Here is a 72089-nt window from a genome sequence, read left to right as displayed (position 1 = left end):
AGCCCCTCCTGACAGCCCCACACATTGAGTATTTATTTACTTGTTACCATCTATTCTCTGCTCCTTGCAAGTGCAGAATCACAACACCAAAAGGATTCATTAGCTCAACATTAACAAGAAGACTGGTTTCATGTTGCTTCCAAAATAAACAAACAATTGAACATACTGAAAAACTCTTTCAGAGATGTTTTAAAAGAGTAGCAACACTTGGTTTCTCTACTTCAAAGAATGTTAAAAAATCTGACTTGAAAGATTTTAGGTCAACCCTTAGTTTAAAGTATTTACTTTAAGAAAAGATGTATTTGTTTAGCAGTGCTTGAAACAGAGATGTTTACAGCTGAGATTGAGAAAATCAGAAGAAAAAGGTGTCTCAAATTGGAAATCATAAAACCCCACCCACCTACAAACACATTTGTGCTGACATCTTTAGCTCCACATGTCCTTCCTTACAAAAGAGGAGGACTGAAAAGTAACTTTATAAAAAATGCTAAAAATGAATGCTGAAAAATGCAAATAAGTTTTTAGAATTTGAAGCTGAATTTACCTGAACAACTACAATGAAGTATTATTACTTTATGAAGAGATAACAAATGAAGAACTATGGAGCTCCATTTCACACCTGTTTAATTTTATATTAAATATTGGTACATTTTATTATGTTTTCCTGTGTTTAAAATTCTTTACAATATTTCTGAAGGATAACTGAATACTACTTTGTTATCAGTTAGAACTGCTCTAAGATGATTCCACTCACCACTAAAGGCTCCTTACTTTCATTATGATTTTTTTGGAATAAAACATCCCCATAACTATAAAATCTGTTAAGGTCTTAGTATAAATATGTGCTCTGAGAAACAGTTTGCTTTTATGAGGGTTTATTTCCATTAGTCCAAACAAGTTATTGTCTCTCAGAAAGGCAGCTGGAATCAGCTCCAACTTGGAGCTGCAGCAAAAAAGACAGAAGTTGCTGTTTTCACAAACAGGCAGTTTCTATTGACTTGAAAAAGGGTTTTAGAAGACTGTCCCTTCACCCTTTAAATTGATTGGCACTTGTTTGTAAGACAAATCAATACAACATCCATCTAATCTTAATCTTAAATGTAAAAAAGTCATGAAGGAATTTTTAAAATTTTCTATATCCATTGAATTTATGAAAAAATGGCCTCCAAAATTACACAGGAGATAACATCTATTTATAGCAATGACAAGTGTAAACAAACTTTAAGGAATTCACTTAAATTCTAGAGAGATGCTGACCTTTAACAAGCATTTAATTGGAGCTCAAAGAACTGGGTGAATTTTATACTGTGGATCTCAAATTTTTGAACTCATATTAGTTAATGGAGGTTTGTGAAATGATATAGCTTAGAGATAAATGCCTAATTAAACATCTTAGATCACTAGATTGTTCCTGCAGAGAAGAGGATAAAGATTCCATACAACTTCATGTATCAGGAGACCATCCACCCTACCATACAATCCTTTGAGTTTTTTCAGAGGCAAAGAATCATGCAGCAGATTGCTGCAGTAAATAAGATTTGCTTGATTATGTGCTTTGAAGAAAAAGTATGTGGGTTAGTTAGGCTTTGCCTCAGAGTTTTTTCCCTCTGGTCCTCGAATCAAAGCTTTGATTTTGTATAGCCCTGTGGAAGTTAAATCAATTTTCAATTACAAAAAAAAAAAAAAAAAAAAAAAAAAAAAAAAAAAAAAAATCACTTCTGTTCAGAGGATCAGCCCAGGATCCAAGAAACTTTCACATCCTTTTTTAAATGGTACAATTCAGGTAGTATCCTCTACCCATTAAGCACTGTAATCCAAAATCAATTTCTCATGTACTGTATGTCCAGGACAGATGAATAATCTGGGCACAATCTGAAAATACAATTTGACACACTTGCAGCTATTACCCATTATAAGGCAGATTTCTGTAATAACTTTGATTCTTCCTGTTAAGAAGGGCTTAACTAGAATTAAAAGCCAAACACAGGCAGAGAATGCACTGGAATTTCATCTCAAAATCACTTACATTAATGTGTGATACTTTTAGTCATATTAAATAAGACAGTAGTTTGTATTTATGCTCTTTCCCTCAAGAAAACACCACCCCAAGTCAGGCTGTTGCAACAATTGCCTCCCACACTATCATCAGCAAAGCAGGTTTCAAACTCAAGTGCCCATAAAGATTTTATCCAGCAACACCACTCTGCAGCTCCTGTTGCTCAGCACTGTGAAAGAGAGCAGTTCCAGTGCAAATGAGGACCACAGCATGTGTGAGCACAGCCAGCCTGTGCCTGGGTCACTGCAAAGACTCACAAAGGGAGGCAACCCACTTATTAAACCACTGCCACTGTCTTTTATACTTATTTCAATGAGATACCACTCCAGAGATGTCATGTTTATTCCTGTCAGACACATTTCAAACGAACAGCTTATCTTACAAGTTTTTGCTTCTTTTGTGAGGATATTTTCCCTGATCCAGACAATAAAAAAAAAAAAAGTGTGTTTAAGGACAGCATTGCATTAAAGGCTTCCTACAGAAGTTAGAAAAGAGAGGGCCCTACTTCCAAACCTTCATTGATGCCCACTTTAAAACAGGCAGGGCAAACAAAACAACAAGGAAGAGGATCATTTTATGTTTAGCAGGACTCAAAATGCAATAAAATATTAATTGTGTTTTTGTTTTAAAAATTCAAAGGGACACAATGGATGGATATCCTTTGGGCTGTAACAATGTCACAGGAGTCTGCAATCTGAGGGAAGAACCAGAATTTCCAGTATAATTCTGGACAGCTTCCATGCCAGCACACAGGGATTAAGTAATAATCTCTCTTTCCACTCCTCTGAGAGGAAAAGTGCTTTATTGTTCTTGAAACTTCTCTGCTCTTAGGAAAATTGGCAGAGTAACCATGCAGCCCCTAAGTACATAAGAACTTTATTATTTAGGTCAAAAATTCTTGATTGAAAATCGAAATGCCAATATTTGTCTCTTAAGAAATTCAGTGAAAAGACCTTATCTCTCCATTATGAAATTCTACCATTGTTGTGGAAAATACCAAGACTAAGGCAAACAGATCCAACAACTGAATTAAGCATCTGCCTCAGGTTTTGCAACAATCTCAGAAGATGGGTGTTCAGGTCCCAGGTTCTACTACTATATTACATCATTTATTATCATATACATCATTCATTATTTTTTATATATATATTAACATTATTATATTATTATTGCATCATTATTACTATTCTATATTTTGAAGGCTGAGAGGCCTTTTACTAGCTCAGATAAGCTGACTTGTTACAAACAGAAAAGCAAAATATTAATGAATTTTTCTGTCTTATTTTATGCACATATGAACTAGCTGCAGAGCAAACAATTTGGCCAAGTAAAAGCCTCACAGGCCCCTTTGCTTCCTGAAGAGTTTTCTTCCACATTTACTTTTAACTGACACTGGAAATTTCACAAGGTCTTTCTACAGCTTTGTGACACAAGGATTCCTTCTAACACAGTTAAACAGAACTGCTGAAAGTCTTTCCTTCCTCAAAGTAATTTCTTTTACAAGTAAAGAATCATGCATGAGACATTAAAAAGTTCAAAACAGGACATGCCTGATACAGATAAAAATTGCCATGGTCTCATCCATGGACACTTATGAAGTCATGGGGACAGGAACCCAGCACTGTGCTGAGCCAGCAGCAATCCTTTCTGCTGCCAGCCCCACCCAGGAGCCAGATGGGAGCCCAGTGACAATATTCCTGTAGACAGATTTGATCTGTAGGGACCTCACAATCTCTGTTTCAAGAGTTATGTTAAATGGATTTTGAGAGTTACCATACCTTCTTCATAGGTTAGACTGGAAAAGAACAGTATAGCCTGTATATTATATGGCTTTTTACTCTCAAAAATATCCTTTTTACTCCCTACTTAGGTTTCAGGGAATGTACCTAATTAGAGCTGATACTTTCTGGGTAAAAACAAGGTTTTAGATCTCTCAAAACCACCTCAGGATCTCCTTGCAGAGACTTGCATAACAGTAGCTTCAATATAAAAACCTCTTAAAGCACTTTGAAATAAAGGGGTTTTTTAAGACCAAATAAATTCAGATATAATTGAAAATTGTAGTTGTCTTGGTTCCCCAGTTAAATATTGTTGCATATTCCAGCATTGGTGTTTATATTGCAAACATTATGTTAAAAATAGAAAATTTGGTCTAAAGATCTGTCTGAAGATGAGTTCCCTTTGCAGGAGCATCCTGCAAATACACAAAACATGTTCTATGCAAAAGCAGTTTTACTGGATTCTGGGAGATTATTGATGCCAGTACAAATAATTTCCACATAAAATATTTAAAGAAAATGAGCTTCTAACTGCAATTAAATGTTTTTTTTTTTTTTTTTTTTTTTTTTTTTTTTTTTTTTTTTATAACAACACTTTCTCCACAAATCAGCATAGGTGCCTGAGACTTATCTCTGCAGGGACTAAAATCCTTTAATAATTTGGTTTTAATTTTCAAAAATTAAAGGAAAAATGGCATTTAATGATCCTTGTGGCGTTCAAATATGGTAAAACAAGTTCCTGATGAAGGGGAAGCCTTAATGAAGAGTTAGACTTCAGGCAGGTGCCTAAAAGGATGCTGCAGTCAGTAGCTGAAATCTCCTGGGGTTTTGCATGTGCATAAATGGGTCGCATAATCATCCTGATATTTGAATAGCCCCTCCTTAAAAAAAAAAAAAAATCTCATTTCTCATCTGTTTACTGTGATCACAAAGCACAGCAGAAAGTGTGATAATAAGCTAAGACTATTGTTACTTATCTATTGCAACTCACAAAACAAGAAATTAGGTAATTATGTTAATGAGACAATATTCAGAGACCCGAATTTAAAGAATTATTATGCAAATCGCACCATGAATAGGGAAAGGAAGCAAAAGAAAAGTTTTCATTCCACAGTCAAACAATTATCCCAGAATTCACACAACTTACTGTACTTTAATTGGAGTGAATGGAATTAAAGAATGTATTTTCATACTTTTCTAAACACGAAATACAGCATGCTCAATCCTCCCAGCCAGGCTAAGTCACTGTGTAAGCCTGCATGCACAGAGCACATGTAGGCCAGCAAGAAATTTATTTCAAGTTAAAAAAAAATAAAAGAATGGCGTGGCTAAACGATACTGCTTTATGTAAAATCCACCATTTTCTTCAGTTAAAGCTTATACAGTGTTAACAGTTCATCTGATGCTCCCTTCTGGTACCACAATATTCCTTCCCACCCAATTCTGCAAATGTGAATAAAGTGAAAAGGCTCCCAGGTAAGGAACACAAGTAACAAGTCCAAACAATAGAAGGTCAGAGCCACCAGTAGGGGCAGGAATGTTTCAGTGATCCTGCGGTGGGGGCAGTTGTTAACCCCATCGAGAGCAGACTGGATGCCCACAGCTGAGCCCAGGGCTGAGACAGAAGAATGCCAGGTTTTGTTGCAGTTACTTTGTTGTTTCTCTTTCAGAAAGGTGAAGAATGTTTAAGTTTGGTCTCTTTATTTTTCTTCCTTTTTTTCTGTTTTTTTTTTTTTTTTTTTTTTTTTTTTTTTTTGTTCCTTTCTTATGATCCTTCCCACCACACACCAGAAAGCTGTATAACTATTATACAAACACTGTATTATAGTGTTCTTCTCAGGAAATGAGAGATGAATTGTGAAAATCTCAGATTGAGGTAATATTAAAATACGAATATTTAAATGATGTAAATCCGTGAGATTCTGACACACTGACTTTTGCACAGCTTAAAACTTCAGTGACATGATATAGTCTCCAGTAAATTACAGCAGTCTGCTAACTTCCTCCAAAAGATGCTTGAGCTCTAAAAGAAGAATACCGCAGCTAATTGAGAGATATTCTGTAACTTTGTAGGGGACCTGTGGAAAATACATTTACTTGAAGGGGTTATTCCACAATGAGCCCAATGGAGCCATCAGCAAAACCATCCTGTGATCCCCTTTAAAAAGGTAAGGTCAACACATTCATTTCTCACTTCGTTAAACCACAATCTCAGTAGCATTTTTTAAAAGCTGCTTTAAAGTGTTGATGAGCTCAGCCTAATTTAAATGACAAGGGGAGAAGAGCCAAAGAAAAGTTTGAAACCAAGGAATGGCCTGACCTTGAATAACTTCTTGTGCCTGTCAGTAACGAGCTGGACCAGCAAAGAGCAAAAACTAAAGGAAACACATAATGTCCCCAGTTGTATGTGAGATGGACAACACTGAAACAACTCCTATTGATTATCTCATTACTTTAGCACTTGTCCTCCTCATCCAGCAAAAAGAAAGGTTACCCCTGGGACAGCTCAGTCTTTCATGAAAGGGAAATCAAATAGGATTTACCATTTCTTTAATGTAAGACTGACTCTCGTAATGAGGAGGAGGGGACTATGATCCTGGGAAAGCTTTTCTCATTAAACTGTCAATTCTGTGTTTCTAAAAAATTGATTAATTGAGGTACACGTTGACGATCCTGTGAATTTTAACAACTTTAAGTCAATTATACCAGCATCCAGGCACAGAGTTTCAGTATTGATGCTGGGGTGTTATCTTTCACATCTCACTGAAGTAAAGTCTGGAAAGCCAAAGCCACCAGGAACAGCTTAAAATGGGAAAATGCAGAGGGCAGAGCTCTCCACATTGCTGTCATGTACCACATTATGGTCTAAAGCATTTTGTGATAAAATACTAGAAGTTGAAACCATGAATAAGCATTGCTTTTCAAAGCCTAAAATGACTATGGCAGAGAAAGCATCTACTCCTGCTTTACCTGTGGATCAGGCTACATAAAAGGAAGACAAAATGGAAGTTGGCAGCAGAGAAACTCTTGAGCTATTTTTATCTTTTCAAGCAGGAAATTATACAGACTATGACCAGGATTAAGGAGTCACACATGTCCCCTGAAGTCCCTGTTTGGGAGGAGTACAGCATTCACATGCCCTAGGAAAACCTAATTGCAGGATATAGGGAAACAATTATCAAGTCAGGAAAGAAACAAACAAACAAAAATCAAAATTAAAGAACCAAACCAAAGGGGAAAAAAGGACCCAAAAACCCTCAAGCACCCTAAATCAGCTTAAAATATCAGAATTAGTTCAAAAAGTTAGACTGAAATATTTTATCAGTAAGCCCTTGACTTGTAGTCAGGCATTGCTAAATTCTGTGAAACAAATGAATTTATTTTGTTTATCTTCCTCTACTTGCAGCTTCTCCCCTTTGAAATTGGGAAGCTGCAATAACAAAAAGCCAGTGCCATGTTTGTGCATATGCTGTTTCCAGGGCTGCAGGTAGAGCAAGGGAATTGCTTTATTCCTCATTAGTTTGGGAACCACACTGCAGTTATGATGACTGAGAAAGACATTTATTTTAATGGAGCATAGCCTTTTATGCAACAATTGTATCAAATAATAATGTTAGAAAAGTTTTTGTTGGTTGGTTTTAGTAATTTCTGACCAGGCTAATGCTTAGGAAATAATTCATAGGGAGTGAGCATATAAATTTCCATCTCATTTCAATATTCTACATAGACATGAAAAGGTAATGCTGTGCCCAACTATTTTGGGACGAAGAGCAATATGCTGGATAACATACTGAGTTTTTAAAGAGAGACTGACAATTCTCTACATTCACTCACTAAATTTCAGTGAACATTTTCCTTTTTTTCCAAATCTGATAAATGCAGAGTGTATTGATTTATGTTCCAGACTGGCCACTGCCCCAACATTATTTCTTACACCCATACTTATGACAGTAGAGCTGATATTTCAGAGAGAAGAGTATAATTTATGTCAGAGACAAGCCAAGATTTTCTTGCTCTATATGATTGTGCTATATATTGTACCTTTTGAATACTGGCTCTATTTTACTTTTAGTACAGAGGCATTCAATACTTTCAACCTATAATTAACAGCTCAAAACAAAGGGGGACTAACATTCTACACTGCATTTCTTCCAGAAGTGTTAGTCTCATGTTATAATTTTGTAAGGATTGAAGAAAATGACATCTGTGAATGTGACATGAATGAAATGACTTTATTGCCTTCAGATTCACAAGCCCTACTTCTGCAGAAAAATAAGGGTTTGGTTTTTGTTTTTTTAAATTAGGTGATTTGATTTAAAAAAACAGATTTGCTTTCCACTTCATCTCTATTTAAGATACTCTCCAATATTACTCTGGTTCAGCAGCACCCATCAGTCCAGGAGCTGATTCCTACCCATGAACTGGGGCATATGTCCCATCCAAAACCAAATTCCCAAGGTCAGGAGAGACATTAATGGCAACCATAATAGTGGAGAGGAGCACTCCATGTTGGCTCAGTGCAGCTCTGCCTCCCTGCTAAACTAAGCCCAGGCAGCACCAGCAGTTTTTGACAAGCTTGTTTAAGCCTGTGCTCAATCTTAAGTGATGCCTCTGCAGAGTCATGCTCATCAACTGACACTGCACCACTTTCCAACTGCTGGCTCAGTTAAGACCCAAGTATTATTTCTATCTACTCTCAGAATTCTGCAGGTATTTTCTATTATCTCTCTCTATTTGAGAGATACTGCAATGGAAGAAAAAAGCATTATTTTTAGTATCAATTGCATTCTCCCACATATTAAAATTATTATTTTAAACCCCAATCTTTCATTATCTTTTAATTAAAGACCAATAAATGATCTATCATATGAAAAAGGCAGCATCTGCCTTGGTAGTATGGTTGGAGTATTTTGAAGAAGTTTGTGAACTTAAAATAGTCTGTCTTGAAGTTATTTTTGATTCAGTGTAGCACCTCAAGTCCATAATATATAGACCTAAGCTGAATGAATCATAGAGTATCAATATGAAGATGGTATAAATAAGTATTTCCTTGGAAAGGTTTGCTGTGTATCTCAGACATTTTCATGAATGTATGACATTGTATTAATACAATCTTAAACATTTAATGCCAAAGCTTTTCTGCGCTGTTTCATTATCTACAACCTTCCATGTCTCAGTGGAAGGAATGTTTCTAATTTATTATAACACAAAAGATAAACTAGCAAATACTATATATTAATCATGGCTAACCCTAAGTCAACCTTATGACAGTTAAATTGATATTCTGAAGTTATTGCTCACATTTCTTCCTTTCTCCCCCCAGCGAAATACTAAATTTTCATTGTTTTCTTTTAGATTTAGAGCCATAGAATCATTTATGTTGGAAAAGACATGAAAGATCAAGTGCCAGCACTGACCTAACATCGCCAAGGCCATCCTTAAACCATGTCCCCAAGTGACCCTTCTGTGCAACCTCTTAGTCCCTCCAGGGACAGTGATTCTGCCACTGCCCTGGGCTGCCTCTGACAGAGTGTGACAAACTTTTGGATGAAGACATTTTTCCTAATATCCAATCTAAACCACCTCTGGCACAACTTGAGGTCATTTCCCCTTGTCTTATTGCTTGTGGTTTGGGAGAAGAGCCTGACCCCTGCCTGTCCACAACCTCCTCTCAGGCACTGTTACATGCTGTGAAAAAATAAATTTATTTTATCTTCCTCTACATGAAGCTTCTCCCCTTTGAAATTGGGAAGCTGCAATAACAAGAAGTCAGTGCCCTGTTTGTGCATAAGGTGTTTCCAGGGCTGTAGGTAGAGAGTCATGAAGTCCCCCTAAAACTTCCTTTTCTCCTGACTAAATACCCCCAGCTGCCTCAGCTCCTCCTCCTTGTGCTCCAGACCCTTCCTCACTCTGTTCCCTTCTCTGGGCACACTTCAGCCCCACCAGGCCCCTCTTGGCATGAGGACACAGCTGGACACAGCTTTGAGGAGTGGCCCCAGCAGTTCCAGCCCAGGAGGAGGTCACTGCCCTGGTCCTGCTGCCACGCCATGGCTGGAACAGCCCAGGTGCCACTGGCCCCGTGGCCACCTGGTTCAGGTTCAGCCACTGCCAAGAGCAGCCCCAGGTCCTTTCCAGCCCCTCTTTGCCAGCCTGGAGCACTGCAGGGGCTGTTGTGACCCAAGGACAGGATCCAGCACTTGCCCTTATCAAACCCCAGGCCACTGGTCCAGCCTGGCCAGGTCCCTGCAGAGCCTTCCTGCCCCCCAGCAGATCAACACTGCCACCCACCTTGGTGTGGCTGCTATCAGGTTTTGCTATTGCTATTTACTAGTCCAGATAAGTTCAAATCTCTTAAAAATGTAAAAAGCCCACTCACCAAATCAATTAACATTTTCAATTTTTAATAGGTTTGGCAAGTGAGACAAATTCTATAAAGTTCTACATTTTTAAGGCCCCTTTATTGGATTGTTTCACTGTTGACCTTAGGGACTTTAAAGCATCAGATTAGAGCTTGTGAATTCCAGACTTCTCTTGATAAAATTGGATTCCTCACAGTTTGACCTGTGGCAATTGTTTTGCTTTGCTTTCTTCCCCAGCGGCAGCAGTTTTCAGGAAAAATGAAATACACAACAGCCAGTGGATGACTGAATGCACCAAATATTGTCACAACAACACTCACGTGGTAGGAAATGGATAAAATGACAGTTAAAAAGGACAAAAAATGATCTAATGGTATTCATTTTCTTCTCCCTTGCCCAATGGATTGCCTGTTGGTTCAACACCTGATGTGAAGCACATTTTGCTGATAAATCAAAGTGGCTTATATTAATCTCAAAAATAAGAGTAGATGAAATCTTTTTATACACAATAAGGATGATTTTTTTTTTCTGCAGTGAAGTCTTGGGGACATGTGAAATACATTTCTGAAAGCAGGCTGCACAGCAGAGAGCAATTCAGCAAGGCTTAGATTCAGTTCAGCTGTGCAGCCTAGAAAATCTACTGGGGACATAAAGCTGGGATGCCATGGCATCTCCATTCCCTCTCTGCCCAGGAAACGTGGCTTCTTGCTGCATGCTGAGGCTGCCCCTTGCAGTGGTGGCACTGGGAAATTGTGCATTTCATCCTAGGAGAAAATGCTGTCACTCCCAGCATTCAGTACCACTCAGAAATTCCATTTTAGCCTTTCATCATAGCCTTAGACTAGAAGAGAATGAGAAAGGTGATTTTACCTCCCTACATTCCCCCAATGTTTCCTATTTATAATTGTTCACCACAGGTTGCTTTCAATTTTTAAAAATTTTTCCCCCAAAAAAGGTACATCTTTTTCTCGTGGAAATCTTTTTTCTCTCCTCATCTAAATTTAGGATTTTTTCCTGAATAGCTTTATTAAATCTCAGCTGAATTTCCTACATCTGATACCCAGTAGCCACACAGTTTTATCATGAGAATAATCAAATCTTAAACCAATTTGCCTACAGGTGTGCTGAATTCTCCATCACTTGAAGTCTCCAAATCAGCATACAATTTCTCCTAAAAATATAAGCTCTAAATCAACCAGGAACTGCATTATACCTCATGCAATAGTTACTGCAGCAGATTCTAGGTGTGTGTTATACAACTGACCAGACAAAATGACAATTATAAGTCTACTTAACCTTAAAATAAATTTTAATAAACTCACATAGTTATTGGGTAGAAAACTAGAAGGAAATGTAAACCAGTAAAACTTCTGTAAGTGATACCAGAATAGGGAGGCAGTTTGGAAAAAGCCAGTCTCAGGTAAGACAAACAACTCAGAATTCCCCAAAGTTTCTTGAAAATATACTATTTTATACTGGTAGAAGTAAAAGTCTCAAATAGAATAGATCCTCAAATAGAATAGGTCTTGAGAGACTGGGGTTGGCATGAGGTTTTTGGCAGAGGCAAACCCCCACCTCACAAAGCTGTCCCTGTGCATCAGCCAGTTTCAGTAGCATGGAACTGTCACCTGAACAGGCAATAGCACTGATAAAAATTCTGCACCTCCTGCAACTTCAAGAAACATCTTTCCCTCAAAGTGTCCTTACAAAACAAGGAGAGCTAATGACTGAGGAAATGAGCTTTGTTCTTCCATTCTCATACTCAATATGTGCATTTGTTTGTTCTTTAATCCACTAACAAACCAGATTTTCAGCATTCCAGAATTGTCTTTTTTTTTCCTCAAGTGATGTTTGTCTGATAAAAAGGAAAGTGATTAAGAGAGAGAAAAAGCTGAACTGCTGAGTGCAGTGTTCTGGAGCATTGTAACAAAAACACATTGGTAAAACATGTCAGGATAAATAGAACTCTGAAAAAAATAATGGACACAAGCAGAGTTGGGAACCTGAGCACATTTCTCTGATCTCTACTCTTTCCTTTTAATATATCCTTTTTACATAGCTTTTAGGAGTCACTGAAGTCACTGTGAGACTGATTCTGCTGCAGAAGCACCAACAGCCAGACCTTGCAGCACTGCCAGCAGATTAAATAAATTACTGACTTCTCTAGAAAACCACAGCTCTGCCTTCCTATAGCTGAAATGAAAACCAAACAAAATGGAACCCACTGCAGGGGCAAAACTTAGACTATGAAACTTAAAATCAGAATGGATGCCATATTTGCCAAGTTTTCATGTTCCAACCATCACTCTGGTAAGAGAGTTCCAGTGAGTGAGCCATACACAGGACACTCCCATTTCTGACCAGTACCGTGGCTGGGGAAGGTGGGGCTCTATGAGTTACGTGCCTCTGAATGTATTTCCAAAAGAGTCAAAGATAATGAAGAACTATAAGAATATCATTGTTTGCAAGCAGAAGAAAGTACATGACACTTAAGAGTGTATCTGGCATCACAGACTGTTCAACATGTTACCTTTAATAAATCAAGGCCAGCCCTGATTACACTGGGCACACGCAGACATTTAATACCAAGTTGTGTCTGAGGCCATTCACCACTCTTAAAAGTCTGACTTAGGAAGCCAGAAGGAGACACTGGAGGGATTTATAAGACTTCCCAACTTCAAAATTTCTCATAGAAGACAAACTTTGTGCAATAAAAGCATCAAAATAGTTCACAAGAAAGTGAGAAAGTTCTTTAATTAGGATGTGGTGCCCTGAAGCTCTCCTGTATATTTTATACAGAAAGCACTGAGAAAAGTTGTTTTATTATTTTGATTAATAAAAATTGCATATAACTCTCCAGCCAAATTCTCAAAGCAGGAAATGTGTCCTGTATTATCAGCACTGCTTTCTGAGGACATCCTAGCACTAAGAACAGACAGTAAGAGAGTGCCAGTTTGGAGGCTCCCACCTCCTTATCAAAGCATAAGGGCATAATCCTGACTAAACTTAAACTTCTATTGCAAGTGAATGCCAAGGTAAAGAACATTTTATCAAAATCATTTCTCTTAGGCCAGCCAATCTAAGTGATTCTCCTTTTGCATTGCTCTTGACTGAACTCAGGCAAGACTGGCCTCTTCTCCTGCTTGGTGGTGGAAAATTGGCAGCTCTGTTTCTGCCTTTCAGACAACAGGGAGCAAACAAAGTGTTGTCAACTTCCACACTTTTGGAATACACAAAGTTTGAAAAATAGGCATGCAAATGACCTTTTTTTTTCCGATCAGCTATAAAGAGAAAAGAGGTTGTATCTGCTAAAATGAATGTATTTCTTTCCTCTATTGAAATAAACCAACCTTCATTTTCTATTTTTCAGAACTAATGGATTTTGCAAGTAGTGTTCAATCCAACAAATCACTTGAACATATGCTTACAGGTAAATCGACTTTCACAGGACTACATTTGCCATTAGACCTGTGCTGAATTCTGATATTGTCACCAGATTACTTCACTGGCCCACCTGCACCAGCCAGGCATGTCACAATCATGGTTACACTTGTTTCAACCTGTATTACGAATGCAACACCTGATACATTGGTTCAATAACGAGTGTTATAAAATATCATACCAGAACATTTGTTTTACTGGAAAAATCTCTGCAGACAGGCATATTAGGACCAACCCAATATCCATTAATTCTTAAGAAATCAAAGCCATATACTTATCCTAGGCCATAGAAAAATTCAAGTGACTGAGGACACCTAGGTGTCAACTTTCTCATACAGAAAACTCTATTCTCTAAAACCTTTGAAGACCTTAAAGGCAAAGCAATTTCTATCAACAAAGATTACAAAAACCACGTGACTTGAAAACCCTAAAGAAATGTTTTAAATTTCTCATTGCTAACTCCAAAAAATATATTTATTTCTCACAGTAAGGAATAGCTGTCAGTAATGCAAGATCTGGTCAAGATCAGGAAATTAACACTGAATCTGATTTTTACATTGACAAAGTTGAATCTGGTAAAGCTGGGGTTAAAGAAGGAATGCAAACAAAAATGAATTATGTTGCACATAAAAGGTAGTTTCAAAGGGGAAATAAAATATGAGGTATAATTTAATTGGAGTCACTAGACTATTCTTCACATTATGCATAGTGTGCATACAATCACTTGTGCAAGTAGGTAAAATTCAATAAAAATGAATAAAGTTTCCCAACAAATTTAATGCATTTATCTCTTTTACTATGAATCATGCACAGAAGTTGCACAGGTTTCCCAAGGACCCTGTTTCCAATTACACCACCCCAGATAAAGGAGTGCATTGAACACTGCTTTGTTCATCCATTCCTTTGCAGTGCTCATTCATTATGAAAAAAAGGCACAGAAATTGGATTGAGCCAAATCCCATTTCCATTCTTTTCTGCAGCAAAACCCCCACTTACTGGTTGTAGTATTTAATTTACAATAAAGTCAGAGGCAAATTTGGGGGGGAAGGGAATGTGCCTCAACTGCAGCCAGAGATCTTCCACATCTTTATTAACAAAGATAATCACACAAGAAAAGACAGTAATTTCTTCTTTTGTGAATGTAATTAATGGTTTAGGATAGGAAAAAGTAATCACAGCTCATATATAAGAAACAGATAAGCTAAAATTATCAGCACTGTATTTCCACTAGCTTTCCTTCCACCCAGCCTCAGCCAAGTCAGTTTTCCAAGTCCTCTAACTCCACATGACTGCAGGGAGCTACTGGCAATGGACAATAAAGGTTTGCAAGGAGTCATCAGGAAAATAATATTATGTGAATATATTCCCAAGTAATTTCCCCAAATGAGCTAGTCACTAGTTACAGCTGCCTCTAGTCATTACATAGGGAACATACAAATCAGAGGATATCAGATGCTGGGAGAAAAAAAAGCCTAATTTAGCAATTGTCAGCCCATACCTCCAGTTCTGCATTACCAAAAAATGATAAATGCCAGTGACACAGGGACTGACTACTGGGCAAATTATTTTTTATTTTTTATTTAGAAGATGAAAGCATCTCCTTTGGGACACTGCAGCAGAGGACTTGGCAATACATGATGCATGAATCATGCAGTACTTTTAAGGGGAATATCTATGTGGCCCTATAGCATAATTTTGTTAGAGAAATTTGTGTTAGAATGTAGTGCTGGAGGGGTCAAAGAAAAACATTTCTGGACAATGCTGCCAGCAGACTACAAGTGTGAAGTGTAAATTACATCAGCCCAATTATAAAGCAAACCACTGGATATGTTCTGTCACTGATGTGACACAGATATAATAGAGATTTTTCTGGCACTGTGAGAAATATGTTCTGCAGCTTCTCTGCTGTGCACAGAGCACATCAGGGTAGCATCTAATAGGGTCCTGCAGAAAAACCCTCGTAATTATTTTCAGATGGAAACCATTTCTTATTTTATGCATAAAATAAAGATCCTTGTTCCACTTCCCATTTACAGGACTGATTCAAACCCCCTGTTTCCCATGCCACAACATCTACTGCAGTTCAAGGAGAAGTGAATCAAAGGTAACACGGGGCTTCTGACTCAGGAATTGTTTTTTTTCAGTGGCAACCAACCACATCTGCATGAATTAGAGAACTAATGAGGTAAACAGCACTGAGACAAACTGAAAAAAGTGTAGTGGAATGATTTCATAATACTATCTAGATGCACTGTAAAGTAAATCAAAGGATATAATTCATTAATATTTTATTGATTGTTACTTATAAATAGTAAAGAAAACTGGCAAATTCAGTGGACAGAGTGGGTGTAATAAAGCTACATAAACCACATACTGCCTCAGAAAAAAAATGGGGAAAACTGAATCTTTAAGTAGTAGAAGACCTACTTTAAAAGTCAGCTCTTTTTGGAGATGTCTAAAATACCAAGAGCTGGTTGTGTAGCACAGTTCACTTGAAAGAAATAAAGAGGGGAAGAGGGAAAGGGAGGGAAAGGGAGGGAAGGAAGGGGCAGAAGGAAGGAAGGAAGGAATGTTTATGAGCAGTGGGATGCATCAGCTGAGCTCCCTGCCCACAGCAGGACCCCTCCAACCCACGCTGCCTGGTACCTGAGAAGGGCATTGTAACACACTTGGGCCTAGGTGTATCTTGCACAAAACTTTCAGATTCATTTTTAGCCCCTTTTATTTTTTCAGAGAGAAGCTTAACTGTTATTTAATCAATTGAAAAACTTCTAAAAATCTCTATAAACACAAACATTTAATATGAGAGTCATCAGGCTTATCTCCTAGCCACTCTGCAGCCCCAGCCCAGTTCCACAACCTTTGATTTCGAAGCTGGTGACAAATCTTGATATGTCCAACTGTCCTTGAAGTTAGAGTGAGCCAAGCTTCTAAGCAAGTGACCTCATTTTTCAAACCCTCAAATTGCCTTTTTCACCTTTCAGAATCCCCCTGCTATTAGCACAGAGCAGATCCTGACAGACTCTTTGCTGATGCACAGGAGGCAGCGTTTTAGCAAAGCTTTCATGTTCTATGTATGGGTTTGTCAGAATCACAGTGCCAGGAGAGAAAGAATATCTCACAGCAGGGGAGGGGGAGGCATTTTGAACCACCACAAAGGGCTGCATCAAAGATTGTCCTTTTCCTAGGCACCAAATTAATGCCATGAAAGAAAAAGGGAAGAAAGAGACCCTCCTTCTCTGAGAGAATGGAGAACTAATAGAGGTCTCTGGAAACAATTCACAATTTGGTTGCATGCAAACCTTCACAGAGATAATGCTGATCATGGATTTAACAAGAGGCTGCTGCAGAAATGTTAATAAGGCATGGTAGGAGATGGAAAAGGTGCAGGAATGCTGCCCTAAGAAATAACTCACTATTTTGCTGCTGAATTGATGTGCTGGGAAGAAGGTCTGAGGTTTGATGTCACATTTCCATTGCTGCTGGAATGTCTTATCCCTGCCCCTCATCCCAGTTATAACTGAACATGACTTGCCAGAAACCAGAGTATGCCAGAACCTCAAGCAGCACCGAGCCTCCAGTGTCTCAGCATGTTGTCAAACAAGCTTTAAAAGTACACCTAGCCACCTCTGGATGTTATAAACCTAGGAAAGGTGCTTAATTAAGAAGGTACTTCCTGGTCAGAAAATAAAATTTATGGAAACTTTTACTTATCATTTATCTTGCCTTCCTCTAAAATGAAGAAATAAAAACCCCAACCACAAAGAAAAACTGACCCCAAACCTTACAGTGATTTTAAGATGGAAGTTGATTGCAGAGTCAGGTCTGCTTCAAAGCAATTTCTGTGCAAAATCCCATGGCTTTCAGCACTGAAGGATTTTTCTGGACGGCTTGTCTGACACTGTTTTCTTTCAAAACCACTCCTACACTGTTGCCCTCTTACTTCCAGCTTTAAGTGACACAGCTGAATGCCTTGGCCCTACACTGGAGCAGAAGGAGCTGTTTCCATAGCCCTTCTGACATACTGGGGGAGCTGTCACCATAATACACAGTATTAAACCCCCAAACAAGAAACATTTGTACAGGAGCTTTCAAGCTTTACTTGCACCTGAGTTTAATGTAACAGCAGAACTACTGGCATGCATGAATAACTGTGAAGGCAGAAAGTGCTCACAGACAGACCCAGCACATCCATTTGGTCAGGTAGTATGGAAGCTAAACATCACATAACAAATATATGAATATCTGATGGAGGAGAAATACAGTTTTATATGGTGTAACTGTAAATTAACAAAACAACTTTCAGTCTGGTAGGAATTTCTTGGAATTGTTTTAATAAAACAGAACATTTCTATTTAAGCATTTGTTTTGCAATACATAGATCCAGAGGTAAAATGACATTGCTTTAATTTTGAATTATACTTTTGGTATGAATTCCATATAATTAGTCAGAAGTTCTCTTTTTTCCTGTGTTAAAGGATGCACCTAGAATCATAGAATTCCCATGGACAAACACTGCCAGACACTCAGCTGCCCTGCAAGTTACTGATATACATGATCATGCTTTGACCAGGAAATCAGATCCAGTTCTGAGGGAAGGAGGAATTTTTGCCTGCATTCAGTACATATTGTTATTTAGCACTGATACTTAAAGGATCTTTTTATGGCTCTAGGCATAGATAAGATTATTTACAAGTTAAGAATAGATCACAAGATAATCTTTCATGCCTAATACAGAAAATGCATAAAACCAAACTAATCCAATATAAATCTGTCAGGGTTTAACCCCAGCTGGCAACTCAGTACCATGCAGCTGCTCCTCATGTGACTGAGAGGGGAGTCAGGGAGGAAAAAAAGCAAACACTAAACTTGTGGGTTGAGATAGGAACAGCTTAATGATTGAACCAAAATACATGTAATAATAACAGTTATTAGAATGCTACTAATGATCATTGCAATAAAAATAATGGAGGAAAGAGAGAAAACCCAAGGAACACAAGTGAACACAACACAGTTGCTCAGCACCTGCTGACTGGTGCCCAGCCCAGCCCTGAGCAGCAATCAGTGGCCTCTGGCCAGCTCCCCCAGTTACAAACTGGGCAGGGCTGTCTGTGCTGTGGGAATCTCAGGTCACTTCAGGCCAGCTGTCCTGGCCATGCTCCCTCCTGGCAGAGCATCAGACCCTGGCAGGAGCAGGGTGATACAAGGCTCAGGCACGTGTCCCCTCCCACACGTCCACTCCTCTAGGACAGACTGGGAACATATTCCTTTCTTTCTTGTTATCTCTTGGAGCCATATAATGCCACTTTTGCTCTAGTGGGCTCTGGAAATAAATACTAAACAAAGCAGTAAGAAATGTATAATTTTGCCTGAAAATATCTATTCCAAGTCCAAGGCTACCAGAAATTTTCTTATGTTTATTGTGTAAAAGACCCCAAACATCCAAACAGTAAGAAATGCATAGGCAGCAATGATCATTTTAAAATCAGTGAGACAATTCTTTTACAGAAGCAGACAAATCCTAATTTTAGCTATTCCATTTAATTTTTGCTACATGCTCCCAACTGCAGGATAATTTGTACTGGATAAGCCTTTAGTGACACAGCTTTTGTGTAAAATACAACTGTAACAAAAGCAACACCAAAGGCTTCTGACCAAAAGGTTTTTCCAACACTTTTGTTAAGGTGTCAGAAAAATTCTGCCTTGGTTTTTGCATCTATAAAAGCCTCCAAAATCCACTCAGTAATACTTTTGATATCCAGGTAGTGGGTTATTGTGTTGGCTTCCACTCTAGTCTGGCCATGGATTTCAGTTTTAAACTCTGAGAACATAAGCCACCTGTTCTCAGGTCTGGCCTGATGTTCAAGGGTCAAAACAGAGGATAAAAGCCACAACAAGATCTATTTACTGCATCTTTGCCAACTGGAAGAAAGCCATGGAGGACAATGAGAAAAATCCACTATTATTTTAACATTTACTGGGTTTTATCCCATACAGGGCACAGGAGTAGAGCAAACTCTTTCCCTGAAAAATACAGTTAATTCAGAAAACTAGTTCATCTGATCAAGATCTCAAGCTTCACCTATCATGTAACTGAAGGTATAACAGATTTAGAAAATAGTTTTATTTTTCTACAAAGAGTAAATTATGAGTCAACAGGGAGGAAAAAACCCCAAGGCCTGACTGTCTCTGGCTACTGAGCTCTTGGAGTCCAGTCTCAATTGCAAGCTTGCCCTTTGTGCTTCTATCCAAAGTCTTAATTTTGTTTCCTTATTAGAAATAATAGCTAAAGCAAGAAGAAGGAGAACAGGGTATATTTGAGTTGACAACAGATAAATTTCCAAGAAATGTTAGTAGAGAAAGAATGAGACAAAACAAAATTTGGATTTCACAATCTTGACAGCACGACTTTGAGTTTTCTGCTACAAAGGCATTCAAGATCACACACACACTGTTAGAACAAACTCAAGCTCTGCTTATTCAGACATTCATGTGGAACACAACCTTCTGAGCTACTGTTTGACTTTCAGCTCTGTCCTTACCAGTAAAGACTAAGCCCCAATTATAGTTTAATAAATGGCTTTTTGTATAAACTGTTTTGACATATGGATGGTGACATATCTCTTATTATGCCAAAATCAATATCTGTAATATAATAATAATAATAACAGTATCCCTACAAACCCTTCATTTAAAGAAGCCATTGCCTTAAAATTAGAATTACAAAAAGCATTTTTTTAAAGTAATGAACTGGCCTAACCCACTATAATTTTAAAAGTGTAATCCTCTATAATCTCTTTGCAACATTAATATACAAATTAAATAAATAGTATCATTAGTCCAGTGTGCATGTCTAAGTTATATACAAATAATTTTCTACTAATCTCCAGAACTATACATATAGTTCAGGCAAATCAAAAAGATTTCTCAAATAAAAGAAAGTGAAATAAGTCTGTAGATCAGGCCTCGAGGAAGTGCAGTGTGTTAGACTGATAACTGCTAATTTCTGAAGATACTTCAGAATACTCCAGGAAGAATACTTCTGGAAAATTAATGTCTTCATAAAAATTTGTAGAAGCAATAAACCCCTGAGATGAGCAATAGAGCATCTGTTAAGTAGTTTATTTTTTATGTTAGTAGAAGTCTGACAAAGGGGTCATGCAGAGTTAGTATGTATGTCACAAGTTACAATACATTTCCTTCTCTGTGAAGTATAAAATATTTACTGTACTGTAATATGTTGCTGATATTAAATAATTCTATCAAAGCCAAGACACACATAAGGTTTTGATGATTTCCTGAGAAAATACCAGCATAAATCTTAGGCTTCTGTATAATTATCTCAAACAGCCAATAGACCTCATATGGTTTCTTCAAGCTTCTTTGTTTTTCAGGGCAAAAAGTGAAATGATGCTTCTTCAGGGAGAAATTGCTCAAATATACAGACATTTACACTCAGACTCTTAGGTCCATGAAACCTCATTAACTCTACTGCTGCCCTGAACAAGAACCAAATGTTTTCTCAATTACATCAACCCAAACTGACTTGAAGGTACTGATGGCAGTGTAAGGAGAGGGAAACAGCCTCTTGACACTAAGTGAGCCTGTACATCTGCCTTTCCAACTTTACCAGTCAGAGCTTCAGTCAACTCTTTCACATCAGGATGTGCAGGACCTCTGGAAGAACCACTCCTGGACAGAGTTGTCTAATGATACTACAGGAAGAGAGTATTCATGCTTGAATCCCTAGCAATTTGTAAATTGATGCACTTTCACTGACTTTTCAATGTTTACACTCCCTTGAATATTGTTCTTTCCTAAGCATAACCAAAACAATATTTTGTGCAGATCTCCATGCTTCTGTTATTCTTCACACACAACAAGGGGTAGTGTACCTCTCCTACCCTGTCAATGCAGCAACTGTTTGCTGCTACTTGCTGTCCATGAGCAAGAAAGTAACACAGCCAGGACTAGAGAAATTCAAAATTGTTTCAGCTGCAGTGTTCTACAAATAGTCACTTTCTTCTTTAGTGTCATTTGAACGCTGAAAATAATATTTTACTTCACAAAAATCATCAGCTTAGCATTCTTTGTGGAAGCATAACAGTGGGGAATTTCAAAATTTCCTAGAGTTACAGTCACTGTGTGATAAAAAGCTCACTACCCCATTTAAATCTTTGCAAATTTTGGCACTCCCATGAAGGTTTCAGAAGCACAGGGATCTTTTCCTTTCTGTGTACTTGTGGCCAGTTCTTGCACTGATCTAATAGCTACTATCTAATAAATAGCATTTAGCATTCTTTAAATTTATTATTGCAATCCTATTCTAAATTATGCTGCTTTAACATCTAGGTTAGACTGTTTTACAACCAACGTTTTCAATTAAAGATTAGATAAACCCAGTCCAATTTAAAATAAATAAATGAAATATTTATAAGAAGTAGTACAGCCATACCTATCTTATCTCTGAAGAGAATTTTTAAGTTTTAACTAGCAATGTTTCCAAGTCTCACACTTTATTGCAGATTTTTCTCTCATCTTTGCCACTGAAATGAGACGTTCTCTCCTAAAACATTAATTAACAGACCTTTCAGTCTGTCATGGTGAGCCTTAGACAGTTTAACTCAGAAGTTCTTTTCAGAGCTGTAAAAACTATTATCTTCCAAGCACAAAATGGAAAACAATCCTAAAGTAATCATCAACAGCATCATCAAATTCCAGAGTAAAACTTACTCTTTACAAAGGGCTGTCCTTCCAAATTGGTCTCTCCTTCTGACTTCTCTTGTTTGATCTCAGGAAGTATTTGGACAAGCAGTCTTTGCTGGCTGGGTACAACCAATCCCTCTGATCTTTCTCAAATCAAATTAAAACAATTTTACTAAGAAAGATGGGGAAAAATATTCCATTCTTCAAACATTCACTTATTCCAGCTATGCGCAAGGAGGAGTCCACCAGTCTCATTTTAATTGGATCTACTTCTCTCAAATAAGAACATTCAGTAAGTTGGCTAACCTTTTAAGGATTTATTCAGTAATTTGTACTTGAAGAATGGAAGAAGAAAAAAAATTGATTGTAGTTCCACTGCACACAATCAGTTTATATCACAGAAATATTTTACTAGCAATATAACCTACTCAAGACTAATGTCAGGTTTCCCTTCTTTCACATGCTCCAAAACTAAATGAATCATTTTTTTTTCAAATTTCCCTATTCCATCTAAATGGTTTTGAATCTGAAACGTCTCAGATGCATTTTGAATGAGAGGGTTAAACATATATTGCTTCAGCACATAGTTTAGATACTTGGATAATGAGACCACAGAAAATAGTGCACTCTATGTCAGATATATAGGATAAGCATTACCCCTGAACACCACCATAATCCTAGCCCTGAACACCACACTAACCCCTAACACTACCATCACCCTACCCCTAACCATACTGCCCTAACCATACCCTTAAAGCTGCCCACAACCACTACCCAAAACCTTCCACTACAGACTTCACTGACCACTACCCCTAACAAAGTAACCTATCTCCTATTAATAATCACTATCCTAACCCTAAAACCATCACCAGGGGTGTGGTCCAGATCAGAAAGATGCAGGAGCAGCAATGCTGGGGCCTGACCACAATCACCTTGGCTTGCCTTTCCCAGCCCCTCTGTTCCTGGAGCTGTGGGCTCTGTGACTCTCATCCCTAACCCTAACCATACCCCTAACCCCCACAGATGTGTCGTGACATGGTTCTGCAGGTATTGCAGAATTCAGCCTACACTTCAGTCATTCTGAAAATGGGCCCACAGAAAACAGAGTATTCATCCTTGTCAGACATCGAGGATCTTTTCCAAGTTGATCAGGCTGTGAGTGGTTGGCAGGAAGACAAGTAGTGCAATAAATAAGCACAGGTTTAGGGACTGTTCACAAGGACTAGGATCAATCCCTTCAGCTGCCTGACTGATCAGATCACATCCTCAGGCAGCTTGACACAACTTCCCCAAATAATTGTTTCAGCATGAACTAGCCTGTTCAACAATAGTAGGAGACAGCACAGGAATTTCATTATAGGATGCTTGCAGTATTCAGTTATAATTCAGATTAAAATGAAAACAGAGTTCCCAGAGAGCCTTGCACTACTGCAGTCAATACCATCTATAAACACAAAGTTTTTGATATCCAACAAAAGTTTCAATTAATTACAGTCTAGCTATAAAATAGAATAATCAGGAGATGAAAGAGACCAGACTTCAAAGAATAAAGTAGGTGGAATTTTGTGACCTCTCCTTTTGTTCAAAGCAGATCTCTCTTTCCCCAAACATTTAAGGAGATTTTGCCCTCTAGCAAGACAGGCACATTATGTCCATCTGTCCTGGACTGAGGAGCCTCTACAGAAATAAAATCTTATAAATAAGAACTTCATCCTCAATGCTAACTACTTTGCCTAATGAAGGGGCACAAACCCTCTGATTCTGGTTCAGTTAAAGCCTCCCAGGGCAATCACTGTTAAAGACTGTGAGCAAGCTGCCTCCTGAGCATCTCGTTACAGGCCCTGACAGAGGGATGAAGCCCAAACCCCAGCACTTCGAAATTCCCTGAGAACACTGGTTCCATGACCACGGAGATCTTCTCCCTAACTTGTAGAACTCCCTTCTTTATCCCTTCCTCACCCTCCCACAGGCTCTGCTAGGAGTGAATTCCCGTGGGCAGGTACAAAGTGTAAGTAGGTCTGCAGCAACAGAGGCACCCTGGAATCCCCTTTGTTCCCACAAGTTTTGTGCAGCTTGTGTAGCCTGTGTTTCATCACAGCCATGGAGAAGGAGGAACACAAATTGCTATTTAGGCCAGCTCCAGGAGAAAAACCCAATTTGTCTGGGACTCATACAGCAGCTCAGCTGCTCATCTCCACCTGCCTACACTGGCTAAGTCTGCAGAGTCAGCTGCCCTGCAAACTCTGCCTTTAGGAAAATAAATTAGAAATGCCACGTGAGGATCCATAAAGGTGCACCAACACCTAAGCCAGACAGAAGGATCCAAAGCAATGAGTTTTCTTTTGGACAGCTTCAGAGACCTGGTGGAAATGATTCATATCAGGGACCAGAGTAAAAACAGGTGAAACAGATACAGCACAGCATAGGTAGAGATGAAAACATCAACTGTTTTTATCTGGTGAACTGTCAGATTGCAGCAAGATACTTGCTCATGTGAGATGTTACCATGTCTTCTTTTAAAGGGTTCAGAGCTTAATAATAAAAATAGCTGTGAGCTAAGAAGTCAAACACAAAATTTACTCTGTGTTTATTATACTTTCCCCTTATGATTTTCCTGCACATTTCTGGGGGGGAAAAAGGTTTTATTTCTAAATTTAGCCCAGCACATGCCTTCCAAAAATGTACTTGGCCTTGAGAAGACAATAATTCACAACTAGTCTAAATTTTATTGAAGGGCAAAATTTTCTGAAGAGACATATTGGTGTCTAGTTTTACACCTACAGAAAACTCAAGTCTGAATTAGCTCACTGGTGGTCTCAAAGTTTCTAGCTGATCAGATTTAAAGACACAGCAAGGGACTTTATTGAGCAGTTTAATAACACGGATTGCCAAGATCAAATGTGATTGTAGGGAGTAAAATAAAAACCATTTAGGCTTTAATTATCAGTGGTCTGCATGAAGGGGCCTATCAAAAACTTCTAACAGCTTTTAGAAAAGAAATCATTTTCACAGGTGAAAACCAAAGACCTATTGCACAGGAAGCCCTCTCTGTCCTGGGGCTTTCCTGATTTGAGGATTCACAGTCTTTTGTTGCCCTCCACACGAATCAAAGGACAGGGATGCTCATACACAGGAAATAAGGCACTGCACTCTGTTCTCCAGTGGGCACAGACCCAGCAAGGTGGAAGAATGGCAAAACACCTGTCACACACAACACCTGGGGGCACTTTGAGGTTTGAACGTGGCAGAATTCCTCCCAAGTTCTGCGATTCTGTCATTAATATTTCAGTTTCTTTCTTGTGTAGTAACTGCAGAGAGGAAAAAAAAACCAAAAAACAGCAAGACCTGATCCCAGCCAGCCATACAAACAAAGATTTGAAACTGGTCACAGATAAGGAAATTCTAAACCAAAGAGCACATCCATGAAGGAGAAAAGGGTCATTTCCTGGGTACACCAGATTCTTTCCTATGCAATGATGAAAGAACAGCCCTGCTTGTGCTGTGCTTGTAACACTGTGCTTCAAATGCCAAGCAGGGGATGGTCAGCAATGGCTTGGTTATGTTACTAATTTTATGATGAGCTTTGTGGAGAAAAAGAATGACTCTTACTAGATTCTTGACTTTTCCAGTCTGTTCATAATCTGTGCACTCATTTCCAAAGGCCTTGTTTCACTTGCTTCACTCTTCCCAAATTTAATACACACAAAGCTCTCTGTGCCATATGAAGCCATGCTAACGGGGATGCTGCCAACAGAAACTGCAGACAGACCAACAGAACTGTGCTTCATCAGCACCCCTGCCATTTGTTCAGCCCCAGCTGATAAAACAGTATAATTGATTTAAACCATTGTAACAGATAGTGCACTTCATTTAATATTAGCAAACAAGAGTCTGGTATACTGGAAATTAAAATAGGCATGCTGCCTAGAATAGAGAGACTGAAACATAATATTTTTAAAATCTCATACTCTCCAGATAAGGAGTATTTAAAATTTAAGTTATAGCAATTCTATTTTTCCTTATGTGTCCATATTTAATTTTTAATTTGATTTTTAATAATAAGCTATATAACCTAGGAATTATTTACTTTTATCTACCTTCTTATTGGCAAAATAAGTGACTTTGATTGGGACAAGGAACCACAATAATGCCATAGAGAAAGATGTGAACCTATTTTCAAAGTCTCTTCACACCTGTCTTCTAATATTTTAATTAATTTTCATATTTTGCAAATCATGATTTTATCTTCACCTTCACAGCATCATGTATTTATTACAGTTAAACAATCAGTGTCTTTATTTTCTAATCCACTGGGCTGCAGTGTTTTAGTCTGTATATAAAGTGAAGGGACTATCAAGTTAAAATCTGATTATTAGAGTACATTAGATATTCTGCATAATTATGGGCCCAGTGGAAGGCTAAGAAGATAATGCATTACAAACCTCATTTACCAGGGGTTATTTTTTTATTACATAAATGAAGCTTTCTTTATCTTAAATTGTATCTCAGTAGAATTCTTGCTGAGCTTAAGAACAGTTGTCCTTTTTTTTTTTTAATGAATGTTGTTGCACTTTGCCATGTGTCAGCAAAAGGGTTCTGAAATGTAAGGACTGTAGAAAAAAAAACAGCAGCAAGACCTTCGCCACTAAGGACCTAATGCTTTATTACTTGTCAAGAAACATAAAAGCAAAATAAATAAATTAAAATGATGCACCACTTTAGTGAGAATGGCAGCCTGTCATATAAATTTAATCCCAAAGATTTAAATTGTGTTCCACAGTAGCATTAGAAAAAGATAGAATCCAATTAAAACCATGCTGGATTTCAAGGACATTGCGATATTCACTCTGCTTCTGTCATGTAAAATAAATTTAGTCCTGATTCAGTGCTGAGTACAAGGAATTAGATTTTGTAATGATCTATTTCCTCAGGTATTTTGCAGTGCTACCTTAAAATACTGGAAAACAGTCAACAAATCTGCTGAGCCAAGAGATATATTTATAAAGAGGCATATTTATAAAGTAGATCCCATCATTAGGCAAATAATTTTCAGACCCAGAGTTAAGTCCCCAAATCCACATGCAAAAGTGAGCATTAAACAGTTTTCAGTAGGTGGGACACAGAAAACAGAGAAAGTAAAACTGCAGGGTATAAACAGAGTATTGCACATTTTGTAAAGAGAAGGGACAGCTGCACAGCAGAAGGAGCTCACTTTGCCCCTTTGTCCTGGCTGCCACTCTGCACCAGAGCAAACAAGAGCAGCAAGAGAAGGTGTCACCTTGTCCTGGCCCAGCTGGGCAGGCACAGCAGTGCCAGGCTGAACTCTGGGCAGAAATGGGGCAGAACCTGTTGGCTGCAGCACAGGCACAGCCCGGGAGAGAGGGCCCAAAGCAGCATCCCTGCAGAGCAGGGAGGAGGGCAGAGCTGGCATGGGGACTTACAAAAGGAGGAAAAGCCAAGGAAACCCCCAGAGATGCTGAATGGAGGAAAGGCCATTACACCATCCCACCTACAGCCATTGCATCATTCCACCTGCACCATCCCACCTACAGCCATTGCATCATCCCACCTACACCATCCCACCTACAGCCATTTCATCATTCCACCTGCACCATCCCACCTACAGCCATTGCATCATTCCACCTACACCATCCCACCTACAGCCATTGCACCATCCCACCTGCACAATCCCACCATCCCACCTACAGCCATTCCCCCCCTACAGCCATTGCACCATCCCACCTACATCTACAAGACAATGGAGGGGGCACACATCTTGACCTTGAAGGAGGCATTGATCTTCTTAATTAACATGAGAATGATGTCAGGTTGGTTTTTTTTTTATAAACAGGTTATTTCTTACCAAAGTCACTCTTTTGACAAACTCAATTAAAATATATGCACAAATTCAGTTAGGAAAAAATTAACCTAATTATTTGTAGAAACTTCATTATAAGTATTAAAATTATTTTCTCTCCATGTATTTCTAAAATGAAATTCATACAGCATGAACTACAACTACTGCTCTTCAGTGAGTCTATATTTTACCAGACAATTAAGAATATGCATATAATATCAGGGCAATATTGCACCATAACCCAGTCTTCAACAGCCACAGGGCTTTGCTCCTTTGTTTAAAAAGAATTTAACACAGTTGTGCCATGGAAAAAAAAAAAAAAATCTGTAGCTTGTGTGTGCCTCTGTGCATCTCTTAGAAACAATGAAATAAATGCACTTTGTTCCCTATACATAGATCCTATTACAAGTCTGTTTTCACAAATAGCACTATCTCTACAGCTCTGCTGTATTCTAATTAGGTCACAAGAGGAGAAAAAAAAAATCTACAGACACGTTTCTAATCTCAAATAATACATGCAACATGATTTCAATAGAAATTCTCTTTTCAGATGTGATTGCTTTTTTATCTTTCAAGTAATTTATTCTTTAAGTCTTGGACAACACACATAGTGTACACTCCACACACATGTTCAGTTAATGAATTGGTTTATGAAGAATAACTAATGGTGCCAAAGGTATTTTAGCACAACAAACAGTGGAATGTCTCAAACTATAGACTAGGATAGAGAACACATCAAAGCAATATATTTTAAAAACACTTTCTTGACCAGAGATGAATATTTTTTCTAGGTTGTAATAAATGCATTTGTTGCTGAAAAATTAAATAGTTGCTTAGTTCTAATAGTTGCTTTTCAGTACAAATGTTATCTGATCAGGTCTGGAGGCAAGTCCTTACATAGCACATCACTGAATTCAAATGCAGCATCAGTTTTTAGATTTATTAGCACGACTATGGTTACAAAAATCTTTTATAAAAGTGTGACTTATCCAGCAACTTAAAAAAGAGGAATATATGTTCTGTACCTTCAGTTCAGCATAAAGAAGATTCTAGTTTTTATCATGCCAATCTACTACTGTCAAAGTGAAAAACCTCTTTTCTTCAAGTCAGTCTTTTCCTTTTACCCTCAGTGACCTTTTTAGTAGTCTCAGGTCACAAACGATACAGCCTGGTGACCCAAGATTAACCATCAGTGAAAAATAGGCTACAACTCTACTCTGCCCCCAAAGAGCAGGGATCTGACAAGGTAGTGCTTAACAGAATCTCCAGGGTAAATGACACAGTTTTCTACTCTGTGTGGGGAGGAGGGAAAGTCCACGTCCAGGGCTCAGACTTGGGTCACCAGGTCAGATCCAAACTGCTAAGAGGAAGCACATGGCCAAGTGGAGCATGGTTAAATTACAAAAATTCAGATCAATTGTGTCTACCAAAAATTCATACAGAGTTTGGTATTTTACACAAAGCTACATAAAAGCATTTGAAATATGCACTTATGCTGAACTGAAAGGTTATAATGGCTATAACACTGCTCTTCTCACACAATCAGGATATACAAGAGACATCAGAAGGCCATCCAGACTTATATACCAACATTTTCTAGGTACTTGTCCAAGTGAACTGCAAAGGATGAAAAACACCCCTGCAGTCAATGAACTGGGTGCAACCCAAGGCCAACCAGAGAATAAGAACAAGATGCATCTTCTGCATCTGTAGAGCTGTTCCATCAAGACTTTGCATTTTTCTGCTTTTGAGGAGACATAAAGAGCACTTAGGCATCTTATGGTGTGACACCTATCCCACATTGTTAATTGTGTGCATTATTTGTAAATGAAAATTTGGTTCTAGAGTTATTATAATACTACATTTCCTTTTAAGAAAGGAAATGCTACAATTTACTCTCCTGCTGAATTTTCTCCCATTTTACTGGACAATCTATGTGAAGGAAGGCCTTTAATAAAGTAGGTACTGAGAACTAATCCTTGCATTTTCTCTTCTGGGAGAAGTCAGGAAAGAGGTCAAAAAGTAGCATCCTATTCATCTATTATATCTATTATTAGTTTAATTTCCTGAACATAAATGAAATAGGCTTCTCAATTTCCACAGTGATCAAGACAAGAGTCACGTTCATATGACTTTTATCTCTAACACTTTGTTTTCTCATCTGTGACAATAACAGCCTGATAAACTCTTAAATTGCTCTGCACCACTGAAGCCTTGTGACAGAAGACACGTTTTCAGAAAAGCACATATTTGAACAACATTAATAGATTTGAAGACAACTTATTTTTCAAAGTACCAAAGACAGCTCACCAATTATCTTGTTGAAAACCAAAGTCTGATGACAATTAAACAGAACACCAGATGTACAAAATGACATTCTATCCTGAAAGTCATTCAGCAGCACAGTCAAACTTAGGCACTTTCCATAAGGAAACTATATACAAACTGTGAATAACGTACAGAACTTTGACATTTACCAGTACAAAATTTCCGAGTGACTTGTGCCCTGTGGAGGGTCAAGTTTTAAAATGCAGAGTTACTGAACATGGGGGCAGAATCTATTAACACCAAAAACATCAAGAGGCTTTCCAAACAAACATTTCAGCAACTGTTCAAAGCTGCACATTCCACATCACAGTGAAGTGTTCATCAAAGAGAATGGAACAGCCTGTAAGAAGTGATCACTTCTGGCTCTTTATTGTTCACAATATAACCTCATGCTCCATTTAAATAGCTGCACATTTTGTCTCTGCAGACCTCAGAAAGAGTTATATGGCACTAGCAGTCAGTAAACAAAACCTGCATTGAATGCTGACTAAATTGCAAGCTAGAAACCAATATCCCTTTTCCCTGCCTCCCCAAGCCTTAGGGGCAAGCTGCAGTGAGAAACGAGGTGCCTCCCGCTGCAGGATGAGTGGTGCAGCTCTCACACTCCTGCTGAAGGGTGGCTACGTGTTTGTATCACACACAGGGAGGGAACTAGTCACTCAAACCACACTGGAGTACTACTGAGAGACAGACACTTTCTCTTCCTGTTTTGTTGCTGCTGGAAAGAGAAAATTATTTCTATTCTAGCAGAAGGAGCACAATACTGTATTTTAGACTACAGGTCTGCCAGTATTGCTGAGCTACCAGGTCAGGTCACAATGAAGGCAATAAGACCAGCTTACTAAACCCAAGAAGTTTAGAGGTCAAGACTTTGGAACTATAATTCTTTTGAAATACTTTGAAATATATTGCAGCTTCAAAATTTTTTTATCATAACCAGGATGATTAACTTGTCATAGCAGTGTTATTTGCTAGGTTTAACATCCAAAAAGGTACAGGTATATTCACAGTAATTCAAGAGATGAGACTTTAAGATAAAAGAAACCACCTGGGTCTTGGGATGAAATGACTGGTTGTGTTGGCAATTACAGCTCTATTCCAAATTCTATGGCTCTTGAATCTTTTTTTTTTTTTTTTTTTTACAATAGACCACTTTATATCAGGTATCACTTTAGTTTCCTCTAATTATCCTTCAATCACTTATCTTTGAAGTGATTTAAAATGCTCCTGGCATTGCTACCCACAGGTGCAATGAATTTGCAAAATATTGCAATTCTCTTACAAATTGTCACATTAGGGCTTATGACCTGTTCCCATAAATGTGTTGGCTGTTCACTCGTTTTTTGCAGTGGGGTTGAGGGTTTAAACCTGTTTTCTTCCAACAAGGCTGTGAACATAAAGCACCATCTTTTCATCTTAGTCTCTTCCAAATAATCAAGAGCCACTTCTTAGGTTCTTGTTTTCACCTCTGGAATTATTTCATAAAAATTAGACACAAAAACATTTTAATATAAATAGAAAACAAGTCCCACTGAACAATGCAAGAGGACTCAGAAAGCTTCCAGGATACCAAGTTTATTTGTCCATTTCAATGGCTCATTTGGTAATGAACTGGGAAACTGATAATTTATGCTAAAGGCAGAATTTTAATAAAGCTATTACAAGTTTATCATTTGCTACTTTTCAGCTGTAAGTAAATAAAATACTTTTGCTCCATGAAATATCCTTATCTGTGGAAGCACAGAGAACTAATCCTCTCTTTGATCTCTGACAGAAGCCTCTACCAGAAGAAAATTTGAAGTGGGATGCACATGAAAGAAAATCCATCTGGGGAAAAATGTCATAACTACCCAAAACAAGTGTGCCAGGTACAGAGACCCATTGTAGAGACATGAAAAAATTAAATGAACAATAAGAAATGGTTGTAAGGAAGGCAGTGTTAGGAACCATAACATAGATGACCCCTTCAAGAAATTACAGAAAACAACAGAGTGCTTTTCTAACTGCAAACAGACTCTCAGTAAGTTCAGAAGATGTACCTCCAGAAATGAGTGTGTCAAAATGTGATCTTCCTCTTCAGATCAGCAACTAAAGGTTACCCTCATTATTTTTAACTGCTAGCCCAAATATCTTTAATCTTCTATGAAACACATTCCAAGATCAGAGAAAGATGCTTATAGGATTCACTAAATACATGAAGAATATGTATAATACAGGTGTGAAGTCATATCCAAGAAGAAAGGAAAATATGGACAGGAACTCTTTTTCACATATCATATTTCCTTGTTGAAAGGGCAGTCTTGATTGCACCAAGATCTTGGAATAGGCAACAATTAAATATGAATTTTAGTAGTTATTAACATTCAAAAATTTATGCTGGAAGTACTCTTGCTTAAATACACACACCAGAACAGGGCATTAAATATAAAAGATGAGTAGCCCACGTTACTTCTGGTTCTAATTACAACATGCATATTTTCTGCCATTAAGAGAAGTCAGATCTGGTATGAATGAAGGTGATTATCACCAATCTGAGACAGCTGAAAAGCTAAAAAAGCACTGCTAAACAACAAAAGTCCCAAGAACAGTGACCAACCAATATTTGCTGCAATTAAGAATTAGAAAGCAACTTTGGCTTCAGGCTATTGTGTAGCACACTGTTTTTCAGCTGCAAATCTCTGCTGGCTCCTAGGAATGGGGTATGCTACAGAAAGCAGAGGAACAGTGCACAAGCATCTACAACAAAGTCAGCACTCAGAAAGCGCTGCAACTCTTAAGTGGATTTTTATTTCTGGTATGTATATCTTTTGGTACCAAGGCTACATCCTTCCAGGTGAGAATGAAGATTTAAGGAAATGTTCTCATAATTTTACATTTAGTCTTACTTTCTTATTAGAAAGAATTCCCTGAATATTAAATTCACTTAAAAATCCCCAAACCCTAGCACAATACCCACATCCCTCCTCACCAAAAAACCCCAAACCCAACACAAAACAACAAAAGAAAAAACAAATCATCAACAAAAACAACAACAAAAACTACCCAACTAAAAAACTCCAAAACCCCACAAAAACCCAAATACATACTGAAAGAGTACCTTATTTTCCAAGAACACCTTGTTCTGGGTTAGGAAAATATTTTGTTAATACTTAAAAAAAAACAGGCAATGTATCACTCAGTTTTTTATATATTATTTATAAATAGGCAACACTGCAGTGATGCATCACTTTCATGAGTGCAAGAAAAGATTAGCACAGAGTTGGGAGGTTTTTCTTTTAATTCATAGCCCTCTTTTACACAGCACCCAACCAAAAAGCCTCTCTAGAAATTTCTTGGAACTATTTTTTTTCAAAAGTCTTTCTGATTTTCCCTGGCTTACAGTGATGTGTCTGTGATAATCACTCATGTTCACAGTCTCCCCCCCTTGCACATCTAGTCAATCACCTTTTTGAGCTTCCTCATATTAAAAAGCATGTCCTCATTTAGGATGGGGATGTAGATCTGAGCTTGGGAGTGAAGCCAACAGAAGTTCATAAAAGAAGCAGACCCATCTTTTGGGTTTTTAGAAAAATGCAGTGCTTACATTACATTTATTGGCATTCCATCAAAACTCCACCACCACAAATGAAATAAAACGTTCTTGAATTTTAAGTCCACAGAAGTTTCATGCTGAGCTCTGAGAACAGTACATTAGCATAGTTATAAAGCAGGTACCAATTCAACCCTTATTGTTATGTTTAATTTAACACCCTATAACTTCCAGCAAATATTACACAGCCTTAAATGCATTACCTAATCTAATTCATGGCAAAATTTCATCTATTTCTTAACTACTTTTGAAACATGTATGCACTGCATTGTGGATCTGATCCTTTCTAGCTTTGCTCAGCCCAGATACTGCTGCTCCCTTTTTTTCAGTTGAAAATATTTGGTAAAAAAACAGTAGATGGTTAAATGAATGACCATGCTGAGACAGAAAAAAGTCCATTTAGTCTGCAACTCCAAATCCCACAGCAGCCAGAAACTTGTGTCTGAGAAAGAAGTTAGGAGAAAGGCAATCCCATCATGACTCTTTCCAGGCACAGCCCCCCAGGCTCCAGGGCAGCTCAGGAACCTCCTAAGCCAGAGGTGGTGTTTTGAGTGCCAGGAAACCTCAAGTGCCAGAATCTAGCTCAAAGCTAAGTCCTGCAGCTAATAATGTGAAGTTCAGAAAACTTCAAACTGATAAAGAAAAACAATGTACATTAGAGAAGAGAATAAAAAGCAGAAGTTGTATATAAAAACAAAAAAAAAGGAAAAACATCTTCTTTCATGGAAGTCTTTCAATAAAAATATCTTTGGAGAGTTAACTCTCCAAAGGCACTTTTATTTTTCTTAAAGTGTAAATCCACAGCTCAGTCCTGCTCCCCTGTGTGTGTGTGTGTATACACTCCAACTCAGAAGGGAGGGAGGCTCCCTTACCTCCACAGCCATATGTGTCAGTCATGTACATACAGAAATATTTAGCCCTATCCCTGTTAAAAAAAGATATGTTTAGCTCTCCACATTTGCTGTACAGTGGTACCTTTGTAAAGTGAGTTTTTTTGTTAACTGCCCATCAGAAAAATGCTCCTTTAGCTGTTAGATATTATGCTTTCCATGCTGCATTACAGAACTGCCATGTTGTCTAAGCTGGTTCCATGCATGGCTCCTTATCAATGCTTAAAGCCAGAAGTGCTGCCAGGACCCCAGATTTCACTTCTCTTTAGCTGATTCTGTACTTCAGGATTTGGGCACTTCAAGCTCCTAGACTGCCATCTTCTTAACCAATAATGCTCAAGTCTGCCTTTCAGTGTTGAAAATTCTCCTTTGCTGCTTTTTCTCAAGTTTGTAGAAAATGTCCCATCTTGAATTACATCACTGAAATACTGGGTATTTCACTGAAACACAAGAGATTATTTTAATGCTGTTATGTTAACAACACTTGGGTGAAATTAGGGGGCTGTCAGAAAATCATCTGGTGAGGGTTTAGCCAGGGATTGCATCCAGAGATTATTCTGATTTAACAGCTACTGGAAATCTTTCTTCAAGAACTCTTTCAAAGCTCAGTTTAGTGACAAAAATAACTCAATTTTTAGTTATCATTAGAACTTCAACAGCTGATTCCCTCCTATCATTATTGTCAACTCAATTTATTGGTTAGTTTTGATCAGCAGGTGGCTCTGATTAAAAGAGTGATATCAGGAATCACTCCAGAGCAAACCAAAATCAGTGGAACCTTAGGATGCTTGAGTGGATTCTGAAGTGGACCATGCCTACACTGAAAAAGCTTAAGTGGAGTTGCCCTTGCTGGTGGCATCATGGTCACGTAAGGACATGACAAGGTTACCTAAGGACATCACATCAGACAGACAGTACAAATGCACACAGCACTCATCTAGAAACACTTAGAAAAGAGCAACAGTTGGTGCTAAAGGTAGGAAATAATCTTTGAGAAAGCTGAAAACATAAAAATGTAAAAACCCAGACAGCATCAGAACCAGACAAAATCAAAATCTGGCTGGCACAGTATGAAAGGATAGACAGGCTAAAGAAGGTTTAAAGCTGGAGAGTCTTTGGGTCGAGTTTTAGGTGCAAGAGAAGCCCTTAAAGAAGATAAGGTGAGAGAATGAAAAGCTAGAATACATCCAGCAAGGGGGTCTATAAACTCACTTCAGAGTAGTCAGGCGTGAGCTCCAGCTGTCAGATACTCTGGCATTGAGAACTGCATGTTTGAACCTCAGCATTTACAGAGTTTATATGCACATGGAAAACTTGTTACCTACCAGTAAAACTCAAAAAAATAGGTGTTTTTTAAATTTCATCTTTAATAGATTTCCACCTCTTCTCTCTTCTTTTTTTTTTTTTTTTTTTTTCCTTTTCTTTCTTCTTTCTCCCAAGGGAAAACCAGAGAAGCTCAAATATTTTACCTAAGGCTTTTTTCCCCTTCCAAAATACTAGAATGAAAGACATTAGCAGCCAAGAGAGCCTGACAATACTGGAACTTTCTGAAACAAGGTTTTTGCATATCTCTCTTGGCAGCTGGCAACAGAATGTGACAAATGAGAATTCTCACTCCAAGCTGCTGGCTGCCAGTCATGAGTTATCTTATTCCTTGCAGTGAGAGCAGACCACAGAAAAAACAGGGAAGCAAATAGGCCAGAGATACAGGGAAAGGACAACAGAAGGAAAAAAAGAGGGGAAAAAAGCCCCACAACAAAGAAAGCCATCAGATGATGAACACATTCATACTCTTGATGCTTTATTTAGCATCAAGAATTCTTGTGTCACATTATCATAGGCTCTAATGAAGGTTATATAAAATTAAAAACATGGTCCTTGCTACAGGCATGTTTTAATTTGTTCTTGAGTTCATTTGAAGTGTGTCAACTTTTAATTGTTCTTTTAGAGGAACTCGTGGCTTGCTGAAACTGCTTATTATAACACAAGGCCTACAGCTAAGCCCAAGTGGCTCCCATCAGACTGTCTGCTTGTCACATTACCAACTTCAGAGCACATCCTGGCCAAATAAACACTTTTTCTGCAACTACTAAGCTCCCATCAAAGGGGGATCTCAAGGGAGGAACGACATTTCTCTCACTCATTTCCTCCTGTCCATCATGCCATGTGTGCTTTTACCCCAATGTTTTTTTGCATTCTAACTCACCTGCTGTAATGTTCATTTTTTGTATGTGTGAATCTCATCATCTTTGAGTGATGCACTTGGGTTCAGCTTCAGATGTGACCTCCATTTCTCTCAGTATTTTGTTCACTGCCTGGGAAAGGAGCCCTCTCTTTCACAGCCTTTAATCCATTCCCAGGCCACTGCTCTGTTCTTGGAACCCAAGCATTCTCTCTGTGCACTCACAAGCCCTGCTACTCCCACCTCTTCACCTGGCAACTGGTAACCAGGGAGAGCCCAGGTGACATGGCAACATTTCCAGGAGAGTGTTTCTTCAATGGGAGACATTGCAACAGCAACTAAAACCAGAGGGAGTTTGTTTTCTAAGCAGTCTGGAGAGAGAGAGAGAGAGAGTGGAGAGCATTTTCTGCATCTTCCTCCAGCCCCACAGCACGGCTCATCCTTTCACAGGGGCTGCATTTCCTCCTGCAGCCATGGCACCCTGGCTCCAAGCCTCCCAAATTACCCATGTCTAGTTTTTTTATGCCAGAAATATGCAGATGTTTCTACAGTAAGTTGCCCTGAAGTTTGAAGAAGCAACAGATCAAGAACCAGCTAGCACCACCACCTATTGGTGAAAACAGGGAATTTTAAGTTTTTGATTTGTATTATGTTATGTAAATATGAAGTTATTAATAGTGCAGATTTAAAGGGCAGATACTATTTATTGTAAACATTGGGTGAGGATGTTTAAGTGTAAATAAAGTCCTGAAAATGACAGGTAGCTTGTAAAAAAGTCCTTAAAAAACCTAAGGAAAATAAGTATCAAAGCTTTCTATAATCTTTTTCTGCATCAGTAATAAAAACTGGGAGTGGGATACCACATACATGTGGTTTCTTAAGGGTTTTTTTTCCCATTGTTTTGTTTTATTAAAGTTTAGGAAGACTTAATAAGGGTTACTTACTGCCAGAGATGACCACAACTACAATCCCTGAAAGGGATTTGTGACTTTCAGGCATGTCATGACAACATACAGGAACTTCTCAGAATAGCATTAGATTTTAGAGAGCAGAATAAAAGTAGATAGCATCCAGTATCTTCTTAATATCTTGATGTTGTGGGGATTCTACTAAGATTTACTCCAATATAATTTAGAAAAAAAAAAAATAATCTTGTGGATGATTACTTTTTCCTTCTTAGATTATGGAACTAGGATATTCTTACTTACTGAGTCTTACTGGGTATTAGCCCCTGAAATAAAATATTTTTATCAGGATTAAAAGAGTATGAGATTTTTTTCAGTGACACCATTATCTCCTGCTTATCTCTTTCTCCTTACCTATCACTGTCTGTAAGAGCAGAAACTCTGCAGATTAAGAGACACCCCAGGACTGCACAGATAACTTCAGACTGCATGGCACAGGATAACATGCTATTTAGTTAAACACCAAATTTTGCTAAATCCTATTTATTGAAAACAGGGATTCCTCTGGTATTTCCTAACAGCATGAGATAAAAATAAAGAACCTTAACATTTTCAAATAGTAACGTGAAAAGCTGATTTTCCTTTGGACTGACATCTGAGATAATATTTGAAGACATTCTTTAAGATGGAATAGGCATTCCTGGAAATGGCTCTTACCAGTACATGGAATAATAAGACCTGAGATAGCACACTTACCTAGACATGCACTAGTTCAGGAGTGCCATAAATGAAGAGATGTTTATAAATATTGTTTTGAAAGATTAGTTAATTTTCTAGATCATTAATAAATAACAGGTTCTTTTGAAGCACCTGAAGAAAGAAATTTTGACTGATAACACTCATCTAGGATCCAACTGCTTAGAATAAAAAATGCTGTTGCTGATTAAAGTCTTGCTGATGCCTTGTGAAGACTCTTTGTATGTTTCCCTACATAGGAAATGCCTGAAAAAATCTTGGATAAAGACACAGAACAAATAGTGGAGCTACTTATGCTCATTGGCAGTAAAACAAAGGAAGCTCTAAGGTGCATTCCTCAGATAACCTTTTTCACAGGAGATCAGTTTCCTTTTAGAACAAAGCTATTTCAAAGAGACAAAACACCAGATTATAAAAAGTTTCCCAAAGTAATCAAAAATCAATCAAGGTACAAAAAGCAGGTGAGAGCTTTAAACAAGGAGAGCCTTGCTTGGCCATTGAAAGAGTAAGGGACTTAAGACCCTTCTACCTTGCCCAGAAGATGAAAAGCCATGTGACCATTCCCATGGTGTTCTTTCCCATCATGTGTCTGCATACAAACTGCATGACCCTGAGAGAGGTGAGGATCCCAGGGCTGTGTGAGCATATGGCTGAATCCATTAACTGTGCTACTGGCACAGCTTAAAACAGCCACTACACAAGTGTTCAAGTTTTCCTGGACATCATCCATTTAATAACATGCTGAAGACATCAGCACAGTCAGATGGTCGGGCTGCATGCAGAAACTGATTTCTGATGGCAACTCAGCCCCCTGACTTGGGAGCTTACATCCCCTGGAAGAGAGGCTCTCCCAGGAGCAGCACAAACACCTCATTTTAGTGCCCTTCTCCCCCACCTCCCATTGCCATTAAGCCATCATTGCTCCTTGGCCCCAGGTGATCAGGGAGAGTTTAAATCACACCATCTTACAGGCAAATAAGGATTGATTCCCCACCCCCATGTCATTCTACACATATAGACAGCAAAATCCATTTGCTGTTTCTTTGTTCAGTCTCATGTCCTGTTAATCCCAATAGGGAGATGGAGAAAATTTAATTCTCTGCTGTGGAATCATTCCTGTCAAAGCCAACTGCACCCTCAAATCAGCCTGCTCCTGTCTGCATACAGATAATATTTGCAGAAACACAAACCTCAGCATCCAGTGCCCCCCTTCACAGACTGCACAAACACAACCACACAGCTACAGCTCACGTGCAGGTTTATATATCCTAATCAATCAGGCTGATTTTAATTAATCCTAATTGTCCTATTAAGGTTCCTGGCTAACAACAACACAGCAAAAAGGATTCCCTAAGCAGCATAATTGACTTAATCAGCTCCTTAATAATTCTTCTTCAGGCCTTTAAAATGAACTAACCTCTGGTTCATTTTAATAAGCATATTGAGGAGGAGTATAAAGACAAGTGCTTGACTCCAGGAGTCAGATCTCATCTCTGCAATGAAGAGCATGGCAGGCAACAGACATGTTCAGGCCCACAGGCAGAGAAGGACTGCATCAGAAATTTGTGACCAGCTATCCTCCTGGAAATTGAAAAAGTTTAAGGAGACCTAGCTGCATTTTCCTACAGGGAAACATGGGATTTAATATTGGACTACAATTACAGTTATTGATGAGTCTTCAAATGCTAATTGAAAGTACTGTAGGTATCAATATAGCCATGAATTGAAAACCCTATAAATTAAAAACACCCAAGATAAACTAAGGTGTGAAACAATAGTTAGCTACTTCTACAGTATTTTTAATTCTGAACTTCTGCATTATATACATTTAACCTGTGCACATTAGTTATATGTTGGAGGCCTACAAGTGCAAGTCAAAGTAGTGAAAGGTCAATTGCAAAAGCCATTCTTTTGTTCTGGCCTTCTGATTTATTAAACCTTTTAAACTATGGGAACACAGTAGCATGATATGAAGTAATAAAACAATAATTTGAAGCATTGATTTTGTTAAAGTTCCTCATGTTAAAGTGTCAGAGCATCTTTATGAAGCCAAGTTTGGCTCATTTCAGCTCCCACAGTGATACCTTTCCTGCAGGCTGCTCAAAGTGCTGTCTGTAAAAATTGAATTTATGTGAAGGCCAAATGCAACCTGGGAAAGCAGAATTTGTAATTACAAAAGAAAAAAGCTGAAACACTGTACTTTCAGCAGGCAACCTTCTGCTGATGTTTAACTTCTCCTCTTTGTCAGTGAGAGCAAGAGGCTGGAGGTACCTGCAGATACAATTCCAAAATGGGACCAGTGGGTGGCTTGGCCAAAATGCCCCATCCAAGCTGTAGGACCAGGAATACTCTTGCCTGGGGGCTGAGGATGTGCTTCTCAGCAGGTGTCACAGCAGTAAATGGATGGCAATGCTCCATTCCTAAGAGTCCCTTCTTACATAAGAGGCTTATTCTCATGCTTGGAAATCCACCACTTCAGAAGATTGTGCAATTCTGGCCTCTCTGTGACATTTTATTCCCCAAAATGAAAGCCAGAGAATGTGTAATGGATTATAAAGGGATTTCAGTCAGTTAAATTCAATAGAGAGCAGTTTCCTTTAAAACAGCTACAAGCCTCAAGACTGAAAGTACTGTCCATTCAAAAATTAGTTTTCTAACAGTTCTTTTATAAATCAACTGAAGTATGTTTTTTCAGTGACTTAATGGAGACTTACTATGAGCATTATTTTAAATTAAGTTCTACTAGATGGCAAGAAACCTCTTCTTCATCTTCATTGTCACACTAAAGGAATATGCAAGAGTAAAAAAATGCTTTGAATCAGAGCATTTGTCTTCCTAGCCCAGGAGTCTGTCTTGGATACCAGGAGCAGAAAAGGATAAACAGGGATAGTCCCTGGATTGCAGCCCATAAAAATGAGTTTGTTTTTTGAACTTGCTGCTGCTGCCCACCTGCACAGGCTCCTGGAACACCAAATTCCTGGTACCAGAATCACTGACCCTACCTATCCCTGAGGAAGCCTTGTCCCCCCATCTGCTTTATGCTGCTCTCCTACTGGCATCTGGAGCATCTGGAGATCTTCTACTGCAGGAATCATCCACTGTTCTGTATTGAGCTTACCAAACCCCTCTGCAGCTTTGCAGACCTCTATTCTATAGTGCTCTCAGCTTTCCTTCCTTCCAAAGTGGAGAGTTTCAGGTTTTTTGGCTCTCTCTGCAGAGGGCCTGGCCTGCTCTGGGCTGTAAGCATGTCCAGGAAGACTGGGAGCACCCAGGGTGTCCAAAGTGCCATTGTCATCTTGACCAAGAATATTGAATAAAGACTACTCACATACTTTAGACTTTTTCTCTGTAACTTGACTTTCTCTCAAACTAAGCAAAAAAACAACCTAAATAACTACAAAATAACAAAACACCAACCCAAACTGTGCAAATGATTCCTGTAACTGTTTCCTTACACCTCACAATTCTTGACATTTTCATCAAATAAAGTAAGATACCTTAATGTTTGTCTATGTACTACTGTTCTGAACTAGCAATAGCTATTTAAAACTAACCTCCTGCAGAAAATAATTGCCTTGCTATGCTCTAAATCATCACAAAGGACCCAGTGACATTCAAATATTATTTGTCCTTCTATTGTATGTTTGAGGAAAACATCTCAGTTAAGCATTTTGAAAGTATTTAATCTTAATCTTTCAAACTCACTTTTATAATTATTTCAAACTGCTGTGACAGTATGATTAATTCCTCTATGAAAGGCAGGAAAAAAATAACACTGTGTTTAGGCTTTGCATACCCAGACAAATTATTGAACTGCTGATTAACATAAAGATTTTGGATATGGTAATAGCCAATTTGCATACACCCCTTCTAATATTTTTAGGAAGTTGAGATATTTCACATTTAATTTGCAACAAGATTATCAAAATAGAATTACAGAATCTGAAGGTGACTGCTTTTTAAATCCTCTATTCTTCAGTTGTGCAGGACTTATTTAATGGGAATAATACATTTCCAGGCTCCAGATGAATTTCAGTGTGCTCACTGTACTTTAATAGCCCAAAGAAATTCAACATTAGGTTGCTGTTGAAATGAAACCCTGTAAGTGTGCTACCATTCTTCCATTCAATAAAGGTCAAGCTGTTAGTTGACTGTCATTAGGCATAGTCTCTTGACTGCTTAAAGGTTATATAAATATTAAAGTTTATGAAGTCAGCCAGGAAACTTTCTTTTCTAATATCTGGTTGCATTATTTTTATCTTTTACCAGAAACAATTACACATCATGTATAATAGGGTGATGGGCTTTGCTTTTGAGACAAACAACTGGTTTTCCATAAATAATGGCTTTGTCTGAAATCACAGTGGGCAAAGAAAAGGAGACAAATCTAAGTTAAAAGTGATGTTTCTTATTCTTAATAAAAAAACCCCAAAGCACCCTATGACTTTATTTCATTTATCTAGACTCTGAAAAAGTGGCTTTCATTATTAGGTTACAATAGATCAAGATTTATGTCCACACTAACATTGCTCTCATTTCCATTTATATTAAACTGGTATTTGTTTTTTAAAAGAGGCACATGAATGGGCAGAAATTTGCCCAATCTCTGTTTGTTCAGCTTGCAACTTGCACAATAGCAAATTCAATCTTGTTAAGAGGCTTATTCTTCCATTGTAGAAGTTACCTGAATTGTAAGCAAGTTGGAATCTGCATAGGCTGTGGGTTTATGTCAAAGGAAAATGACAAATTGGGGAAAGGCAGTTGTGGCTTGCACTAATAAATTTGATATAACTGGTTCAGTTCAAATATCCTTTTGCAAATTTTATTTCAGAGGTGGAGAAATGCCTTCATCTGACAATGGCAAATGGAAGGTCCTCTCACAACACTGCAGGAATAACAATGAAATTGCATTTCAGCTGCCAAGGCAATGAATGCCTGTTCTTGTCCACTACTCAGGGAGGCAGGAACCAGCCCACAGTCCTGGTGTGAAACCCTGGCCACAAGCAGTTCTTGAAAAGCTGATCACTGATCTTAATTGTTCACCTGAACTATTTCCAAGCCTGGCTCCTCCTGGCTTTCCATTGTCCTCAGCAAAACAATTAAACTCTGTCCAACTTCACAGCTTGCACCACGAAAGAAACAAAGCAGATCTCTCTCCTAAGGATAGGGGGGGCCTTGTTTGTGCAAGGCTCCTAAGCATGAACTGGCACCAACATTTACCTGAACAGTTATGGGGGAAAATACCTGCTGAAACAAGTTTACTATCTTGTAAACCACACTGATCTTCTTGACCTAAGATTCCAGTGGGAAAATCAAAAGCTTCTGGTCTTTTGTTCTATTTTCTTCAGTACAAAGGAAAAAAAAAATAATTCTTCAGCAATGCTCACTTGTTTGAGAACAAAAAACATAGGAGCAGCTAACTCCATGAAGGTATGGCAAAGCTAGCTTTTTGTGCCATTTCCTGTACTAAATATTTATTTAATATTATAATTATGCTATTTAGCATTTACACCCAGCACATTCACTAATTATTTTAGCAAAACTTGGACTGCACCAAAACCTTGTTGTTCAGCTATGGAAAACCAGCATTATATTTAAGACTCTTCAGGACCTCTAGCAAAACAATAACCAACCAAACAAAAAGAATGTCAGTCAGCTGTAAGATTGTAAACAAAGACTGCAACAAAAAGCAATTCAACTGTAATCCTTAAACATCACTTTCAATATACTGCAAAACACTGGATTAATTAGCAAAGTTGTTATGCACCCCACATCTTTCAGAGCAACAAAAAAAAAAAATTGAATTTTCGTGTGGAAATATCAGCTGCAAAGAGTATCATCACTAGATATTGAAAAAGTAAAATAATTTTTTAAATGCACAAGACCAACATGCTCAGACAACAAAAGAGTTGAGTGAAAAACACATTATAGCATTTCCATGTTTCATTTTTATACCATATTTAATGAGAAAAAATACATTGCAAGGTAACAGCAGTGAAAAAATGTTACAAATTAATGGCTATTTAATGGGCCTGGGGAAGAAAATAGAATTGGTAACAACATTATGAACAGCAGCAAGTCTCTGTGAAACCTTCCCTAAACATGCAAGCTCACTGCAAGGGACAAACTGCTATAGAGCACAGATAACTTGCTCCCTGAAGTCATCCTGATGACTAAAGCCAACCAAAATAAAATTAGATGGATAATCCCTCTCAGGTAAAAGTCAGTGATCCTTGGAAAAGCCAAATATTTAGATTAGTAATTTCCTGCATCAGTGTTGCAGACTGTGACAGGTTGGAAGAGGAGAAGAATGGATTCTACAAACTTCCCTTCCTATTAAGTTTCCATTGTTTTGGGAGCAATGCAAAGACAAACCCTTTCCCAAGCTCAGGCATTATTTGCCTCTATAAATCTGCTGAATTAACCTGGTTACATTTCCTATCACTGGTCTTTGCTGGTTTATGGGCCTTTTTTGCTGTTGTTTTTTTTTTTTTTTTTTTGTCCTGTTAATGGTGTTTACAATGACTGATGTGAGATTATTTGAAATAATGAGATAGAGTGCAAGGAAAATTAAACTACATAAAATGTAACTAGGGCCAGTCCTGGATCTTCAACTTGCATCTTCAAAAAGTGCACAGGCACCTCACTTCTGTGTTGGACAAATCAGAACCAAGCATGTTATATCTTACATAATTTCTGAGTCTGGAAGGTTTCATGGACTCCTACTGACATTTCAAAATGTCATCATTTATTTATTAAACAACTTGAAAACAGTTTAATGGTTTAATAAATAGTGCAGACTGACAAGCTTAAGACCTCTCATATCCTCCAAAATGAATCCCCTGTGAACTAGAACAAAACCTAAGGGGCAGGTAAAACTCCCAAAGTTTTTAATATTGCCTAGAACTGCACCACAACCTTAAAGAATAAAATCTTTACACAAGCATTCAGATCAATATAGACTGTGGACATTTCCCTCTCTCAGAGGAGATGGAATAGCTCAGTATAAATATCTTCTGAAGGCCAAAAGCTCATAGGGAGACTTTTTTCTCCAGAAGATTATTGGGTAGATTGTGTATCTAGCATGAGTTTGGTACTCCTGCTGAGCTCCCATGTGGACAATCTAGTGCCCAAAAAAAAGTCTTTATAGGTGATAACTAATCAGCTTCAGATTTTTCCACCTAACAAATTGATGTGGGTAGTTAAAACACCATAAATTCAACATGGTTTTTTATTCCTGATTGTGGATAAAACCTAATTAAATGCTGCCACTGCAATTATTTTAGACTCTAAAGAGGCTGGCCTACTGAAATGGGTGAAAAAATTCGTGCTGATTCACATCTGTTATCTCTGAGATATTCAGAGTCAATTTCCTCAGTTTGTAGTAAAAGGAGTTTTTTCTCAAAGTTGTCAGAGCTACAGATCCTAGTAAAAACATGAAGGTTAATCTCACTGCCTTATTACTTTTTTCACTTGTCCAGCAGGAAAGTAGAATTTCTTCCTTATCTGGAACATTTACTAGCACAAGCAGCCAAAGAGAACCCAGCTCTATTGTACACAACCCTGCTGTCCCTGCTGTGGGAGTACCACAATTAAAAGCTGGCAGCTACTTGTTTCTTACTGAAATGCCCACTTAAAACTCACCTACACACTGGCAGTTCCCAGCCTTAAGTGAGACTTTTCTCTTAAGAGCAAAGTTAAGAACTTTTTCCTACCCTATTTCAAAACCATAATTCTAATGGAAGAATTTACTGCTCATTACAGCAATATTCCTGATTAGGAGAGAACTGCTGCTGCCAGTGATTTCCTCTGTGATTTATTTTGTGATATGGAATATTAAAAGCTTTTAAAACTTATTTGGTGTACTGCAGGTGACATGTGATTGAATATTACTGGAGAACCAAACCACCCAGAGGGTTTAATCAATACATTTTTATGTTTTCCTATCATATCTGCCTTGTTTTATTTCCCACAAGTATGCTCTGACCATGAAGGGTAGATGGTTTATATTCCAGTAAATATGAAGAACTGGTGAACCCAATTACTCTTTTGCCCCATTGATATGGAAGAAAAAAAGGACCAAACAATTCTTATTCTTGTAGCATACATGGAAAAGAAGTCAGGAATGTAAATGTAAAATCATCTTTATATAGAACTAGCACTGCATATTTCTATACTAGTAGCAAGTAGAAAACAGGTGTAGTCCTTAGTTAGGAGGTTCACATATTGTAGCTTTTCATTTTTTTTCCACCAGATGGCAGGTGAAAGTTTTTGATTCCATATAGAAATATGTTCCAGCAAATCATACTATTTCTACATTCCTTAAGTGTTATCTTGAGTCACACTAAGCATTCTGTGCCAAGCAGGGGAAGGTCAGTGTAAGGTTTTGGCACCTGGATTAGTGGTATACTTCAATCTCAAAATTTAAACTATATCAACTTAAAGCTTAAAATATGCTGAACCATTCAGATTATAATGCCTTTGGGAAAAAAAAAAAAGATTGAGGAGAAAAGCACACATACACATGATGTATTTCTATACTTAACATTTTAACTACAGGCAAGAAGAACACACAGTAATTTTCTGCCTCCATTCTATTTGCTCACTTGTGGACTCTCAAGTTCATTCCTCTTCTGACTGTCCTACATCTCAAATATGGCTTTTAACCTTAGAAGCAAAGCTGTCATAGGAAAGTGCCCCCAAAATGCCTCTTGCTCCTATTTTAAATGGAATTAGAAATTCAATAAAGCAAACCAGAAAATTGATTATTGCAACATCTCAGCTCCAGGGGCTAAACCCTGCAAAAATCAGTTTTCTCTGTCCACATGAAATGTCTGTCACAGAAGACAAAAAGAGTTCAGTTTCACTCTCTTCAGGACAGAAGCCTCCTGGCTGGGGTAGGAACAAGGAGCTCAAGCCAGGTTTGGGACTCCCAGGGCTGTTGCCCCGGGGCAGGCTCGGGCCAGGAGAGCCAAACCCTCCTTGGGTGAAGCTGCAGGAGCAAGCTGGAGCTTCTCCATCCCCAGGTGGGCACTGGGCCCCCACAGCCAGAGCCACCAGGAAACATTCCTGAGGCACTCCTAGGGTGGGTGTTGGCTCCTCCCCACCAGCTCTGCCTCACCCATGCCCAGCCTGGAGCAATTCACCTCTGGTGACAGCCACAGGTGTCCTGGTCCAGCAATCACTGCCAATTGGCCTGCCCACGTTCAAGCAGCTTAAAAAACCATGGTATTATATACTGAGCCTTACCCATTGAAAGAATAAATGTTCATAACAAAATGTCAGTGTTATGCTGGAATAAAGAATATTTCTTGCTGCAGTGGGGCATCTAAATTATGCTATCTTGGCCATTTTTACTGAATTTTATCTCAATGCTCTACAGCTTTTCAATATTTGGCCTTTATCTCCTCTAGTCTGCTACTTCACTATTTCAACAAACAGAACCTACAAAAAAACCCCAGGACACAGAATGGAAAATTACCAGGCTGCTGAACCCTCAACCAGGCTGAGCAAGCTGTATTTATTAGATTCTAGACACAAAAACATATCTGGAAACTTAATGGTGATATGTATTAAAATTAAACATATTTTCAAAATAGATTTAAGCTGTATCTAATATTGCTTAATTAGAGTAATCCACGGAGAATATTTTTATCTCAGTGAGAAATCCCTGAGCAAGGGGATTTAAAAATACCTTTTGGGTTTTATGCTGTTTATAATGTAAGCTATGTGTTTGATCATTTCATACATGTTATGCTCCTACCTACAGCTCTTGAGCTTCATCAAAAGAGTGACATTACCATAAAGACAGTGTTTATCTGGCTAAGGTGACCCAAACTAGGAACATTTAAGACCATGTTTATCTTTGAAATCACATTTTTTCATGACATAGTATTTACATGAGTTATGTAAGGCATGTTTACAAATACACTTCAGGGTAAATGCACAACAGGATACTTGATTACAAGGCAGATAATAATATTTAATTTTTTTTTAATTGTAAAGAAATATCACTGACTCATTTGTTTATCTTTGAAACAAAATCAGCAGAATCTGAGGTATGCTATTTTAAAGCTTGTCCTTTCAGCTGGAGGTTAGACTGAATTAGACTAAGGTTCTATACAAAAGGCATCTTCTATTAAACAAAGCAAGCATAACTGTTTTCATCATTATTGCTCAAAAAAAAAAAAAAATTGATAGGTCTGGATCTGTGGCGGGGGAGGAACCCCAAACCCTCACTGAAAGCATTAAAAAAACCCCAAAAGACTCAAATACAACCAACCAAAACTACCACCCCAAATTATCTTTGCTTAAGGGTGTGCATGTCTACCTGCCCAGGTGGTGGCACAGTGGTGAATGCACGTGTAACAGAGTGCTCCATTCCTGATGTCAGCAGGCAAACGAGGGACACACACCAAATTAAACACAGACCAAAGTACTGAAGATGGATTGAGCAACTTCATTTCAGCCATTGGTGATCAGGTCCAAAATAAAACTTCTGTTACAGCTGTTCAAAGTGTCTCACTGTCCTTCCTCAGTACCACTGATGCAGAGAAACACACAAGACTTTTCCACCCAAAGTCGCTTCTCACAGATATTGAGCTGTACAACCATGAATTTCCACACAGTCCTGACTATCAGTGCCTGATGGCTTGGACCCAGGGCATTTGATGGCCATAAGGATGAAGCCTAGTGATGAGTTTTCTCCTCTTACACCACAGGATCTTCTTTAGGGTTAAGATCTCTCATCAAAGTACTCTCAAGGTGCTCCAGGAACTGAGGAACTCAATCTCAGCCTGGGGAGCCAAATCTCTTTACCTTTTGTTCCAAGAGCAGAGCACATCTATTCATACTGACTTTCATATCAAACATATAAACACAATGTTATCTGAAAACAAATAAACTCTATCATAGTCATGGCACCTCTCTGAGAAACAAAGACAAAACAAAGTCACTTTGCTTAATACACTCCTATCAGGCAGAGTGTAGAGCAGAGAGTGAAGAAAGAATGTGCTCACCATAATATAAACTATCAACAGTGCAATAGAACCCCTCATCCATATGCAATTTACTTGTTATTTGTGAGGGGAAAATGCTTTTGAGGCAATACCAAACATGCTAAAGCAGTTTGTCTTTGATAACACCTGCACTCCCCCTTCTGCCCCATGCACAAGCTGTCCCACAGTGACATGAACACTTCACACGGTGTTTGGCAAGGTCTAAGGAGGCCCATGCCATTACCCACTTGGCCAGACATGGCAAACTCCTGCCTGTCTCACATTTGGTCAAGCAGGTGAAAAAATGGATGAAAGGCTGGCAATGGGAGGCAGAACTTATGCACTCAGTGGAATTCAGCACTGATCAAATTATTTCATTTGATCAGTGAGCAGTTCAGACTAAGCTAAAGTATCCTGCTTATCTCCTGAAGAAAGAAAGTGTGTAAGCAGCTACAATGGGGAGGGGAAGAGTAGGCAAGAGACTATTACAGATTTTCACTCCATCTTGCAAAAAAATTCCAAATATTTAGCACTCTGTTGATGCCTATCACAGTGATCTTCCCCTGAGGCCTTGTTTTCCTCTTAAATTTTATCTAAATCGATATGACTCAGTATTCAAAAGAAAGAATAAGACCAACATTACTGAAAGCAAACAGGTGTCTGTCCTGAAACACCACCTTTGCATAACTCAGTAGACAGATGGGTAATTTTGTACCTTTTGAGTGCAGGGACTAAACTGCTGCTTTGATAGTTCTCATTCCCAAATGAGAATGATTGAGGAATCCATATCACTGAAAAATAATCCGGTCACATTGTTGGCCTCAATTCCTCAATCCTCATGTAGGAAGAAAATGTAAAAGGTCATACAATACCAAAATTGAGTAAATGGAGGAATGACCCTACTTGCTACTCTTATTATGAAGGAAAAAAACCCCAATATAATCCACCAATTCTTTTAGTGTCTCATTTCACACTCACAAAGTAACCCTAACCTAGGCTGACATTCAGTAACATCAAAACAAGCAAACAAAAAGCTTTAGTATGGACTGTTGCAGTCTTTCCATTCTCTGGCTAAATAACGAGCCACATTGAAATAAGAACAGTTTGAATTTTGTTTATGTATTTGTTATTTCATTGGCACCTTCAAATACAAACCTCATCCCTTCCTCAAAATGTTTCCCATCTGAGCAAGCAACACACGTCAAAAGCTGCCAAATTAGATAGTCCAATCTCAAAATGAAGAAAATATATCAATAACTGCACTTACTGTAATCACACTTACTTCTGACTCTGATGAAATAAAGCTGAAGGAGGAACTGGCAGAAAGGCTCGACTGGTCTTGTGCCAGGCCACATTCCCTGTCAAGTCAAAAGGGAGAGAAAGTGCTCCAGAAGGTGGACTACTGCAATGAGATACAGGCAGCAAGAAGAAATAGGAGCTGAGGGGCAAGGAAGGCAGAATGCTGCAATTTTAAGATCCAAACAGATTGATTTTGAACCAAAAGAGAACAAGCACTGACATCTGGAAATTTTGATTGGAACAGAGCAGGTGCCTTGAACTGCTGTTTCCCTGCCTTGTATCTGCAGCCCCAGGTCTGTCATTGCTGCAGCTGTGCAGTGCACAGGGTGAACGTAATGAGCTCATCTGTAACTCAGAGGGGATGAAGGCCCTTCTGCTACTCTTGGCCCCAGGATTTAGAGGCAGCTCTGGCAGAGCTGCACAGGAAGGCATGGATGTAGCCCCCAAGGGATCCCCCACATGTGGCCCTGTGAGTGTCTGGTACCTGCACCCCTGCTCAGTAGCTGTTACCTGGGGCTATGCAATGCAGCTGGCTTTTTAACAAGTGTGCCATAAACTCAAAAATTCTGGTTCAGCTTCTTTGTTTGAGAGAAAGCCACATTCTGAACAAAGGAATCAGTCACATAGGAAACTCTGGTAGAATTAGAGTGAGGGTGATAATGGAAAAAGAATTAAAACCTGTTGTATTACAAAGATGCTTCATTAAATGTGGAAAGCAGGCCTGTTGGAATCAAAGAGAATATGTATTATTCAAGGAAAGGTTCTTAGGGAGTTTTCAAAGGAGCTGAAAGAAAATAGCTTTCTATTTCAATTTTAAATTATGCAGTTCAGGAGATAGTAATTTTTTATCAGAAATAATAAAAATTTCCTTTGATAAGAGAGGCATTTAGAAATTGGTTCTGTAAACATGTCTCACTACAGATTGAAGCCAAATCTGATGAAAATGTTTGCTGGGTCCATCAACAGCCAGAATACTTTTTATATTGATCAGATGTGGAATTCAATGCATTTAATCATTTCTCCAGAAAAAAAACTTACAGCACACAAGGTACCTGCAGAGTTTCCATTTATTATTAGCCAGCTTCAGACTCTTCTGTCCTAAAGAACTAACTACAGCAAGTATAACACCTGTGTTTGCTCCAGATAGAGGCAAGATTTTTTGAATGCAATGAACAAGCATCAAGAAACATAAGAAAATTTACTACAAGTTGCATGGTCAAACACAGACTAAAGCCCAGGCCTTTTGACATAATATCACTTCTCTGTAAAACCCAACCCCAAGGGATTCTGTGGAAGTGAGCACCAAGCAGCACACTGCAACCTCCAAATGACACAGTGGGTTCACCATCCAGATGAAGAGATTCTGAGAACTTCACTCTGAAATTTCACTTTCAGTAATATGTACCAGCTCTGGTATGGAAAACAAACACATGCTGAGTGGTGAAACATCTGACTTGTTCAAATGAGATATTGCACTTCTGAGAGGTAACTGATGAGACAGAAAGACGTTGGAAAGTACAGGTCATGCAAGGCAGGTAACTCCATCATATAAAAATTATTAAGTTGGTTTGTTCACTGGTTTGAAATGGAAATTTGCTAGTATAGCAGAGAGAATGCAAGAGTAAACTTCAATTTGAAAACCTGAAAAAACTGAAAGCAAGGAATCGAATAGAAAAGCAAACACTGTTGAATAAGTTAAAGACACAAAAGCTACTTTTTCATGTTTATTTTTCAAAAACTGTCTGAAGAGAAATACTCTATTGTTTGATTTCCATACCTGTCACTCACCATTATTGACACCTTCCCCCCATACAAATTGAAAATATTTTCTCATAAACTGAAGAAAACATGAAATGGGAAAGACAAATATTTCCTCAGTGACATTGCTGGCAACAAAGTACTCACACAGAATCATGGAATGAACTAGCTGGGAAAACACCTTTAAGATCATCTTGTCCAACCTATGACCTCCTCATCAACTAAGCCATGGCACTGAGTGCCATGTCCAGTCTTTTTTTAAACACATTCAGGGACCGTGACTCCACCACCTCCCTGGGCAGATGATTCCATTGCCCAGTCACTCTTTCAGTGGAAAATCTTTAACATTTAACCTAAACTTCTCCCGGGACAGCTTAAAACTGACCTCTCATTCTGTCAAGAAGAGACTGACCCCCATCTGACTACAGCCACCTTTCTGGGAGTTGTAGAGAGTGATAAGGTCACCTCAGAGTCTCCTTTTTTCCACGCTAAACAACCCCAGCTCCCTCAGTTGTTCCTCATAGGGCTTGTGTTCCAAGCCCCTCACCAGCCTTGTTGCCCTCCTCTGGATGTGTTTGAGGATCTCAACATCCTTCCCAAACTGAGGGGCCCAGAACTGGACACAGCACTCAAGGTACAGCCTCACCAGTGCAGAGAACTGGGGAAAAATGACCTCCCTGGTTCTGCTGGCCTGATACAGGACATTGGCCTTTTTGGCCACCAGGGCATACGGCTGGCTCATGTTCATTCAGCTATCAGTACCCCCAGGTCCCTTTCTACCTGGCTGCTCTCCAGCCACTCTGTCCCCAGCCTGTAGCACTGAAGGGGTTGTTGTGACCAAAGTGCAGGACTTGGCACCAGGATTTATTAAACTTCATGTTGTTGGACTTGGCCCATCCTTCCAGCCTGTCCAGGTCCCTTTGCAGAGCCCTCCTACCCTCCAGCAGATCGACACACGCTCCCAGCTTGCTGTCACCTGCAAATTTACTGATGGTGGACTCAATCCCCTCATACATGTCATAAATAAAGATATTAAACAGAACTGGCCCCAGCACAGACCCCTGAGGGACACCCCTGGTGCCTGGCCACCATTCACAGCCACTCTCTGGGCCCAGCCAGTTCCTAACCCAGCACAGAGCGCCCCTGTCCCAGCCCTGGGCTGCAGCTTTCCCAGGAGTGTGCTGTGGGAGACAGTGCCAAAGGCCTTGCTGGAGGGCAGGTACATCCACAGGTACAACACCCACAGCCTTTCCCACATCCACCAGCTGGGTCACCTGGTCATGAAAGGAGATCAGGTTGGTGAAGAACAACCCGCCCCTCCTGAACCCCTGCTGGCTGGGTCTGTTACCCTGGCCATCCTGTAAGTGCTGGGTGATGACAGCACTTACAGTGATGATCTAGTGATCTAGATGATCTATTCCATAATCTTGCTGGGCACCAAGGTCAGACTGACTGGCCTGCAGTTTCCTGGATCCTCCTTCCCACCCTTGTTTTGGATGGGGTCACATTGGGCAGCTTCCAGTCCTCTGGGACCTCCCCAGTGAGCCAGGACTGCTGGCAAATGATGGAGAGTGGCTTTGCAAGCTCATCTGCCAGCTCCCCAGAAAGCCAAAGTCAAAATGCATTACATTTAATTTTTGCAGGTTTTTGGTACAAGCTATTGATCCCAAATCAGCAATTGGATAGCTTCTTTACAAACCATAACCAAACCCTAATAATCATAAATCAATCAGAGGGAGGCACTACTTTTAGAGAATCTCATGTTAAGAGGTTATATTTTAACAATTATATCTGTATTCTTCTCTACGCAATCAGAACCAATATTCATTGAGTTCCACTAGGCTGGAACTTAACCTCATAAGGACTGAAACATAATATCTAACCTTTATTTTTATTTGGGAATAGAGAAAGGTACTAAGGAAAATTCATGAGTAATCAGAAAGCCAAAAGGATGACATAAAGGAGAAATGTGAAAAACCCTGTCATTTATCTCATAACAGTTGAATGCATTGTTAATCAGTGACTTTTGTTACAGTGACAAAGGAAAATGAGAGCATCCTCCCAAACTGAGACATCTATTCAGCCTGCAGACAACTCAGTTCTTAAAAGCTGTCTGAATCTGTGAATTTGATTCCAGTGCTCTTTAGAAAAGCACACTGTACAAGCCATTATAGCTCACAATCCTGGCAAATTTAGTGCATCTGTGTCTATGTTAAGAAAAATTATTGCTGTAATGACATCAGAGAAGATCATTAAATACATGCATATATTTAAGGCATTGGTATGGCTAGCTTCAACAAAAATTTTTTTGGGTTACTTGAAATTGTTTCCTCACAGGGCATGTTTGTTTTTATTGATTGAAAGATCTCATTTGTGCAACCATTTCTTGATTTTTTTTTTCTGTTGTTTTAAACAACTACTCTGGAATTCTTCCCATATGGCATTTCTGCTCCTCCTATACACAGGTTAGTAGAATTTATAAAAAATTGGAGAGATATGAAGATTGTCTATGATAAATATAGAAGTTGCTGGAATTTCATCTGCTTATACCAACTCCTAACTTACTTTACAGTTTTGTACATTGAAGATCACTGGATGAGGCACCCAGAAAAAGCTGGCTACAAGATCAGCTCCTTGGGACCTGTTTTTCATTTGTTCATCCACTATCTGTGAGTTATGTGATGATGTCACTGTGATTGTTTTAGAAAGGAAAAAATGAAAATGCATTTTCTTACTGCTCTCCCATTACCTCAGAACCCTCATTCTCACTCCTCCTTCAAGCTCCCAGTGTGTTATTTAATACCAATGAAGCCATACTTGGTCCATCACTCAGCTGTTCTGCAGTAGCCAGACCCCAAATGCACACAGATAATTTCCAGGCTGCCAGCTAGATAACAACAAAAGATGCAATGAACATTCGGATTCTGATGTCTTAACTCTTTTCTGTCTAAAAATTAAAAGAGATAACATATTGGCAGAGGAAGAGAAAAGAAGACCCCAAGAACTTTAGTTTTATGTAGGCCTAGTGCTAACTCAAACTTACACATGAAACAGAAGAGTTAATGCAGCCTGTCTGCCAGGCTCAGTGACACAGGTGGGTTTGCCTGTTCAAAATTTCACTCTCTCTATTTTTCTTTTCCTTCTTCATCAACATATTAATGCTCTTCATCATCATTCTTTGGAAGTGCAACACATACCACATTTCCCATCCTTCTGAGCATATGGTCTGGAACTATTCAATAGCTGCAGTGTGATGATTCCGGGCTGCTGAGCACAACTGATAGGCACATTAAACTGCTGGGAGACTCTTATCTGGGCCAGGCAGGATTCCTTCCAGTGCAGTCCTGAGGGGCCCTCAGCAATGAAAAATAGTCATTCTAAGTCTTTTCTACCTGTCTGTTGCCAGGCATTTTAAAATGCAGTTTCAATAGTTTCTCATTCCCCATAACCCTTATTAAAGCAAATCAAGTGTAAGCCAGAAGGACCTGGAGAGTTTCACTAGAGACCCTGCAGTTATCAATTTAAGAATAGGTTTTTCAAAGCTTATGTTCCCTTGCTTTTAACACTGTAAAGCAATCTAATATAGAAAGGATGTTAATACCAATAGGTATAAAATTAACTAAGCAAATACAGCATTATGATGTTTGATTACTAATTTTAAGAACTCTTATTTTAAAAGAGACTTTCCCCTTCATTATGAAATTAATAAAGAAAAACAATTTATTTTGCAAATAAACAAAGTTAGCCAAAAATCTAATTGAAGATATGAAGTTAACCAGATTTAATACGATTCTTTCATCTTTTTCTGTCTCTTCTTAGCTGTGATTATAGTGATAAGCACTCATGTTCTTGCCTGGAACAACAGTGAATGAAATATTTGTTTCCAGTTCCCATTTCTTCAGCTAAAGGGGAAAAAAAAAAATCAGCTTCCAGACCCATGACTCTTTACAAAACAAGAGAAGGATTTTCTGAGAACAGTGATTGCCTGAAGAATCACTGTAGGAATTGGATACTGATATCATGATCTAAAGACAGAGCTTTTGTTGTTGACACAGTGGCAATTCAAATGGTTTACATGTGCTGCCTTTTAACTCAATAAGATAATATTTCACTTCCTTTCATCTGTAAAACTAGAAAAAACTGATTCTTTTCACCTCAGTGTAAGTTTTATTATGCTCAGATCCCTAAATAGTGACTCTGTTGTTCCTTTCCAGGAGATCATGGTAAATTTTGAATGGATATGAGGATGTACAGGACTTTGCAGCAGGCACACCTTCTGCAGTAGTGCACAAAATTAGAGAAATTGAGCATTACTAAGTCCAGGAAATATTCTCAATTGCTTTATATTTCTAATGCACACAACTTTCTTATGTTTATGACTTTAACATTTCTTGCACTGAATGACTCGCATCACTACACCCTAAATTCTAGTTTCTGTGAGGTTATAAATTTACCACTCTCTATCAAGGTCTTTCCCTTTAGAAAATATGGATACAGTAAGGATTTGATTCCATTGGAGTCAGCCATTCACACAACATACAACGTTGGAAGTGAAAGTTCTTACTTATGAGATTGTAAAGAGATCCCAGAGAGATTTCCATACTTAGGTTCTCTTCACAACTATTGCTAAAACTTGCAATTAATCCCCATTTTCAGGGATTAAATTTTATCATTTTTTATTTAAAAACTTCCCAGAGGAGAAATAATCACTAATTTTAAGACAGCTAGAAAGAAATCACACACAAAATTGCTTATTTTCACATAAAGAGCAATATTTAAGTTACAAGCTTGTCTTTATGCTTCACATAAAAAGTGCATTAACATTTGCATTTTTCATGGAATCACAAATATTTTCCCCAGTTTCTAATGTTTATGTGTTAAAAGCTGTATTTTCCTCCAGCATCACTGTGGGTGAGGATCTGGCAATGCTGTTTGCACTCAGCTTGGTAAAACTGAATTCTTTTCAATGGTGATGCATTAAAGCAGTTGGATGCACTAACATACGTACAACTCTCCAGCTGGATATTTGTAAAACCATTTATTTTCATGTTTACCTATGAAAGAGAAAATCACTTATTTGGAGAACTTTATGAGTGGCTTCTTGCAGAGTAATCTGCTATGACAGACAGAGCCATGGATCTCAGAAGGACAGCTGCCTGACATGGAATATCTGACGTGCACAGCTGTACCTAAAGAAATTTCTACCCATTTTACTTTTGTTCATGGCTATTTATTTCTATACAAGCTTCTCTTCAAATAAGAAAGAGGCAAGAATGAGTTACAAGCAGTGCAGTGACCACAATAAGAATTTGAAGTGGACTGAAAGGGAACTTTCAAACACTGGGCACAATCTGTACTTTTTGGGGAAGAAGCAGCAGTTAGGTAACTCTATCAGCTATGTTCTACTACTGTTAGATGTGTAGGACTTCTGTAACTTGGCAGGCAAGTCTTATTCAGCTGTGCATAAACTAAAATAACAGTTTATTACATTTATAACAAACCTCTCTGTTCAGCCAGCTCTTGTGCCCTGCCTACTCTGCTTTTGGACAAAATTGTAGTACAGGTCAGAGGGTACTTTAGAATTTCAGAATTTTAGTGTGTTTCTTCCACACAAGGGCAGATGTCACATCACCAATATAATGTATTTTTTTCAAACACTGTAAATTAGAAGTGGCTATGATAATCCTAAGTATTCAAGACTTAGAATATCTGTGATATGTATTTTTCAAGTAGTCTAAGCTGAATGCCTTCTTCTCTCCTGACAGACTGTTGAGGGTTGCTGAATTTTATTTAAAAATAAATAAAATATCTATTTTACTAAAAATATTTTGCTGACAGAGTTGAAAAAATAGCATTATTGATTTTAATACATTTAATAAAACCCTTCTACCAAAAAATCAGCAGCTAAATACGAAACTTTATATCTTTTCTTCTTATGTTTTGAGAAATACCTTTTCATGAAGTGAAGTTGTACATTACTGTTGTAGTTTAATGAATATCTTTAATGAACAAAGTGTTTAATTATTAGATATGTTGGAATTTGGGGGGTGCTTAAAGAAAATGAGAGCATGGTGAAAGAAAAAGTCCTCATCTATTTAGGCTTCTTCCCACTGAAGTCTCAGACATGCTCCTTTTCCCACCTTCAGTAGGTATCATGTTCCCTGAATGACTTTAGAAGTATTTTTCCTCCAGTCAAACAGTCTGTCATTAGCACAAAGTAATCCTTACTGTAATGGGCTTTAATTGCCTCTAATTATTTTATATCTGAATTACCGTACACTGCAGGACACTCAAAGCCATAACAATAAAATATCTTATTACAGTGGCTTATTGAAGTACTACTGGGCTCAGACTTCTGGGAATCATTCTAAAGTCCAGCAGTGACTGTAAATCATTCTGATTTCTCTGTGTAAGTCAATGGGGGTATTGCATAAGAAACTCCACCTGTAAACTCTAACATTAAGTCCTACTAGAACCAAAGGCATTAAATTCCTTCATTCATTGTACTTGGGTTAGGCTAAAGCTCCAAAAGCAAGGCAAACATCAACTATGGCACAAAATCAATGCTTTCTTTTCTCCTAAATATCCAGCATTGGTGACCCATAAACTCCCTGAAGGGACTTGCCCAGCAAAGTAAGCATTGCTCTGTAGTTATTAAAGCCACCTATACACAGGCCATGTCCTGAATTCATCACTTTAAATCCATGCTTTGAATCTGGAGAAGTTTTAAGGTAAGGTTATTTCTTGAAAGGCAAAGATAAAAGGCAGCCTATCCTCAGTGAGATCTGAGATAGCAAAATGGTCATTAGAAAAGTTGTTTAATGTATTTGCTAAAGGCAAGTAAGTATTTAAAAAAATAAGTCAATCATATTAACAGCAGAGGGGGGTTTTAGAAATATTGAATGCTAGCATCAGTAAAGCCTTTAAACAAATTGACTGTCTCCTAACAGGAGACACAGGATTGTCATCACAGAACCAGAGAATGGTTGGGAGTGACCTTAAAAATCATCTCATTTCAATCCCCACCCGTGGGCAGGGACACCTTCCACTAGAGCACAGTGCTCAAATCCCCATCCAAACGGGCCCTGAGCACTTCCAGGGGTGGGGCAGCCACAGCTTCCCTGGCCTGCCTGTGTTACTCTTACTAGCCTGCTGCTCTAGCTCTCACACAGCTCCTCCTGCAGCCAAAATATCAACACCTAAAATATGCAGGCAATGGGGCTTCAGGTGTTCATGGGTCTGGCTGGCCTGTGCCTTGTGGGCTCTGCACTCAGGAGCAAGGATTGTCCTCAGAGGACACAGAGCAATGACCATGAGATGCTGTTTGACCATGCAACACACCAAGCCTGGGGTTCCTGAGGTGCAGGACTGCTGAGCACCACGTGCAACTGTGTGTGTAGAGAAGAAAGCTGAGCCCACTGGCAGCAGCACAGCAACAGCAGAGATGGGGAAACAGTTCTGATTCGTGTCACACACCAGCTGCCAAGTGACATCAGCTGCCAGCCTGCTCTGCTTTGCTAACCCATCCTGAATGCCTTGTATCTGTACAGGCTTCAGCAGCCTGTTCTTGCTGGGGGAACAGGACAAGGAAACAGGCAGCAGCACCACAGCACAGAGCTAAAAACAGCCCCAGCTCTGCCTCATCACTGTCCCTCTTCCCCTGGAATTTCTCCCTTTCTTGGTTAACAAGCTTACTGGTTGAAGACATGTTGCACTTCCAAATGACACATCACAACTGCCTTTAATGTGAAGAAAGCCAAAACCATCTCCCTTAAAATAACAGACAGAATTAAAGCACAGGGAAAGCTAAAGACAGGAGCTTCACTTGAAAACAGGACAGACATGGGAATCTCAAGAAAGGGTACTAGACAAAATATCACATAACTGTCCAGTGGTTTCAGATATTCAGATTGTACTTGTAGTACTACTACAGAAAATAAATCAATAAAACAGTCTGATTTCAAAGCATTTTTACACATCTTGAAGGAATTTACTAAACTTTTGTCTTACTTATCCTTGCATTCTTTTTCTGTCATCAGATACCTCAGGCAAATCTCAAAAATCTGCAATCCTCTCCATCACAAGCTACTTTTACCATCAAATCTTTTCTATTCAGATGCAATACAGCCATTATGTCAATATTGTCCCAGAGGATGCGCCCTCAGCAAGACCAGTATTTTCATTTTATTGTATTGTATTTTGTCTTTCATTAATAGTGTGTATTAACAATCACTTATAGAGAAGAAAGCAAACATAGACTTTGCTCTTTGGAAGACAAAATGTTTGTTAAGTTTGTTGGCACATGCCTATCAAACCACACAGCTGAGACCGATAAATAAGAATTTGATTAGCATTCAAATTATAACTTCTCCATTCCTCTTCATAATGACAGCCTGACTGAGATTGTGTTTGTCCATTTTCAGAGATGAACAACTGTGGCATTTAGTAAAGAAGTGAGAAAACCATGTTTGGTTTTTAATTTGCTTTAATGACTTTCTTGGCCCTGCTTAGTTGAAGAAGAATCTAGCCAGATGCCTTTATTTCTCCTTCTGCTAGATTATGATCTCTCTCAAAACAATACTTGAAAATAGTTAATCTGAACAAAATTCAGAAAGGGCTACAGAGCAGCTGAAAGACAAAAAGAAATAGTGCCAGCACCACTAAGCTAAATGCAGCAGAATGATTTATGCTAAAAAAACTGGAGAAAATTTGTCCTCAATCTTCCTTATAAATAATTTGATTTTCAAACAGCCTAGTACTGAGCTGTTCTGTTTCTCTGTCCTGAGGCACAAGGCACCGTGGTGTTAGACACATTTTCAAGAGCCTGCTGCATTCTGCCTTCAGAGCCCACAGAAAAGGAGGAATTGCTTTCTGCTGTAGCTCACCTGTGCCAGGTGTGTGTGAGTCACACATGAAGGTGACTCCCCAGGGAGCAGCTCTGAAATGCAGGTCAGGAAGTGCCTCTGGAAGGGCTCTGCTTATCAGCCACCCTGTCCACACCCACTTTGCTCCAGCAGGGCAGGAAGGTGCTGGCCCATCCAGGAGGGTTTCCCTAAAACCTTCTCCCTCTTTTCTTCATCCCAATGAAGCAATATTTCCACATGAATCATTCTCTCACTTTCCACAGGACATACAGCAGTTATTCCCATATTCTTACTCCACCTGGTGAAGTAAGTATTTGTAACTAGAGAACACTGCCAAGTGGCAAGACATAAAAAGTGGAATTTACCAAAGGATTTCCAACAATTCTTAGACTATGCATGCTAAGCAGAATAAAAATCACCCCTGCCCAGTTTTGTTGGTGTTTCTATTAAGTGTTTCAGACAATTTGTTAGTTATCACCAAAATCACTAATCAATGGCTATTTCAAAACTGTTCTTCAATGTCCTTCTCCCTTCTGTGCTTTATTCATTTACATGTACAATATGGATTTTTACTCTCCTCTGTTACATACATAATTCAAGCTCAGTTTCTCAAATGTGATTAACCCATTTAAAGATGTTTACCTAGTTTGTCAAATGGTTACTTGAGGTGCTGCGTGCAAAAATGTGCTACTTAAGAGAGAACTGATTTTGTGCAAAAAAGAAAAGTCAAAGAACTGAGGCCATGAATCTCAGCTGTCTCAAAGGGTTTCCTCTGTTCATTACACAGAGTAGTAAGTCAGTGCATCATGCAACATAAAGTTTCTATAAACATCACACTATCCAAAGACCATGCTTACAGGCATAAGGTAGTGGCCATCTAATTAATGGAAATAGCCCTCTTGTGCAGCTACAGAAAAGTCTATCCTAGTGAAAATTCCATAATGAAATTAAATATTTGTGAGTTCCTGAGCATATTACAATTTCTTGTTGCTAAAGGAAGCAAACATCATTGCACTGAGTAACAAAATATTCTCAAGTATGATAATTAATTAAAATGAAGAACTCCCATGTGGCACCCGATTCACAGTGGAGTAGAAAGAGCAAACAGGTTTCCTAGTCAATGGAGTATTTGTTTTACCTTCACATAAGATGTATTAATAGCAAAGTAGCTAAGATTGTTCAAAAAGCACCAATTTTACACAATTTTAACCTTTGTAATGTAAATTAAGTTATTCTATCTTTGAAAGTACAAAGCCAAGAACTTCTTATTCTAAAAATACACTCCTATATTTTTTTCCCCAAAGTAGCAGAGGTTTATGCTTGGGCAGAATAGTGTCTGTTTTTACACAAATTGCTGGCTTAGCAGGATCTCCTAATGTTACAGTACATCTGTAATGGGCCAAAATTCAGCACAAGTTCTGAGGCCCATTCATTGTGAGGCTTTCACTATGGGAAGTATTACATCCACAAGCAAGCATCCTCTATACACACAGTGCAATCTCATTGGAAGATTTCTGGACTGATTTTTTATCATATTTACATAATAAAATTGAATTTTATAATCAGTAAGTTCTGGAGTTTTTGAGGAAATGGGTAATTTCAAAAGAACTTGCTTCCAGATTTCATGTTACATTTGAAATTCATATATCCATGTATGCACCCAGAAACAAAACTGCTTTACAGATTTGTTACATTTGAATAGAATATTTGTTATTTGGATATTTACTGTGTTCAATTGATCATTTCTTCTTTTATATCTCTTTGACATATTCACACTTCATTAACATTTTCTCTCTCTCCACAGTTGTGACAGGATCAGCTGAAAATTAATACTCTGAATAGTTTGCTGAATTCTCTTTCCTTCTATGAGCTACAACTAATTTGGCATGCATTCTGTTAATGCTTCATAATTATCTTATCTCACCAACTGCTGTGCCACAGCAACAATGGCTTACTGCTAGTGGAATGGATGAGCATTTTCCCTCTACTGAAAGCAGAAGATGTGGAATCCTCACTGCTCCCAGCAGGCTCCTGGGGATGGCTAGAGACCCCTTGAATATCAGCTCTCATTTGACAAAGACTTTTCTACAAACTTAGAAGTCTGTAAACAATGAATACATGATGAGGATGTCACAGTGGTAGATAAAAGTCCTAGTGAAGACATTAAAATAGCAGCTGTCAACTATTCTCTTTGGTGAGCCTTGCTCTTAGAGTTTCTCAGTGTGAAGGGAGAGCAGGATTTAACAGCACAGCCCAAAGCAGAATAAGCCCCTCATTCTCAGATGAATCACCAACACAAGCCAGAGCCAGCATTTGGGCACAGCCCAGCCCCTGTGCCCTCCTCAGGAATCAGCATTTGGGCACAGCCCAGCCCCTGGGCCCTCCTCAGGAATCAGCATTTGGGCACAGCCCAGCCCCTGTGCCCTCCTCAGGAACCAGCATTTGGGCACAGCCCAGCCCCTGGGCCCTCCTCAGGAACCAGCATTTGGGCACAGCCCAGCCCCTGTGCCCTCCTCAGGAATCAGCATTTAAACCCAGCCCAGCCCCTGTGCCCTCCTGGGAGTGTTGCCCTGTGGTGGGTGTAGGATGAGGTAAAACCCCTTCTGTTCTGCAGTGCCCAGCTTTGGGGATTCCCACAGCACCTGCTTAGACAGAGCTGAAGTTTTACAAGTGCAGCTGAGCTGTTAAACACAGCTGAGCAGTTCTATTAGTGCAGATTTTAGGAAAGGCTGTTGCTGAATTTTAAATATGACTTTTCCTTGAAAAATGTGGAAAAGAAAAATGTGCTTTCCCTGGTACACAAGATGTGATGCATTTACTGCAGGTGCTGTGCTTGTAATCCCACCTGGTTCATTCTGATGCAACAACATTATGGTTTAGGATTGGTTTTTTTGGCATTTTTGTCCAAGCTTAAAAGAAGTGTTGCAGTAGGATTTAATCAAAGACACTGAAATGGTAGGCCCTGGCCAGACTCTGAAAGCATCAGTACTTCTTAATAAAGACATAAAATAAATAAATAAATGTATTGTAATATTAGAAACTGTAAGGATGACTACTTTTAGTGTACATACTTGCACTAATTCCTATATCTGTACAACTCAAGATGTATTCACAGCTGCTCTATAGTCCTGTGCTTAATATCACTTGGGTCATGAAAAAAAATAATTCTCAGCTGATAAAAAATACTGGTTGTTGTATTGATTCCCTAGAGCTATGCTCATTGAAACCAGGGCAGGGATACAGTGGCACAGATATCACTGTAGGCTCATCTGCGTGGGCCTAAATGTGCAGCAGAGCAAAAATCACAGGTATCTGTCCTCCTCTATTTTTACATATTGCCTCCTGCCTTGGAGAACTTTCAGAAATAGAAGCTGCAGCTTCACATGTCATATTTTGAAAGGGAACATCAGAGTGAGTCAAGAAAAAGGATTTTTCTGATCCAGATCCTCACACTTCACCATTACAGAATGTAAAGACATCCCAGTGTCACTGTGGAGCTGTCTGCACTCATCAGACACACTGCATTGACTTCTCCCCTCTCTGCAGATTCAGTTCACCAAGGGGATTCAAAATCAGGGGGAGAGAAAAGGAGAAGAGAGAGAGGAGGAACTGAAGCACCACTTCATAGCATCTCTGTCAGCAAGGCAGCCCAGTAACTCCAGTATTATGAAAACATGAATGCAGAGCACCCAGCAATGATGCAGGGCTCCATGCCACCTGATCCAAGATCCAGCTCTGCCCTAGCACAATACCCATGCAGCTCTCACACTGCACCTCAAACTGAATGGCAGGTATATTGCATTAACAAGGAAAAAGAACCACTTGCTGAATACTGCTAAAGAGAGAACTTCCTATCTGCTTTCTTCAAGAGTCACCCTTCCTCTGATCACTTTTTACAAAACTCTTGGTAAAACTTTCCTTTGCTTTTGAGAAAGATAAATTGCATCTGAAGCCACTGATAAATACACAAATAAACTGTAGTACACAGTCAGAGACACGAGCACACCTTGACAGGAATTTATTAGCAATACAGAACTCTCATCACAGCACTTACAATTCCATTTCCACCTGCCTAAGGGGATATTGGCATTAATGTTACCTACTGCTTATAAGCACTCCCAGGCTGTAGGCAATCCTTAATATTTTCATTATTTCAACAGAGTATTTCATTATTTCAATCTAATCCCACTTCATATGAAGAGTTTATGAAATCACATAGATTTGGATAGAAGCTGGGGATAGCTGAACTAGGACCATTTTATACTCATAATTTTTTTAACCCATAGTAATTTTTCTAAACCACAATTTTATGCACTTGCTGGTGTGGTTGACCAAACACAAGAAAATAAAATCTGGACATCCTTAAACTCAAAAATGGCTGTATCTGTATTGCCTGTATTATCTTTTATCTTAGGTGAGACATCATTCAGCATTCCTTTATTCACTTCTCCTGTGTTTATTAATTTCTTGCCCTTGTTCCACTTAAATCCTTACGACTCCCAGTTGTGGAATTGTCTTCTTACACCATATTTTATTGGGTGTTACATTACATACATTATCCAATTACCTCTACCTTTGTTTCCACTGCAGTGAGATAATGAATTTCAACACCTGGAAAGCAATTTTCATTTAGAATGGAGCTCACTGCAGTTGATGATCCAGTTCAAAACAGTGTTTGTTGGGGGGTGGGAGAGCCATAACAGAATGCACCATTATCTTATTAATGAGAAAGAAACTAAGCAGGTGTGGAAAACTCACTGGCCTTAAAAAGGGATATGTAATGAGTGGCCACCAGGTGTAAAGTCCTAGAGCACAGCACCAACCTCACCTATCCCAAAAGATGGAAAACAAACATGAGAAAGGTATCATTAGAAAGCAGTATTTTAAAGCTGAATGATTGATAAGGATAGGTGGATGAATATTGAATCCTAATTCGACCTGCTTAGAAAGTGATACCTGATAATAGCTACAGGATACCAGTCATCTCACACAGGTTTTTAAGTTCAGTTCTCAGTATTAAATTGAGTCATAGAAAGATACAGACATGCTATTGCTTCTCTAGCTTTTCTGAGAGGAAAAAAAAATGGGAATCTTATAATCCTTCACAAGTTCAGACACTGCTATCCTTGAAACAGTCATTAAGGACCAGTTAAGTGAAACAACCAGTTTTGAAATGCCTTCCTCTTTAACTTGATTTGCAAAAGACACAGCAGGTGACAAGGAGTCTGTTAACAAGTCTCTACTCATGAGTGTTTTGCATTTCAGCACAAAACAAAAGGGCAGAAAAGCCATGAAGCCTTAGCTGTGGCACATCTGTCCTGACAAACCCTCCTTGGCACCCTAGTCCTGCCTGGCCAGCTCAGCCCTGCAGTGTCAGCCAGGCTTCTCTCAGAGGCAGCCTTGTTAGTGAGGCAGAGGCTGACAGAGCTGCCTGGGTTCACTTTCTGTGCCAGGGATCAGGGGCTGAGCATGTTCCTTATTGTTTAAAGAGACTGTGAACTCCATCAGGAGAATTACATGCATTTCTTCTTTACCCTGTCAGGTCACCTCTTCTCTTGATTGTAGAAAAGCTGATCCAGGAACACCAGGCTGCTGCATTTCAATGAGAACATGGCTTTACTAATTTTCCCTGCCTTACTATAAGAGACAGACAAGGTCCCTCGTGCAGCATTTCTTCAAATGGCACTTTATTATCTGCCCTATGAACACTTCACAGCCAGTACTATCATTTGCCTCCCCACTCCATTTCCAGATGTGGCTGTTGGGAATTTACATTTGGAAACAGTGAGTGTACACAGCACTTGTGTGTGTGAGCAACAGCCCAAGGTGAGCACAGTGACTTTTCTGGAGTAAGGCAAGGCCACAGGAAGGATGTTGGGTCTGCACTGAAGGGATGTGCATCAGGGAGGAGGATTTTCCTTCTCTGCACAAAAGGAATGCAGGAATTTTTTATTACACATGAGGCCTCACCTTTCATTTCGTGACAAATAAAGGTTGAAGTTTAATTTTAAAGGGTAGGAAAGACACAAATCCTTCCTGGTGATCATAAGACATCATGGCAATTTATATGCAGAGTGTCTTGGCCTCAGTGCATTTTTAGAGAGTTGGAGCCCTCAGTTTCCATCTGTCAGGAATGAGGTGTGTGGATAGGTGCTAGTTTCAGGGGAATTCAGGATTCAGAAGAATTCATCTTAAGAACAGGTGGCATTGTTAGGCTGTGGAGATGTTTGCTAATTTAAGAGACCCATAACCTACTTAGAACTCATTAGATTCCAGTAGCCATGAACAGGGTCCTCTGGGCTCATATTTGGGCTTAACCTTCCAAACAGAATAAAGCAAAAAAAAACTAAGCTCAGAGCTTACACTGAAGTTAGAGTTATCTAATACTATCAGCAGTATTTTATAAGGAAAGGGGAGCAACAGGGTTAATGTGCAGTCATAAAACATGATTTTAGTTTGAATTTTTGCCATGTTTGAGTGAAATTTTCACTCCGGCTTCAGCACACAAAACACAATTTATTTTTTTTGTGATGAAACTAACAATACTGCTCCAAGAAAAAGGGATTTTACAAAAAGGATCAGTAAGTAGTTTCTGTTCTCAAGTTTTCTCCCTGTATTTAGCAAAATATGTGCATAGCACCAAAAAGGTTGTCTGCCTGTTGTCAATAAAACACAGTAACAAGGTAAACATTAAAAAGGATTAATGATCCAAAAGCATCACAGTTTCACAAGCTAATCATTTGTGACAAGTGTAATGTATTGACCAGTAAAATACCCCAAGGTTTCATATTCAATCTGAAGTTTAATATATTTATTAATGACAGCGCAGTTGAACAACAAAGCAGCAGTATTTGCAAACAACAGATGAAATTCAGGGAAATCTGTGAAGAAAGCTAGGGGAATTTTGCCATACTGGGTGAAGAGACAACAGGTAGAAGTGCAAAGTGAAGGAAAGAATTTAAACCACTTGCACTCCTGCTCGGTTTGGAGGTGGCTGCTGTAGCTCAGTGAGAGCCCCTGCTCAGGCTGATATCACATTAAGATGTGCTAGGAATGAGGGGAAGATGATGTGCAATCCATTCTAATTCAGCCTCCTCTGGAATGCTACAGGCTGCACTAAAGGAGGACAATAAAAGCAATACAAGCATAGAGAAACTATCACAGAGAGAGAGACTGCAAGACTTACACAGTTTGTCTTGGAAAAGAGACAAATGACAAAGGACACAAAAAGGGCATATTCCAAACTAAAATGACAGGGAAGATAGATCTGACTTTATCATTCCACACACATCACAAAGCAAGAGTAAAAGGAAAGCTCATGAAAGATGGTGGGATTGAAAACACTGAATAAATGCCTTCACTGTGACAATTACACTGTGAAACTCCCTGCCACCAGGTACTGCAGAAGTGCACATATGAGTCCATCCCATGACATTTGGGATTGGACATTTACACGTGTATAGGAAGGGTATACTGAAAGGAATCATAGGAAAGACCACTAAAAAAAGAAAATTCTATTTCATCCTCTAAATTGATATCTAAGCAGGGCAGTTTAAAATGCAACCTCAGGAAGGAGAGGAGTATGAAAACTTGATCTACCTCCAGCAGTTCCCCAGTGTCTGCCATAAGCTCCTATAAAAAGTAAAATTCTGAGTAAGATGGACAACATTCAGTACAGCAATTCATGTCATGATTAGCTTTCTCAAACAAATTATGATTTTATACATTTTTAAACAGCATATTGTTCAGTCACTGCTCCTGCAGACATTTTCTGTATCAGAAATTACTCCAGAGAGGAGCCAGAATGTCTGACTTATCACACACATGGACCTGCCAGACTCAGAAAGCAAAACAGGGAGGCTTCACTGCTCACAGTTTTGCAAATCTGTTTAGGCCAGCACAGCTATGTTTACCCTGGTGTCTATCTGGGCTGTCTAGAAACTGTCTTAACATATACTCTGATCCTTCTGCAAATAGGTACATACTATAACATGCACAGACAGAGGTCTGAAGCTAGAAAATTGAAAGGTGCCATACTGTGAAGAGTTGCACTATAATTGTAAATTACACATGCCAAAACCCACGTCAGGTGGGTATATCAAGCGAGCTTAAAGTTGCTCATTAAAGCCAACTAAAGGACATGTTCTGATTCTGATTGTTTCCTTGGCTAACAAATTTAAATCAATAAGACTGAAGGGAGTTTGCTGCTGCTGTTTTGATCCATTACAAAAATGATACAGAAATCCCCATTCCCCTTAAGCAATCTCAAAAACAAGAAGCCATGTATTTCCTGTATCTTTTATGTTTCCACAGTTCACTTGCTATGATCCAAGACCACTTTCTTTTCTTCTTTTTTTTTTCTTGCTGTAGTATAATGCAGAGGAAAATGTGACTGCAGAAAAACAGTAAGTCCAATAACCCCACTGCTCCGTGCCTGAAATTACTTTCCAAGAGAAAAGGCTTCCACTGCAAACACATAATTTCAAACTCTGTCTTCTTCAATGACTTTGAGAACACCTCTTGCTCAAAGGGACTGTGGCCAAGATGTAAACAATAATGTTATCATCTTTACCTACACACAGGTGCTGGATATTCTTGTTACCAACAACTTTCCATTTCAGCAAAAGGCAACACAGTAAGGAAAAAGAAAGAAAAAACCAATCCCAACACCCCCAAAATCCCTCAATCTTGTTTGCCAGGTTCAAAGATGACTCAGTCTCTAACACTGATTTCTATAATGCTGTTAAGGGATCAGTGAGATTATGATCTTCCCTTTCACAGCTGCCACAAACCTATCATAAACAAGTTGTGCCACCTTTTCCATTTGCACACAGACCTGCACAATTTCCTGCTGGGAAATAACTAAGCCCAACCTGTTACTTCTAAGGGACTGTGAATCTGCCTACCCAAATTAAATAAACCTTCTTGCTTTCCTGGTACAGTATTATTTAGCACTCACCTGGTCGTTGCAAGAGGGTTTCATTAGGAGAAGAAGCAGCTCTCCAAGAAAACCAATATTTTTGAAATGGCCCCCAAAACCATGCTGAATTAGGGATTTTATGTTGGAAAAGCTGGATTCATACTTTTCAATTAATTTCACTTTCATGAAAATCAAAGTGACTACAGAGATGAATTATCACACAGCATGATCAAAACTGAGCTTGGCACCTTGGTCAACACAGCTTAGGTTTATTAGTGCAGCAACTCAACTTTACACAGCAGCACGTTTGGGATGGATAGTCATCATTATCTATTCAACTGGACACAAAATAATTTGTTACAGCCACTTGGTTTTATCATTACTTGATATTGAAAACTGACAAGCATCATAATTCACTGGCATTTTGAAATCTCTTAATACTTTGATCCTTCAGAAGATTTGTTTTCAGTAAGTAATCTAGGTCTGGCCTGCTAGGCTTATAGTAATTAGTTTCCTAAGTGTATATACTACCTCAATGTGGCTTATGGCAGGAATGAAAATGATGAAAAGGCCTGTCATGGTTCAAACTAATAGTTTCTCCAACCTCTTTGTGAATTCCCCAAGCATATCCTCCTCAGCTGCTACACTTCAAGGTTTTTATCTCAGGTAAATCACATGAAGCTTTCAGACCAGAAAATGTCCTCCTGATTAACTGTTCTTATCATGAGGGCAGCTCTCTAACCTTATTTATTTTTTTTCTACCATCTATTGCCTCCTCTGCATGCTATATTTCTCTCTCCTCCTTTACTGGTGCAGAACTCCTCCTCAAACAGGGAACCCCTGATTCCCTCTGTCCCTGGGCTCTCTGCTGCCAAAATCCTCTGTCCCCCAGGCCCCCATTCCTGTCTCCTCTCCCTTTGCTGCCCTGGGGTCTGGCTCCATCCAGATTCAATTTCTTCTGTGCACCTGCAGCCCTCACTGCTCATTTCTGCCCTGGTGCTGCCTCTCATTCTCTGCTGGCACAACTCTCCTGTGGGACCAAGAAGGGACTAAACATAGGAACTGTTCCAGAAAAAACTGGAAACTCCTTCACAAGCTGGATCAGTTCTTTCATGTAACACACCAGCTAATGAACATGAAAACTAAGAATAGAAGCTGGTGCTGCTTCAGGTGGGTGAAATCTTGCCAAATGAGATACCACAGCCCTGGTGTTTTTCATCTCAGTATGTAGAACAAGGGAGCCCTGAAGACATCTGACAAACGTGCCTTGGTCCCAATTCCTGGAGGGCCTCACTGTTAAATAAAGTCCTTTTTCTACTGTGTCCACTTAATTGGGCTTTCAAATTACCAAACTTACATGTAAAATCACAGAAGACAAAGGGAAGTATTTTATGAGTGCTGATA

This window comes from Haemorhous mexicanus, chromosome 14 (genome assembly GCF_027477595.1).
Source record: "Haemorhous mexicanus isolate bHaeMex1 chromosome 14, bHaeMex1.pri, whole genome shotgun sequence".
Taxonomy (NCBI): Eukaryota; Metazoa; Chordata; class Aves; order Passeriformes; family Fringillidae; genus Haemorhous; species Haemorhous mexicanus.
This window is presented reverse-complemented; position numbering follows the sequence as displayed.